At 39.1% G+C, this 72,089-nt stretch overlaps 1 long non-coding RNA gene across 1 annotated transcript; it reads right to left on the bottom strand.

Annotated features, from left to right (window-relative positions):
• Positions 1-29,515: 29,515 nt before the first annotated feature.
• On the bottom strand, positions 29,516-62,441 carry LOC139080580 (uncharacterized). Its single transcript, XR_011535187.1, has 3 exons — positions 61,913-62,441; positions 59,089-59,201; positions 29,516-32,203 (listed from the first exon to the last, which is right to left on the bottom strand). It is a non-coding gene; the product is annotated as an uncharacterized lncRNA (long non-coding RNA).
• Positions 62,442-72,089: the final 9,648 nt, after the last annotated feature.

The following is a 72,089-nucleotide window of genomic DNA, read 5'->3' as shown; positions in this document are numbered from 1 at the left end:
TTTTTATTGCTGCTTTTCAAATACAGGAAAGTTGTATGGGGACATTCCCTATAGCTTTGTTGGGCCATGCAGCTCCCTTTGTTTCAAAGAGTTTCTGTAGAGCTGTGAACATGGGCATTTGTGAAAGTTCAGACACCAGCATGTTGGCCACTGAAGATGTGACAAGCCACGTACGTCTTTGCTGCTAAGAACTCAAACAAGACAGTTGAAAAGGATGTACCAGTGTGATAAACTCTTTTTGGTCTTCATCAAACTCTAGCCAGAGGGGCACCTTGGGACCACTGCAAGGGATTGCAGAAAGGAGAAGATGTGTGCATCGTCTTTCCTCTGGCTCTTCAAGCTCTCTCTGTAAACTCAATAGACTGAAGCATATTATAGAAGAGAAAGCACCATCTTTTGCTCTTGTTGGACACACTGTGCCCTGATTTCTTGGGAAATCTCATCTTCAAGGAGGATCTTTTGGCTCCCCATTCACTTCCAATAGGTGGGACCCAAGACAGAGCAGCCTTATATTAAATTGCAGCCTGTAGCAATTACAGAATCAGAGAACATTAGAAGTGGAAGTTGCTTTTGAGATTGTCTAGCCCAGGATCCTCATTTTATAGGGAGAAATGTGACTCAGAGAGATTGGGTGCCTTTCCCATGGTCTCACGGCCAATTTGAGTCTGAGCTAGGATTAGAGCCTAGGTTTTTCCATACTTGGCAGCTTCAAATCTGTCCTTGGAGACTGATGGTTTCTTTCAGACCTCATAAATTAGAAACCTTCTGAATTACAAATTGTTACTTTTTGTTCTTTATGTTGTTACGTTGCAACTTTTAGTCTAAATCCTTAAGAAGTGAGTAAAACTGGCTTAAAGGCTCTAACTCTCTCAATGATTGCAAATGTCTGAATACATAGTTTGACTAAACTCAAAAAGGGTCATTGATTGAGAGCCCATGAAACGCTAGAACATGTATTTCCACAGACCCCATTAGATTGTGAGTTCCCTTGAGGGAAACTAATTGTGGCTATCCTGTTCAGGGCCTAGCACAGTATCTGTACATGGTAGGTTCTCAACAAATTCTTCTCCCTGTCTAATTTGTCCGATTTAGTAGCTCAAGTGATATTGTCCTCCCAGCAGCAACTCACATTCAAAAAGGTACTATAGTCAATTTGTCCATCTCACACCCACCTTCAAGTAGATGTTCATACCCTGTGTTCTGTGCTTTCATATTCTTCCATTGGTTTGGCCAAAGCCTCAAATTGTATGTCTTACTCTGTTTTGTTAAATCATTTCTTGAATTATAATATACACACAGAAAGATTCTCATATGTGCAGAAGCTTCCTGAATTTTCTCAAATGAACACTGTCTGGTTTTCAATGAAAAATACAATAACATAGTAGATCATGCCTCTGTCACTAAGAAATCTACAGTCTCTTTAAAAGAACATATGTACACTAAAATATTAATTCTGCAAAGGACGTGTGCCGAGTGAATGGGCCATATGATATTTGTTGGAAGAGTTCAGAGGAGAGAGAAGATTGAGCTGAAATAGTCTGGGAAGATTTCATGGAAGACAGAATTTATGCTAAGACTTAAAGAACAGTCGTGAATTGAAGAAGGAGAAGGAAAAAGAAAAAAAATGTTGATTAGAAGGCCAGAGTGATCAAGTGTCACATGTTCAATGTGAGGCCAGAAGGTGAACAGTAAATGGAAGTATGTAGGATGAGAGGCCTGATGTTTTACCTTATAGAAATTCTCTTTGGAAAGGCAGGGCCTTACACTTTATACTATACTATATATAGATTATGCTAGAAGTGTAAATATTTATTCTTTTCTCTTTTTTTAAAATAGGATGGAAGGGAGAGAAGAAGGAAAGGCTGATTGGGAAATGCAGTTGCTGTGTAGTTTATAGCAATGGTACACCCTGGAGATGTTCAGTGTGTTACCTGCACAAACTTGCACACTAGCCCTGATGACACCTGACCTAGAGTGACAGCATCATGAATGAAAAGAAAGAGAAGATGTGCAAGAAACTTTAAAATAATTGAAGTGTTGTTGACATAGCTTAATTGCTGGTAAGGAATTAAAGGGCAATCATGGTTTAATATGTCATTTCCCTAATAACATTTTAGGCTGAGCTCCTGTTTTAATTTCAAAAACTAACTTGTGAGTTTCACTATGAGGTTGGCCCAGAAAGTGATATATTTTTGGTCAAAGGCTTTTTTGATGAGCCTTAAAAAACAAGAACTCCATACTTCTTTCATTTGCAAGCCTGACCCCATGTGGAGGTAGGGGCTAGGCAAATAAACAATAAGAATAAGAAGGTCTTTATTCCTCTCACATTCCCTTGACCTTATCCTTTGTACCATGGTGAACTGGAAGGGACATTGAAGCATTAATATGGTTGTGTGCAGCACTCACAGTGGACCCTGAGGAACAATTTTAAATATCTTACAGTATTATGCTAAGAAAGTTTGCCACCCAGATCATTTCACTCAGTCCTACTCTAGTGAGAATCAGCAGTGTCAAGTTGTTTGAAGAATATTCACTAAATCTAAATGAATATGAGAATTTTACAAATTTTCCACAAAGATTTATTGGGTGCTCTTGGGTGGCTACCACTCTGGAGTGTCTTCCTGGCATGTAGGTTGGTGCTCAATAAGTATTGGATGAAGAATTACTGATTTGGTAAAAACTAGGGTTTGAGGAGGCTCATGTGCTGGGTTTGAGAGGAAGGAGGCCACAGGTAAGGAGAACAGTAGAACTTCTGTTGTAATCCACACCTTTGATTGTGAAGGCATAAATGAGAATTCAAAGGAAAGAGTAGGGAAGTAACAGTTCATGGGGAAGTCAGTGGTGCATTGTGGTTCATTGGCTATCAGGAAACTATTAAGATGAAGGAGAGGAAAAGCATCAAAGACAGTTGGATATTTGAATCTGGATAGCAAAAGTAGTCTAGTTATTAGGAGTGAGTTTAAAAAGTATTATTTGTTAACAGATTTGATTGGGGTCATGATGGAGGTGTTGTGCAAGTAGAACTCTCCAGCTGGTGTCTGGGCCAGAGACCTGAGCTAAGAGTGTCCTTGATTCATCAATCAATGGAAGTACACATCAGTCGTTCAGTTAGATCTACATATTGCAATACAAAATCAACTACCTTAGGTGAAAAAAAAAACTTGTCTGTTTCATCATAACCCAATAATCACATTTCTCTTATAAAACTTGTGCGTTTTACTTAAATCCATAATATGTGCAATATGACAGCAACAACAAAGGCAATTTTGAGATGCATTAATATAGTGTCAAGGACTATGCTGTACCAAAGAGTTTCTTGATGTTTTTTCTTTATCATCCATCCGCTAAGGAGCTTTTTTAGACAAGTTGAGGGTGATGGTATTTGGAGCTAAGAAAAAGAAATGAGTTCATCAGAAGAATGTAAAGAGCATAAGGACCACGGCAAAAGAAGAGTAGGGAGGGGTGGAAACAGATAAAACAAACAAGATGCGTTTGAAAGTGTAGGGGGGGAAGAAATTATCTTCTATCCTCTAGGTTCTTCTGGTTGGTCTAAGAATTAAATTGACGTGAGACAGAATAACAGGAGAAAATCAAACAAATTTAATAACATGTATACATAGAGGAAACCAGGAAAGCTGAGTAACTCACCAATGAGATCAAAGCCACAACCTTAAATACCATCTTTAGCTAAAGACAAAGGAGGATGTTGGGAGTGGTGATTTGGGACTTCAAAAGGGAGAAAGGCAATTTACGTGGAGTTGGAAAAGCAAATGTTTGGTAAATAAATGTTTTTTGGGCCATCTGCAGACAATGGCACCTGAGAGAGAACTTTGATAAAATGGGCCTTGCTGGGTGCCTTCCTGCCTTTCTGTCTACTACACCTAGAGTTACCTACGGTGACAGCTCCTTCCTGGGACAGGCCTTCTATGTTAAATTTTTTAGGCAGTTGGGGGCAGGTCAAAGTTTCTTTCTGAATCTTTTGTTCTTAAAAATAATCAAGCCAAAGAGACATATTTTAAGGTGGTTAATTCTGTTCCCCACAAAGGATTGAGCTGTAAGAAGATTTGCAAGTCAGTGAGTCAGGGGAAAAGAAGGTTTTAATGAGGAGGTAATAAGAATTGTCGAGCACTAAAGTAAAGTGAAAGAGAAAAACAATCAAGAAAAGACCATTGGATTAATATTTTTGAACTGGATTTATAAAATTTATGTCTGTGGCCATACATATCTGACTTATTGATAGCTAGTCAGATGAGTTTTGCAAATAAAGCAGAAATAATTGCCTATGCCCAGTTATTTGGAGCTATATATATTTTAAAATAAAACAGTTTGATTTGTAGTTTTCAATATGCTGCATCAACATTGGGTAGCTGCATCACATGAATTGAGATACGCAGACCCTTTCTTAGTAGAGAAGGCTGTTCATTGTTAGCATCAAGGTAAACCCAGTCTATCTAAGGTCAAGATGTATTTTCAGCAGGAACTGGCAGTCGTTCAGTCATTAGGTGGCTAACAAAGAATTTTCAGTGTAAGGACCAAGGGGGGTGGTCACTCTGCTCCAACATTCAGGTAGCCAATGCTTGGCGTTGTGGTTGAACAGGAATGAAGACACGTCACTAACCACATAGGCAAGATTTTCAGGCCGCTGCTCTGTGGGACTTTGTTTATGGGTCAATTTTGCAAACAACTTCCCTCAGACCAAATATTCAAGTAGCTTAAGCTTAGAGATAATTAGGTAGGTGGTTCTGCGTACACACTGAGTCCTGGACTTGACAGAGTCTGGAGAGATCATCTAGCCCAACCCCCAGCCTACGATTTATTGTGCTTTACAATATTGCTGTCAGACACTCGACCAGTTTCTGCTTGATCGCTTTCAGCAAAGGACATTTCCTACACGGTGGAGAAGTCCTTTCTGAAATTAGTGATCTGTATCTTAGTGTTGTTAATGATTTCCTGAAACCAGTATCAGGATAGTGCATAATATCTACTAGCCACTGTTCTTAGCACTTTATATACATATTAACTCATTTAAGCTTCTTTTCAACTCTGTGGATAATATGGCCACATAATAAAGTAAATGCTAATAATATCCATATCTTTTAGATGAGGAAATTAAGACATGGATTGTTTACGTAATCTTCCTAAGATCAAAGGGATTGACCTGGCGTCTGAGCTCATAACTAGTTAGCTTTAATGCTTAATCTTTCTTGCTAGTTATTCAAATATTTGAAGACAGTTATTAGGGCTTCTCGAAGCATTCTTTTCCCAGGCTGACTATCCCTAGCTAATGTAACCATTTTTCCCATGCTATGGTTGTAACCTTCAAGAAAAGCCTAATTTAGTTTGTCATTGTCCCTCTTCAAACTAATGCCCAGAACTGAATACAGACTCCACTATTGTCTGACTCCTGCACAGAATTATGTGGAACCATACAACAGTTAGGCTCTAAAATAAGCATGCACGGTGCAAATTGAGTATAGCAGAAATTGCCCTTGAAAAAGGCCTCGACTAACTCATAATGGAGAGTACATATGATATTGTGTGTACAATCCTGTACGGAAATTCTTCTGTTCATTACAGTTTGAGAACCATTGTGGTTGACTAAAGGAGGAACAAAAGGAAAGTCGATATGCAGATGCCTGGGCATTGAAAACATTCTGCTCTTGAGGTAATGATCAAATTCCCAGTGGTGAATGAAGGATGGGTGGAAAATATGTAATTAATCCTGCTTACTTGCAGTATTACTTTATTCTGATTAGATATTAAGCTGTATAACTTAATATGTGTTCATATATTTGTGTTGCAGTGAGGGTTAAACAAGAAAGGAGAAAAGGGTAGGTTCTAAAATCAGTTTGTATGTTTAGTATAATAGAATGGCAGGCCTTACCACCCAGCAGGCATTCTCAACAGGCAACGTATCACCCACTAAGGGGAACAAATTGGGTCTTGGGGGCCAAAAAACTTACTCTTTTTATATACAAAGTCCAGACATGCACACAATCCATACAGAAATATACACTATATCTATGGTATTAAAATTTCACGGGGCAGGTGACAACTATGGAAACACGTCTAAAAAGGCCCTTTAGGGGGCAATAATGAAAAGCTTGAGAAATACTGCCCTATAGCTTTGCCCCGTGATATGGACACGATTAGTACAATTCAAAATTGCATTCGTTATTTTTGTAGCCACATTGCATGCATTCTGGGTTTAAATAAAGCTAACTAGTTTTACAAAAGAAATTTGATTATTAGGATATGATGAAAACAAAAATGTCTTCTACCAAAAGGGGCTGATTTTGCATTGTGACTTGTCCATCAGTCTTTTTTCTTTTGGTGGGGAAGATTGGCCCTGAGCTAACATCCATTGCCAATCTTCCTCTTTTTGCTTGAGATAGGTTACCCCTGAGCTAACGTCTGTGGCAATCTTCCTCTATTTTGTATGTGGGATGCCTGCCTCAGCATGGCTTGATGAGCGGTGTGTAGATCTGCACCCAAGATCCAAACCCAAAAACCCCTTGGCTGCCGAAGCAGAGCATGTGAATTTAACTACTGCACCACCCGACCAGCCCCTTGTCCATCAGTCTTAACAGCTGACATTTTGTACTTCCATTGATTGATGAATTGAGGACACATTCAGAAGACTATGTAGGTGAGCTTGCTCAGCAAATGCAGGGCTTTCGGCTCATAAACTATATTTTGTATATACCTGCTGAGGCAGATGAATTCAGCAGCTTCGATTTCTGATATGTGAGTCCACATAATGCTCTATTGAGAAAAAAAATAAATCACGTGGTCGTGACTAATTCCAGCCAAAGGTGTCTCAGGTGTATCTCAAGTCCATCATTGTTATCACCACCAGAAAATAAACGCAAAGCTTCACACCATCATGAGAGGGAAGCAGTTGTATCAATATATTTGTTTGCAAAGGGTGGAACATTTGGCTTTCCCAGGCAAATTTGTGATTTTTTTTGGTGGTAATATATTTATTCCCTTCTTCTTCTCTTTGCCACCTAACAACAGGCATCAAATTCCTTTTCAGGGAAGAAACCATCTAGGTACTGCAAAATACCATTTACATATGAAAATACCATTTAATTGTGAAATAATATGTGTGAAGAAGGATCTAGAAGGAGAGGCAGATGTGAGAGCTAAATTGCTCTGCATAAGAAAACATGATGTACATACCCAGCTCTCCTCCTCTGGAGAAGGAGAGAAAGAAGGGGGAGGACGTGACAGGGTTAAGATGAGTTCTTGTGGCTACAACTTAAAGAAAGAAGGAGTAGCTGGATACAATGGCCATGTCATTATTTTTTTTTTAAGAACCTCAGAGTCTATCTTCCAAGGCCCAGTGGTGAATTATAATCCCTCTTCCATTATCTACCATTTTAGTGTATTATTTTAAAATGAAGAACATTTCAAATAACTATAGCAAGCTTGTGTGCACTAAGATAGAACAGATGTCAATATTTTGTGTATTTGCTTCAGATCTGTTTTGATTTTTTAATGAGCCTTACAAATATAGCTGAAATTCCATCTCTACCCCTTCTCTTTGTTTCTGTTCCAGAGGTAACCAATTTCCTAAAATTGGCGGATCGTCACCAGGATTTCTTAAGTATATATTCATTATATCCTCACATCTATATATACACATTCATAAACAACATTCACTATTGTTTTTTATATGTAAATATTTTTTCTTCCTTTTTTTGCTGAGGAAGATTTGCCCTGAGCTAACATCTGTGCCAATCTTGCTCTATTTTTTCGTATGTGGGCTGCCAGCACAGCATGCCTGCTAATGGAGTAGTGTACATCTGTGCCTGGGAACTGAACCTGGGCCAATGAAGCCTAGCACACTGAACTTAACCACTAGGACAATGGGGCTGGCCCCATAGAAATTTTTTACCTAAGTGTTATGATAATGAATGTGTGATATCAAACTGTTTTATGCAACATGCTTCCTTCACTCAGCACTGTGTGTTCAAGTTTTAACCATGTTGAAACTCACAGCCCTGGTTCCTTCATTTAACTCCACTGCAATATTTCATTGTATATATAAACAACTTCATTTATCCATTCCTCTGTTGAAAGCAATGGAATTGTTTCCTTTGTTTTCCTTTGGCCTCCAAACCTCCATGATTAACAGTGAAGAGGGATCCCCCTGAACATCCACATTTCTCTGTCCCACAGCACTGACAGACTTGCCATCACTATCTGTCTGGAATCCACCAGGAATAAGTCATTATCCTCTTTATCCCTGTTTATGTTAGTCACCATGTAAGTAAGCCCCAGACTCTCAGGTGCCCCTCTAATTCTGTACAAAAACTGCAATAAGGCCATCTCTTATTCCCCCTCAACCCCTGAACCCCATTACTGTGCCCTCTGGAACCCAGTACCCACAATCAGTAAATTCAATCTTTTCTTGAGTTTTCATGGATACTGAAACTCTTCTCCAGGTGTTTATTTTATCTTCTTGTTCCAAATGAAACCTAGGAGCCCCTGAGGACACTGCCTCTCTAGCATCCTTTCAAGTGTGGCTGTTTCACCCACTCATCTTCCGGGTGGGGTGGTTGCCCTCCCTGCTTCTCATTGCAGTTTCCAGTCCTTTCACCATTCCTCTTCCCTAAAAACGTGCAGCTTTGAATCTCGTATCATCACCTCTACCCAGAACAGACTCTACCCTCCTTGATACAGCCATTCCAATACCTGGCTTACTCCTCATTTCACAAACATGTTTAGTTCCTAGTTCAGTGCTTCTCAAACTTCAATGAACACACAAGTGTCTAGGAGGATCTTGCTAAACTGTAGATTCTGGTTCGGTATTTCTGCAATGGGGCCTGAGATTCTGAATAACTAGTAAGAACACAGGTGATGTTACTGCTGGACCACTCTGAGGAGTAAAGTCCTATCACTGTCACTTTCTCCAATTGTACCACTACCTTCCCAGCGGGGCGTTTCAATCACCACAGAGATGATCCTTCTAACACCCTTCACTTGAGATTATTAGCCTCCTCTCGTCCAATAATCTTGTCCCTATATCAACCACTCCATCCTCTATAGCTTATTACCAAAATTAGCAACACTTCCTTAATCTCAATTTTCAGCATCCAGTTCTCAGATTATCACCTCTCATCTTTCCTGCTCACTTCCTCCAATCCCCAAACACAAACAATTTTCAAACTCCACTGATCCACTCAAACCAATTGTTTCTACTACCTTTTCATTGTCCTTCATCGCATTCACGTTGACAATTTCCTCCTTACCCAGCTTAGATTCCAAGGCAGTTGATTATAATCACTCCCTTGTATACATGGCCAGTTTCTTTGCCTTACTCTTTCTTCATCATACTCACCTGGCAAAAATCTCAAACCTGGCTAATTACCATGCTCTGACTATTGCATAGCTGTACCCATACTCCATGAATGAGACTAAGGAAAACGGCACAGCCCTGTTGACTGGCCTCATGTTAAATTCATGAGTATGAACCTTCAGTGGTACTGGAATGCTATTTGGTAATCATGCTGTACTACCTATTTTCTCTCTTCTCTATTCTATTTTCTCTCTTGAACTCTTCTAGATAATAACTTCACGTCTTCTCCTTCTTCGAATCTCCAATACCTCCTCCCCACTCCTCATTCTCAGATCTCACTTACTATTTCATGGAGGAAACAGCAATAATCAGAAGAGAACTTCTGCAAGCTCCCATCCTCACATATACCCAGCTATCCCTTCCAAGAAATTTATCCCTCTTACCAACTGGAAGCCATTGCTCTAGCAATCCTCCAACTGTCTTCCTGCATCATTTTCCCCTCTCTAATGCATCCTTCTTACAGCATAAAGCATGCTTTCTCTTCCATTTAAAAAATGAAAACCTCTTTCTCATTAGCCCTAGGTCTCTTCTCAGTTCACAGCAAACTCCTCAAAATATTTTTCTATACTATGGTTTCCAATTTCTGTTTCCCTACTTTCTCTTAAACCCACTACAGTTGGACTTTGGTGACTACCACAACTCTGAATCTGCTTTTGCTTTTTGCTTGTTTTTACATAACCAACAGTAAATTTCTTATTGCCTGCAAGGGAAAAAGCTTAAAAATAATTTTGGTTACACAGAATGCGTAAGCTACTAACTAAATGTGAACAGTGAAAACAAACACAATAACTAACCACAAGCACACTCTGCAAGTGTGGGTTTAGCCTTGACCCCCAGTTAGGAAGCTGAAAATGGTTCTCCAGTTGGAGCTGGCTATGTCAGTGTCTCACAAACTGACCACCTAATTGATTAGCTGGTTCACTTACTCATTTATACACTTTTTCAGTCACTGATTTACTCATTTCCTCCACAGTCTGCATTTTTTTCTTTGCCCCCTTCTGCATCAGTTTGTGGGTGTTGTGGGGGAGCAGAATTTGCCACCCCAAAATGTGTCTCTTTGGCTGGATTATTTTTAAGAACCAAAGATTCAGAAAGAAACTTTGAACTTCCTTCAAACCGCCAAAAGAATGTAAGATAGAAGCCTTGCTCCAGAAAGCAGTTACGGCCATAGGCAACCATAGAATAATATGAACTAGGTGTGGCAGACAGGGAGGAACTCAGCAAGGCCCATTTGATCAAGTCCTCCCCACATCTCATTGTCTTTGCAAGGCATGGAAAGATCTGTTTACTAAACATTTGCTTTTCCATCTCCATGTGAATTGCCTTCCTCCCCTTTGAAGTTGCCAAATCACTGCCCCCAACATCCTCTTTTGTCTTTAGCAGAAGATGGTATTTAAGGTGGTGGCTTTGGTCATTTTGGCAAGTTAGTCAGTTTTCCTGGGCTTCATCCATGTATAAATGTTAATAAACTTGGTTGATTTTCTTCTGTTATTCTGTCCCATGTCAATTTAATTCTTAGATCAGCCAGAAGGACCTAGAGGGTAGTGGAATATTTTTTCCTCCCCACAGTGTTGTAGGGGCTCTGAGGTTCCCTCACAGTGCCTCAGTGTTCATTACAAGGATCTTTTTTATAGTGCTTTGCTGCCCTCACAGAAACTCTGATAAACTACATATTTCATCTCCCCATTTTATTTATCTTATGTGTTTTATGATATACTCCTATTCAGTGAGTCATCAAGCCTGTTACTGCTTTCACTTAAAATAGGGAGATTTTAAAAAAGTACTTCATCATCCTATGAATAAAGCAGAAACTACATTTGTTATACATGTGGTTCAAGGATTTAACAACATTGTGATTTTTCTGCTCTCTCTTTGCTTTTGTACTCTGCACATTTTATGTTATTTTTCTCTTATCTTTGGGTCCAATTTATGGTTGTTATTTCCTAGTGGACCATGCTTCATCCTCTAATACAGCTTTGAGAATCTTCACTAAAAACTGCATTCTGTTACAGGTGGTAGTTAGTAGTATTCCACTTAACTAACTTCAGAATAGGAGCAAATATTTATTTTTCCAACAACAATTTCATTGATTCGGAGGAAAAGAACAGGTTTTCTGAAATAAAGCCATGAAGGAAGTCCTTCCTCCATGAAAAAGTAGTCCTTGAACTCTTCTAGATTCTTGTAGATTCTAGATAAGGCTTTCTGGGCCGCTTCTGTGTAATGCAGAGGAACTGATGCTTGGTGTTGTAGACACATTAAAGATTTTTAAACGCTTATGGAACAACTCTTTATGTGCATGTTTAACATATACATTGGACAAATATGTGTTTGCTAGACAATCATCAAACATTTATTTATTTAGTACTTTTATTTATTGGGTGCCTTGGACATCTAAAGAATTTTGAGAAGTTTATACACTATGTCTGATTATTTTTTAAGGCAACATCTACTTCCATTCTATGCTATAATTTATAACTGAAATGTGTGTTACTAGAAACAAAGTTTTATTACTGATGCTTCTAGGTCCTAGACTTTTTGCTGTGTGGCTCACATAAGTTTCTCTGGAGTTCTGTGACTTGGAGGACTGGCCAAGGCAGGCTGTGGAATGTGCTCCTAGAACAGTTAGATTTCCTTCGTCGCTTGCTATGGAGTCTCTGCAAGTCTTCAGATGTCCAGCACTTGGCACCTGGAAGGCTACAAGGAGGCAGCAGATAAAAATATTTTTTTATGTTATTCCATGAACTGCAGTTTTAAGGTTTTGTCAGCACAGCTCTGTGGCCTGTGGGACTGAAACCCATTCCTTAGCTTTTGATCACTTGTTAGATATACAGAAGCATTTGTGGACAGCAGTCCCAGGTGGTGAAGTAAGGACATCACTATTGGCAGGGTTTTGTGAAAGAGGAGACTGACAACACAGACAGGACAGAGAGGCTGACCAATAATCATAGGGTAGGATGGAGTCACAATGAGGGAACCAGCAGGAGACTCAAATGCACCTGACTCTGGATCCACCCAGAAAGCTCACAGGCTTCAATCATATGTTGGCCCACAGTCAACTGACATCATTTCGTATTATTTCCTCAAGACATGAGCTGATAAGAATAATAGGACTGTATATTTTTTCTTTTTATTGAGGTTATGATAGTTTACAACACTGTGAAATTTCAGTTGTCTATTATTATCTGTCAATCATCTTATAAGTATAACCCTGCACCCTTTGTGCCCACTCCCCACCTCTCTTCTCCCTGATAACCACTAAATAGTTCTCTTTGTACATGCATTTGTTTATCTTTCACATATGAGTGAAATCATACAGTGTTTGTCTTTGTCTATCTTGCTTATTTTCATAATACCCTCAAGGTCCATCCGTGTTGTTGTGAATGGGGTGATTTTTTTCATTTTTTATGACTGAGTAGTATTCCATTGTTTGTGTGTGTGTGTGTGTGTGTGTGTGTGTGTGTGTACACACACCATATCTTCTTTATCCAATCATCAATCAATGGGCACTTAGGTTGCTTCTATGTCTTGGCTATTGTGAATAATGCTGCATGAACATAGGGGTGCATAAGTCTCTTTGAATTGCTGATTTCAAGTTCTTTGGATAGCTACCCAGTAGTGGGATGGCTGGGTCATATGATATTTCTATTTTTAGGCTTTTGAGAAATCTCCATACTATTTTGCACAGTGGCTGAACCAGTTTGCATTCCTATCAACAGTGTATGAGGGTTCCCTTTTCTCCACAACCTCTCCAACATTTGTTGTTTGTTTTGTCTTGGTGATTATAGCCATTCTCATGGGTGTAAAGTGATATCTTAGTTTAGTTTTGATTAGCATTTCCCTGATGATCAGTGATGTTGAGCATCTTTTTATGTGCCTATTGGCCAGCTGTATATCATCTTTGGAGAAATGTCTGTTCATATCCTCTGCTCATTTTTTGATTAGATTGTTTGATTTTTTGTTGTTGAGTTGTGTTGAGTTCTTTATATATTATGGAGATTAACCCATTGTCAGATATATGATTTACAAATTTTTTTCCCAGTTTGGTGGGTTGTCTTTTCATTTCAGTCCTTGTTTCCCTTGCTTTGTAGATGCTCTTTAGTCTGATGAAGTCCCACTTGTTTATTTTTTCTTTTGCTTCACTTGTCTGAGAAGACATGGTATCTGAAAAGATCTTTTAAAGACTGATGTCAAAAAGTGTACCACCTATATTTTCTTCTAAGAGTTTTATGGTTTCAGGTCTTACCTTCAAGTCTTTGATCAATCTTGAGTTTATTTTTGTGAATGGCATAAGAGAATGGTCTACTTTCATTCTTTTACATGTGGCTGTCCAGTTTTCCCAGCACCATTCATTGAAGAGACTTTCCTTTTCTCCATTGTGTGGTCTCAGCTCCTTTGTCAAAGATTAGCTGTCCATAGATGGGTGGTTTCATTTCTGGGCTTTCAATTCTGTTCCATTGATCTGTGTGCCTGGTTTTGTACCAGTACCATGCTGTTTTGATTATTATAGCTTTGTAGTATATTTTGAAGTCAAGGATTGTGATGCTTCCAGCTTTGTTCTTTTTATCTCAGGATCGCTTTAGCAATTTGGATTCTTTTGTTGCCTCATATGAATTTTAGGATTCTTTGTTCTATTTTCGTGAAGAATGTCATTGGGATTCTGATTGGGATTGCATTGAATCTGTAGATTGCTTTAGGTAATATGGACATCTTAACTATGTTTTTTCTTCCAATTCACGTGCATGGAATGTCTTTCCGTTTTTTTATGTCATCATCAATTTCTTTCAGAAAAGTCTTGCAGTTTTCATTGTATAGGTCTTTCACTTTTTTGGTTAAATTTATTCCAAGATATTTTATTCTTTTTGTTGCAATTGTGAATGGGATTGTGTTCTTGAGTTTTCTTTCTGTTAGTTTGTTATTAGAGTATAGAAATGCAACTGATTTATGTAAATTGATTTTGTACTCTGCAACTTTGCTGCAATTGTTGTTTTTTTCTAGTAGCTTTCCAATGGATCTTTTAGGGTTTTCTATATATAAAATCACATTGTTTGCAAACAGCAAGAGTTTCACTTCTTCATTGCCTATTTGGATTCCTTTTATTTCTTTTTCTTACCTAACTGCTCTGGCCAAAACCTCTAGTACTACATTGAATAAGGGTGGTGAGAGTGGATACCTTTGTCTTGTGCCTGTTCTCAGTGGGATGGCTTTCAGTGTATCCCTATTGAGTATGATGTTGGCTGTGGATTTTTCATATATAGCCTTTATTATGTTTAGGTAATTTCCTTCTATACACATTTTGTTGAGCATTTTTATCATAAATGGACGTTGGATCTGGTCAAAAGCTTTCTCTGCATCTATTGAGATGATCATGTGGTTTTTGTTCTTGATTTTGTTAATATGGTGTATCGTATTGATTGACTTGCAGATGTTGAACCATCCCTGTGTCCCTGGTATAAATCCCAGTTGATCACGGTGTATGATCTTTTTAATGTGTTGCTGTATTCAGTTTGCCAATGTTTTGTTGAGGATTTTTGCATCTATGTTCATCAGCAATATTGGCCTATAATTTTCCTTCTTTGTGTTGTTCTTGTGTAGCTTTGGTATGAGGGTGATGTTGGCCTCACAGGATGTGTTAGGAAGTGTTCCTTCTTCCTCAGTTTTCTGGAATAGTTTGAGAAGGATAGGTATTATATCCACTTTGAATGTTTGGTACTATTCTCCAGAGAAGCCATCCGGTCCTGGAATTTTATTTTGGGGGAGGTTTTTGATTACTGTTTCGATCTTTTTACTTGTGATTGGTCTACCCAGATTCTGTATTCTTGATTCAGGTTGGGTGGTTGTAAGAATCTAAGAATTTACCCACTTTTTCTAGGTTGTCCAGTTTGTTGGCATATAACTTTCATAGTATTCTCTTATAATCTTTTGCATTTCTGTGATATCCGTTGTAATTTCTCCTTTTAAATTTCTAATTTTATTTATTTGAGTCTTCTCTCTTTTTTTCTTAATGAGACTGGCTTAAGGTTTGTCAATTTTGTTTATTTTCTCAAAGAATCAGCTCTTTGTTTCATTAATCCTTTCCATTGTCTTTTTTGTTTCAATTTCATTTATTTCTGCTCAAGTTTGTATTATTTCCCTCCTTATACTGACTTTGGGCTTTGTTTGTTCTTATTTTTCTAATTCTTTAGGTGTAATTTGAGATTGCTTATTTTAAATTTTTCTTGTTTGTTGAGGTGAGCCTGTATAGCAATGAATTTCCCTCCTAGGACCGCTTTTGCTGCGTCCCAAATGAATTGTATGATGTGTTTTCATTTTAATTTGTCTCCAGATAGTATTTCATTTCTCCTTTTATTTCTTCAATGATCCATTGATTGTTCAGTTTAATCTCCACATCCTTACCCCTTTCCCAGCTTTTTTCTTATAGTTGATTTCTAGTTTCATAACATTATGGTTGGAAAAGATGCTTGATATTATTTCAATCCTCTTAAATTTATTGACACTTGCTTTGTTTCCCAACATATGGTCTATACTTGAGAATGTTCCATGTGCACTTGAGAAGGATGTGTAACCTGCTGTTTTGGGGTGGAGTGTTCTATGTATGTCTATTAAGTCCATCTCGTCTAGTTTCTCATTTAATTCTACAATTTCCTTGTTGACTTTCTATCTGGATTATCTATCCATTTGTGCAAGTGGGGTGTTGAGGTCCCCTACTATTATTGTATTGCTGTTAATCTTCTTTTAGGTTTGTTAATATTTGCTTTATGTACTTTGGTGCTCCTGTATTGAGTGCATATATGTTTATAAGTGTTATGTCTTCTTGGTGGAGTGTCCCTTTTATCACTATATACTGTCCCTCTTTGTCTCTCTTTACCTGTTTTATCTTGAAATCTACTTTGTCTGATATAAATAGGGCAATACTTGCTTTCTTTTGCTCATCATTAGCTTGGAGTATCATCTTCCATCCCTTCAGTCTGAGCCTATGTTTGTCTTTGGGGCTGAGATGTGTTTCTTAGAGGCAGCATATTGTTGGATCTTGTTTTATAATCCATCCTGCCACTCTGTGTCTTTTGATTGGAGAATTAAATCCATTTACATTTAGAGTGATTATTGATATGTGAGGGCCTAATGCTGCCATTTTCTTGCTGTTTTCTGGTTTGGAGCTGTATTTTTGACATTGCATCTGTGAATAATCAAGGGCAACATTCTGGCATACCATATGTCTGTGAAATATCTTTTTAGTCTTATAAAAAATGAAATATATATTTCTATGTTCACTTTATCCTTAATGTTCTAAGGTGACTACTTGACTAGTTATCTATAAACTTCTGCTTGTCTTTCAGAAATAAGTTTTCTTTAGCATAAACACACATGTGTGTATATATAAATACAACACATAATATACATATGCATATTTAATACTTCTCTTCTTCAACTGGATCCCCAAGAGGCCTATGTTTATGATTATGCAAATCAAGATTGAAAGGTCCAGGGGCTAGCCCTGTGGCCTAGTGGTTAAGTTTGGTGCTCTCCACTTCAATGGTCCAGGTTCGATTCCTGGGTGCAGACCTACACCACTTGTCAGTGGCCATGCTGTGGTGGCATGGTGGCAATCCACATACAAAATAGAGGAAAATTGGCACAGATGTTAGCTCAGGACAAATCTTCTTCAGCAAAAAAAACAAAAAAAGAAAGGTCCAGTAAATTCTTTAGTGCGAGCTGTAAAGATGCAACATTAACAAAGAACTGATTTCCTCAACAGAAACCTACTTTCATAGCTTGAGGATATCTGTATGAGGAAGAGAAAGAATCAAAGCATTAACTGTGAAATGTGAAGATTACTTCTAGGACCACTGAAATCTAAGCAGTCCAGCTCAACCAAAGAAAATTTCCCAAACGTCCTCATATGAATGAGACAGATTTCTGTCCTGTTTATCCTTAAGCAGAAAATTCAAAGGGGAAACATTGTGCTTCAGATGTTGCTCAGTCATTCAACCAAATACTTTGAATATTTGCTATGTGCAAAACAGTGTTCTGTAGTAGCTGCTACAACACTTAGTCTTTTCCTTTGGATCAAAAATCATGAAAAGACAATCCATGGATATTCTGATAATAGGAATAAAATACACATTAAACAACAGAGCAAACTATCAGCAAGTGGAAATTATTACGATACTAGGAAAGTACATTTAATTGGTGAGAACAATGGAGAAAAAAGTAAATAATGTATGGAAGGGAATATAACACAGTGATGAAGAGCATTCAGAATCAGCCAGGTTTAAATTCCCATTCTGCCATTAGAAAAGTCACCTATTCTCCCTGTGCCTCAGTTGGCATATCCGTTAAATGGATACCATAACAAGATCCATCTCATAGAATTCTTGAGAGGATTTAATGACGACATTGATGTATGAAAAGTACTTGACTGAATATCAGGAATAGAATAACATTCAGTATGTGGTGGCTGCTGCTGCTGCTTTTATTATTATTATTGTTGTCATTATTACTACATTTAATAATGAAATCTAGGAAAAGGTGAATCTCAAATGCAATTGATAAGAGAGAAAGAGAGAGCCAGCCCTGATGGTCTAGTGGTTAAAGTTCAGCGTTCCCACTGCTTTGCAGGCCTGGGTTCGGTTCCCAGTTGTAGAACCACACCACCCATCCGTCAGGTGCCATACTGTGGCAGCAGCTCACATAAAAGAACTAGAAGGACTTACAATTAGGATACACAACCATGCAGTGGGGCTTTGGGAAGGGAAAAAAAAGAGGAAGATTGGCAACAGATGTTAGCTTAGGGTGAATCTATCCTTAAAAATAAGAAAAAGAGAGAGAGAAAGAAAGAGAGAAAGAGATGGGTTAAAAAAAATGAAATAGTAAAACTAAGAATACAGTTTCCACCTGACACAAGATCCAGAAAAAAATCATCTGTCTTGGAGTCATCGGAGTGCAGGATTTTTTCTGCAGTGCCTTCTTCTTCATGTCCATCCTTCCTAAACGTCTCCAGGACCTTGGTGCACCTGGGTCTTCTGAGAGCCCTTGATTCTCCCCATCGGAGGGACCAGGTGGGGAACAGTTCCTACTGGATCAAAACTTGAGACTCTTATCCAAACTGCAGTCTGCATGGCAAAACCAGCGTGTTCCTCTTTTAGAAGAATTTCACCCTGTGATTCTCTAAAAAGATTGCATTTCTTATAGCAACTCAAATTCTAAGGTCTTAATCATTATATTTTAGATTCAATAAAATGGTTATATTTCAAAAGCCTTTTCTCTTGGACAACAAAAGGAATGTTTTCTTACAGTAGAATGGCCAAATGAATATGTATACATTTCACTTGATGACATTGTTTTTTTCCCTTATATTTTTTACTGAAATAGTGCGGAGACTGAAAACCCAACCTATAGAGACAAGACAGAGTTTAAAATTCAAACCTGTGAAATTCAATTATCATAGATTTCAGTTAAACAGGAAGAATATCTTAATCCACAGTTTGCAGTTTTGTGCCACACATGCAGAATTTCCTAGTCTCCTTGTTGCATTTGGTATTTCAGTGGGAAATTTTTACATTTCTGTGTGTTCCAGTTTTTTGGCCAACGTTCGAGCATCTGTCACCAGGGAAGGGAAGGGAGCTGGGTCAAGGATAAAGGAGTTTGGAATATTAATTAGGAGGCTTGCGGTTCTGGATCCAGTTTGCCAGTCACTTGGCAAATCTGTGTAACCAAAGACTCTACCTTCTTAGATTTTTAATTTGCTCCCTGTATGCAATCTTGAGTTTGGGCCACACAATCACTCACAGTTGTAAAGTTGTAATATTCACAATGCTCCCTCAGATATTTCATACCTATTACAAAAAACATTATATTTGTCATAGAGACCAATAAGAGTGTATCACTGAGGTGATTTTTTTTTTTTTGGCAATTATCACAAAAATTTATTGAATGCTTCCCGTGTAGGATATTGGGTTAAGCATCTTACAAATATGACCTCAGTTAAATTCATCCTTACAACAATATTGCATGGTTATTATTGTTATTATGCTCATTTTATAGACAAAGAAATTGAGACAAATGGGAGCAAATTATAATGACAAAAACAACAGATGTCTACCAGCATCCATGATTTCCTTGTCCCCAAATAGAATCTCTGAGTTTTAGCTGGCCACCCGAAATAAAGACAACTCTTCCCAGCTTCCCTTGCAGTTAGCTGCCGTCATGTGCCTATGATCTGGTCAACGGGATACAACTGAAAATGTGTGGAAGCTTCAGGGAACATTCCTTAAAAGACACTCATGCTTTCCCTGTGTCCTTTTTCGTCTTCTTCTTCCTTTTTCTACTCCACCAGAAATGCAGATATGATGTCTGAGGCTCTAGATGCCATCTTGAACGAGGAGGAGGAGCGCCACACCCTAGGGATGGCGGTGAAGTCTCTGAGGTCACTATGAGGTTGAGCCTCTATATGACTCCCTTAAGAACTAAGTACAGCCTTTTAGAGGAGAGAGAAATAAAGTTGTCTAGTTTATGCCACAGATATTTTGGCTTAGATTCAAACTTGATCTTACCTAACATGAATGTATTGCCAAAGGTCACACAGCTAGTGAGTGGCAGAGCTGGTATTCAAATCCTTATTTGCCTGATGAGAGAGGGCACAAGTGCATCATCACAGTGTTATACCAACCCTAGAATTAGGTCCTTTACTCTACAACATTAAAATAAGTATACTTGGTCCTGGAATACAGCTGATATATCGTTTCCAGTTAGCCTGTCTTTCTAATTACATTTGACCCTGGCTGACATGATATTGAGCTCCATACCCTAAACACGTACACAGTTTTTGGCGAGAGGAAGGATCTCATGAAAGCCAGTTTTTGTTGCAGATGCTTGGAAGATATGGAGAATGCACACCAAAGCTCTTGAAAAATTAGATTGGCGTAACAACGGTTTCCATCTGCCTTCTTCATTTGCTTGAAGGGAACCCTGCCTGAAGGACTTGCTGGGTTTTCCTCTGCACCTGAAAGCTGTATTGCTGGGGGCCCCTTACATTGGCCGCACAATTCAAACCGTGAAACCACTTAACATTTCTTTGGCTATTTTTAAACAGATAGATTTTGGATCTCAATTATCTGGAAAATGCCTCAATTCTACATTCAGAATTGTAAATAAGATGATAATGAACTATATTTTGTCCCTGAAAATGATGGCAGGCTGGAGGATAGAAAATGATCATTATTTGTAGATAATGTGATTTCACCACTCAACACCCCAAGAGAACTAATTGAAAAGCTGTTAAATTCATTAAGATTTCATAAGATGGACAGATATGATACAGTTACAAATATTGGTAATTTTCTATATAATAGACATAAACGTATAACATATTGGAAAAATCTTATTCATATGAGCAATCAAAAACAAAACAAAACAAACAATAGCAAAAACTTAAGTGACCTTAAATATATTGGACTTTTAGCAAGAAAATTACAAATTTTCTGAGATCTTTAAAGGATGATTTAAATTAATGGAAAGGCACATTACATTCTTCTCTGGGACAACTGAATATTGCAGAAGTGTTGGCTTTTCCAAATTAATTTATAGGTTATGTCTGATCAAAATTATATTGGAATTTTATGAATTAGCAAAATAATTCTAACGTTCGCTTGGCAGAATAAATTAAGGAAAACAGCCAAGATAATTTTGGGCATTCAGAATAATGAGGGCTTTAGATACATTATAAAAATTAAATTATTTATACAGAGTGATATATATATAAAAATATAGATGGAGCCAGCCCCGTGGCTGAGTAGCTAAGTTTGTGTGCTCAATTTCAGTGGTCCAGGGTTTCGCCAGTTCAGATCCTGGGCGCGGACATGGCACCACTCACCAGGTCATGCTGAGGTGGCATCCCACATGCCACAACCAGAAGGACCTACAAGTAGAATATACAACTGTGGACTGGGGGGCTTTGGGGAGAAGAAGAAGAAGAAGAAAAAAAAAAGGATTGGCAACAGATGTTGGCTCAGGTGGCAATCTTTAAAAAAAAAAGAAATATAGATGGACCAACAGTATACGTAACAGCTCAATAAATAATAAAGAGGTAATGAAAAAAATTGAGAGAGTAATAGATTATTTAATAAATTGTGTTAGGATATTTGCTATTTGGAAAAAAAATTTGATAGTAATCATGCATCTTATATTAAGATAAATTCTGAGTGTACTAAAAATTAGCTGTCACATCTGGAAAACATAAAAATAGGTAAATATGAAACAAGAAGCAGTCTAATGAGACAGGGCCATCCGTAAGGCCCTTGACCCATCAACATAAAGCAGTTAACTAATCGGCCAGCTAGGAGAATCACCAAGATTAGAGACCACCGAGATCCACATTCCGTGGCCTCTGGACTTTACTAGGCTTACACATGCACCTTAGCACCCGGGAGACCACTGAAGGTGACCCTACCCCATTAGCATAGCAAAAATCACACCCAGGAGTGGAGGGCTAGCATGCTAATGGTACATGCATCGCGTGTAGTAGCATGCTATGTGACAGTGCAGGCGCAAGCACAACCCCACCTCTGCATGCCATGCCAAGGCCCTCCTCCCCAACATTTGCCTAATAAAAGGTTCACTTGTCCCACTCCCTGACTAGCTGGTCACCTGACCCTTTCCTTTCCGTATCAGCTCCCTGTGACTCTCCTGTGAACGAGCTAATAAACTTTTACTTTTCTACTCCCATTTGTTGTCTCTCTTGATTTCTATCCTAGGGGACAATGAGAACCCAATGTGCCAGTAACAAATATATGTCAAGTTTCTGGATGGGGATGAATTTCCAAGCGCAAAAGCAGTAAAACAAATCACAGAAGAAGAGATGAATAGATTTGACTCCATAAAAATTTATAACTTTTCTATGTCAAACAAACAACAGAAAATTACAAGGAAAAGGGGAGTTTCAATTCTGAGATGGCAGAATGAGGAGCCTGGTGGACCCATTCTCTGGTGAAACAAGCATAACTCATGAAAATTATACATACAAAACCCCCAAACATTTAGTCTCTAACAATTGTCCTAAAAATATACAGCAAATGAAGAAATATTTATTCAAGAAAATCTACTAATCTCAGTAAGAACAGCAAGAGTCTGTGGCCAGCCTGGTGGCATAGCAGTTAAGTTCATGTGCTCCACTTCAGCAGCCTGGGGTTGACTGGTTTGGATCCCGGGTGCTGACCTACACATCACTTACCAAGCCATGCTGCGGCAGGCGTCCCACATATAAAATAGAGGAAGATGGGCACAGATGTTAGCTCAGGGCCAATCTTCCTCAGCAAAAAGAGAAGGATTGGCAGCAGATGTTAGCTCAGAGTTAATCTTTCTAAAAATTGGTAATAATTATAATTTTTCAAAGAGACTGGGCATCTCACAGTCAAAACTGTCTAAGCATATCTAGTGCTCAGATCTGAGTTTTAAATACTATTCCTTTCTTAAAGAAAACCAGATTCAATCGGAAAATAGCTGGTCCCATTCCTGGAGCAGGGAAAGTAAACACTGAGTCTGAAATAGCTTTTGGTGTGAGAAAATCAGAGAGTGGTCTGTACGAAAAGGTCACTGAAGCCAGCTTAAGTCAGGAAAAATTTGAGCATCAAAATGATTACTGACAGTAATGAATTATAGTACACTGAATAAGATATTGAGTCCATGTTAATAGTGAAAAATATAAACAAGCAAACTGAAGAAGCGGCGCTTTTTTGGTTCATTTGTTTATATTCTATTAACTGTCAGATAACTAGTAAATATAGAAGAAATGACAGAATTAGAAAGTCACCATTTTGCAACCATCATAAGAATAACTGATTTGGGCAAGAATCATCAATGGATACTAAAAGCACTGAGTGAAAATTTGTTGGGTTATCAGATACTTAGTCTCAGAGCATCTCCCCACAGATTATTTATTAATTGGAATGTTATAAAAGATACTTTAGACTGGAGAAATTTGTCAAACACCGCCTTAACTAAGTGACCAAAGTTAACATCACTAACGATGGGACCGGCTGAAATCATGTGCCTCTTGATGAAGGACACAGATCGCTTATGTCATATTCCAAAATGCATAACCTGAAACCAACCAAGGAGAAACCACCAGACAAAGGCAAATTGAGAGACATTCAACAACACAATTAGACTGTACTCTCCTGTGAATTCTGCTTCCTTCCATCTCTCCCATTCAATAAATCATCTTGCTCTGCTGATTTCACCTCCTAAATATTGGTAGAATTCATTCACTTCTCTCCATTGTCTCCGTTACACCATGCCACCTAATTGCTAAAACAGTTGCTGGCTGTGTTCCCCTTGAAGCCACGCTTCACAGGTTAGCCTGAGTGATCTGTCTACAGTATAAATCTGATCACGCCCCTTTCCTGCTAAAAGAGTTTCTGTGGCTTTCAGTGGCTATTAGAATAAACGCAGACTCTTAAATGTGTTTAACAAAGTCCATCCTTATCTGGCTCCTGCCTTGCCTTCTAGCTGTATCTCTTGCTACTCCTCCGTTGCCAGCTCCATAGTCTTTCAATTTGCCACTTCCATTAATTTTCAGGTTGAGATATGTTCTGTTTTGGGTAGGCTTTTTGTCCATGTCTAGGATCTTCTCTCTTTCTATACTTCCTACCCTACTACTCTCTTTTTGAGACTCAACCCTTTTTATTCTTCAGATCTTAGCTTAGATAGGATTTATTCCAAGATGTTTTTATTTACCCCACCACCCTCATCTCACTCCGAGTCTAAGTTAGATGTTCTTTCTGTGTGAATCTGCCATACCTCATGCTGCCTCAATCTCAGTACTTAGCATATTGTTTTGTAATTTCTCACTTAAAGTCTAGCTCCTCTAGAAGTCTGTAAGCCTCACAGGGCAGGGACTGAGTCTGTCTTGTTCGCATTTTTATTACCCAGGGCCCACCAAAGTGTCTGGGACATACTCGGATTTTGATTGAATGAATAGACAATGTAGTTACAATGGGAGAAGAGGCATTTTACAAAATAGTAGTAAATGTTCTAAATGGCACAAACTATGTGACGCTAACCTTAAGGACTGATATCTCAAGGTGATATTTAAAGGCTGAGAAGTAACTTTTCAACTTTCTATTAAAAAATATATCATCTGGGAGATGGCCAGTTTGCATAGTGGTTGGGTTCGCATGCTCCACTTTGGCAGCCTGGGGTTTGCAGGTTCGGATCCCAGGTGCAGACCTACACACCACTCATCAAGCCATGCTGTAGTGGCATCCCACATACAAAATTAGAGGAAGATTGGCATGGATGTTGGCTCGGGGACAATCTCCCCCAAGCAAAAAGAGGAAGGTTGGCAACAGATGTTAGCTCAGGAGCAATCATCCTCATCAAAAAAAAAAAAAAAGTCTATGTCCACCTCTTAGTTTCTAAATATCATTCTTCAATAAAAGCAACCAGGGATCCTTGAAGAAGTGGTTGATTCTAGGATTGAGAAAGGAAAATATAAGAGAGCCTGGAACATCTTATGAAGACTGAATGCAAGGAAAGGCTCAAAAAAAAAAAAAAAAATGAGGTCATGTTGAAAGGACACAGGGCCAACCAAAGGAGATTCCATTGGCCAAAGCTTTGAGTAGTGAAATAAATAGTAGTGAATTATAGTCCAAAGAATAAAATAAATATCCACAAATCCATACCAATATAAATTAATTGCATAAATAAATACATGGGGAGGAGGCTTCTTATAGAAGAATTCCAATTAGTCAATGTAGAAGGAATAAGGAAAACAAAAAAACCACCATTCGGTAAACACTACAGTAATGATTGTTGCAGGCAAGATCCATCAATGGATCCTGAAATCAATGGGTGAACGTTTGAGGAGGAGCAGAATATTTGTATAGCCTCCTAATGTCTTCCCCAAGACATTGATTAATTACAAAGGAAAAAGTAGAGACTTTATAGTCGAGAAATCTGGCAGACACCATCTCAAGCAAATCATCAAGGTTAATATGACCAGTAATTAGATATATGGACATCTTACCCTCTAATATGGTACACTGAGGAGTGCAAACATCACCTGTGTGATATTTTTGTCAAAATGTGTAACCTCAATCTAATCACAAGAAAATATGACACTGAAATAGAGGGACATTCTACAAAACAGCTGACCAACACTTTTCCAAAGTGTCAATGTCATAAAACACAAGAAAAGACTAAGGGAGAGTCGCAGATTGGAGGAAACTAACAAGACGTGACAACTAAATGCAATTCTGAACTTTGTATTAGATTCTGGCACAGAAAAACGATAGGAGCGGAAAGCAAGATCCAAATAAAATCTGTAGGTAGGTTAATAGTAGAGGAGAAAATGGTTAGCTTAGCAAACAGATTATTGTCTAATAAGTAACTGCTGCAAACATTAAAGTACATTATGGGTGTAAGAGATATGAAATGAAACAAATACCAAGGTGTTGAAGCATCTGTTCAATTTTTTCTAAATTGAAACGAATTCTTCAAGGTGCCTGCCACTTGCCAAAGTGCTGGGAATTCTAACAGTCTTTTTCATTTCTGTTTTTTTATCTCTCCCTTGGACGGTACCAGAACCCATGACTTACATGGTTCAGGTCATCCGGTTCTTATGGACTGACTGCTGATCCTTCTGCCACACCTGCTACTGCACTGTGCTGACCCCCCTAATTTGGTCAGGCTGGGGGGCTTAGAGTGGTGCTCCCCTCTGAGGCATGGTGAGAACATGCTTGCTGCGGCTCCTGGGCTGCAGAAATCCTTCCTTGCCAGCTCCACAGGACTCATGGGAACACTGTCATTTGAGTCTAAGTCCCTGGTTGCAAGTGAGGATATAAATTGTGCAATAAGCAAATGCCTCACCTGCTCCCCTACTCCTTGGCATGTCATCTTCTCTTGGGAAAGGTCCCTGCAGGGCAGGGCCACTTGCCTCTAGCATGGCCTTCATCTTCTCCTCTTTGCAGCCCTTCAGCCAAGTGTATGCATGTGCGTGTGTGTGTGTATGTGTGTGTGTGTGTGTTTATGGTATAAGGAGGATGTGATGGTTAATTTTATGTGTCAACTTGACTGGGCCACCAGGTGCCCAGAAGTTTCATTAAACACTATTCTGGATACGTCTCTAAAGGTTTTTCTGAATAAGACTATGTTTGAATTGGTAAGCTGAGCAGAGCAGTTGCCCTCTCTGAGGTGGGTGCACCTCATCCATCCATGGGAGGCCTGAACAGAACAGAAGGCAGAGTAAGAGACAATTCGCTCTCTGCCTGACTCTCTTGGAGCGGGGACAACCGTCTTTTCCTACACTTGGACGGGAACTTAAACCGTTGGCTCTTGAGTCTCCAGCTTGTCAATTGCAGCACTTGAGACTTAGCCTCCATAACTGTGTGAGTCAATTTCTTATAATATGTCTCTTTCTGTACATATACACACATCCTATTGGTTCTGTCTCTTTGGAGAACCCGCGCTGATGTATGGGATGTTTACAGGATGGTCTCTGCCCCTATGAAGCTAAAAAGTCTGTCAAGCGCTCCCTGAGGGAAAAAATCCCAGAGCTCTGGAATACCAACTTTTCTTTCTCATGTAAAAGGAGAATTACTTTCAAATTTTCGTTTAATTTTAAATTATGAAGTAAGTCTAACATGCACAAAGAAGAGAGAATAATACAACGAACATCCCTTTAAAAATATTAATATTTGCTTTAGTAGACAATTTCCTATTCATTCTTTTGCTAATGAGCAAACATGAACAAAACACAAACTAATTAAATTATAATAAATTGCTTTGCCATAGCAGCTTTAGTCTCCATGCACATGACTTTATTTTATTCTCATGTATTTAAAAAAAAAATAACACATTCACAAAAGAATTGGATTAAGAAATACTTTGAAGTCATTACACTTGAAAGAACTTGAAAATCATAAATGATATTTCTTTTCCAAATAATATCAACTCAGATTTTTCAAATTTACCTTCCCACTAATTAATGAGGGTTTTTTATTTTTGCCAAAATCCAGAGGCTGCAGGAGGTTCTTTCTATGACTCACTTCCTGTACCTTAAATGCTCTGAAGAGGTTATTTGAATTTATAATATTTTACTCATAGAAAAATCAGTGCAACAATTTATTCAGGGACTGGTGTCACTTTGCCCACATGTCTCCAGCATTTTTGGAAAGAGCCTGTCCTCTATGAGGAGTGGTTTAAAAGGAAAACTCCCTAAGTAGCCCATGACTAAGACTGAGCACATTTCACTTTTTTCCTAAATGAACAAGTCAAGTTGGTTTACTCACCAAAATATGATCAACTCCATCCAAGACCTTGTTCTGATATTTTGCAGTTAGTTGATTGACCAATGATTTGACAAAGATGACTGGCTCTACTTCATTAGGATGATTAATGAGTGTGGGTCCAGGCACAGCCACAGCACTCCTGTTCCCGTCCCTCACATGCAGCCGGGAAGCCTTGGCCAGAGGCAGTCCATACACACTGGAGAATTCTCTGGGCGGCACCAATTACAGAAAGAGAACGTTCCTTTGAGATTGATGAAAAGAAGAAGCGTGGTTTCCTGAGTCCACAGCTCTTGGCTGAGTGTTTTCTGGAGCAAAACCTTAATTATAATTCAGATCAGTTCCCTTCAATGTCCCAATCCAGGGTGACTGTAAAAGTTACCCCACAGTTGACTAACTTCTCTTTAATTGTGGAACAAGGGCAAGGAGATTTCCCGTACTCCTTTCACATTCTTTCCTCTTCTTTGGCTTCAATATTTCTGTGATGGTTGATTTTATGTGTCAACTGGGCTAAGCTATGGTGCACAGTTGTTTAGTCAAACACTAGTCTAGATGTTGCTGTGAGGGCATTTTGTAGATATGATTAACTTTTTCATTCAGTTGACCTTAAACAAGAGAGATTACCCTCTTTAATGTGGGTTGGCCTCATCCAATAAGATGAAGTCCATAAAAGCAAAAATAGCTTTCTTGTGGAAAAGAAATTCTGCCTCAGCACTGTAACAGAGAAATCCTCCCTGAGTTTCCAGCTTGCTGGCCTGCCTATATGGATTTCAGACTTGCCAGCTCCCTTAATTGTGTGAGCCCATTCCTTAACATAAATATCTATCTATATCGATAGATAAAGAGATGATAGATAAGATAGACAGATGGACTACATACACACACACACACACACACACAGATATTGCCTATCATCTCTCTCCCTTTCTCGTTCTGTCTCTTTCTCTCTGTCTATCCTGTTGGTTCTGTTTCTATGGAGAACCATGACACATACAACTCATTAAAAGCTTTCTTTTTTTCTTTTTTTAAATTGTCTATTTCCGTTTGGCAAAAAAAAGGACTTTTGCCTTTGTCACCAAAATTCTACCTTAAAATCAATTTCTTTATTCATTCATATAATGTTTAGATTTAGTTACATACATTAGAATCACTGGCATGGAGCTGAGAAGTCACTCATATTTGATAGATTCCCCCACCCCTTGCGCCACTATCTGACTGTTTTACAGCATCAACCTAAAAACATAGTATATCTGATTCATCCCTTAGGGAGAATTATCTTCAGCTTATAAAATTCCCAATAAAGAGAGAAAAGAGTATACAAATAATGCTATAGGTTACAGGCATAAGACACTAGGACCCATGAGCACCTCATGGGTATGAGATGAGTTGAAGGAGTAAAATATTTGAGTAGTGAGAAACCAAGGAGCCTTCAGCAAGATTTAAGATGTCATATGAGTATGTAAAGAGTGTATCGTGAAAAAGAACAGAAACAGCAGTACTTTTCCTTATTGATTTCTTGCTGTCCTGAGATTTTTTAAACAGTCATTCTTTCTCAAAATTTCAAAATAGATTGCTTTGGTCTCAAGATAACTCTGTGAAGCCAAGTCATGAATTCTTGAAAAGGAGAAATTATATGGAAACGTGTTCAGAACTCTGTTGTGTTAGCAAGAAAGAGATGTCAGCACTGTGCCTGATAGTCAATTTTTCTTAGCTGTTCTTCTGATCTTAGTGACAATATGATGGAAATTATTCACACAAATGTGTGACCTCCTTGTTTGCAGTTTTGAATATGCTGCTCTTTCCTGGCAGCATCCTTCCCGCCCCCTAGTCAGGCTAATTTTGAAGAATACATTTGAATGTGGAAATAGACATTTTAATCTGGAAGTGTTTATTATACACACTTTGTTATAGCAAATGACACACATTCAAGGAGCGAGCACTGCCTACATCTCTTTTGCCACTCTTGATGTTGTGTTTGAAGCAGAAAGAAGTGCTTATTGGAAGCACAAATTGAGCAAACTAGCACTTTCATGGTGTTGCCATGAGCTGATTTTGTACACAATATGGAAAGGCTTACAAACGAAGAAGCCAGTCAGTGGCCATTCATCTAGCGTCACCTTAAATATCAGGTTGGTTTTCTTTGTCCATTTACCACTTCAGAATCAGTTCCAAGGATTTTCTTTTGAGACATTTGTTGAACTGAGCTGGTTGGATTGGTGTCATATAGACCCAGTTTAATTTCCTAAAAGTCAGAGCCTCAGGACAGCCAAGTATATTTGCTGATGATGAATTAGAGTATTTATTTTTTCTGTGTCTAAAAAACACCCCCCAAACACCCCCATTCCCAACAGTTTAACAATAAGTAAGTTAGCATGTGATGCCTATGACTTCAACTTTAAAAATTTATGGTGCCTCTATTTATTCTTGTCAATTTTAAGAGTTAATGCAACTTCTTGAAAAATCGTTTAAGGGCAATGTGGTAAAACATGGGTATGTCTCATGGCCGAAATGTGAGATTTGCTCACATACAAAATCAAAACGGATCATAAAACAGCCACTGAAACCTTTTGCCAATCGTCTGTAAAAGGAGACCCCCAATGACCTACAGCAGGAACATAGATGCGAAGTTGTACTTTGCCTCATGCCCTAGGGAGGTTTTTGGCTTTAAGATTTTGTCTCCTTGCTGCCAAATGCTAAAGCCAAGTGCATTGCTAAAGCTTTAGACACATTTTCATCAATAAAATTTCTTATAAAACAGATCCTGCAAATGCTGAACTTATCTGCCAAATAGCCAATTAATTATTTTACATCCTTGTTGAACAATGAAATAATTTATGATAGGTAAAGGTTTTACCATCACAAATTAGTGTTCTGGAAACCACAAGGCCTAGCTTTCAATTAGCAGGAGACATCACAATTAAGGATGAAAAGAAGTAATGCTGTGTGTTGGAAATCCTCCCCATAGAGAAATAAAACTCCCAAGGAACAATGACCCAACTAATTTGAGAGAGTTGGGTTTTTAGAAAAACAGATCCTTGTTAAAGGGAAAAGTTCAAACATCACTCAGATGCCTAGACTCCTCAGTCGTTCCCTTCCCCCACGGCCCTTTCTTTTCATAAATTGCAGCTATTGAATTTGGACCATACTTGCCCACTGTGCATTAGTGTGTGTTAATCCCAGTTCAGACATTGTCTGTGAGTTCACTCTATCACTGACAGTCACAATTTCCTGCATTGGGTCAAGGGGGAATGGTGCCTCCAATTCTCTGAATTTTCCAGAGAAGAGGAAACTCTGGGCTAAAATATCACTCATACAGTTGATATTGTTTCTCAAGTTCAGACCAGATCTGGCATTGAAAGAGCAACCCTATAGGAGAGAGCATGTTCCAGATTCCAGATGGCTGATTTGGATCTTAATGCAAGCCATTTGCAAAGGATGATGTCAAACTGAATGGACCAATGTAATTAAGCGCCATATTTGTTTACCCAACCAGGATGAAATCAACAACCTGCAGGGAGATGTAAGGAGTAGGCAGTTGGGGCATGGAACAAGGAATTGTCTTTCAGGTTGTAGTCCAGAGAAGAGAGAGACTAAAGAATCTTTATTCCTAGATGAAATTCTTGAACCTTCTGGCGTCTTTGGATGTTTAAGTAGAAAGAGGTGGAAGCGAAATATAAAATCTCTTGAATCTATTTCAAATGATATAATTGGATGAAGCCTGAAATCGAGAAGCTTGACTGTCTTCTTGAGCGTCCCAATGTCCCTAGTATTGTCTGTGGGAGTCTTTACTTCCAAAACTCCTACAACTTCTGGAAAGTGAACTTACTCCCTTAGAAAACACCTACACTCAGCTGGCTTCACTGGAACAGAAATCCCCTGAGTTGTGGATTTTGACCTTGGAGTCACAAGGGCAGCTCCTGTTGGAATTCCTGGAAGCCACACATTGACATCAGAGAAAAAATTTGGCTTGGCCTTTTCCTCTTTACCCAGTCCAGGATGAAATCCTATTCTTTCAGAAACTTGGAAGTGAAAATGTTGGCAGGCCTTACTATGTGTATTCAACACTTGTACCTTCTCCTTTCCCACGTGAATGAATGTTCAGCACCAGTCTTGGGCATGTTTTCTATCTCTGTGTTGTTAGCCAAGTCAAAATCCTCCACACTACTTCTTCATAATGGGCCATGACGAAGACTTCCCAGAAGAACTTTGGAATAGCTTTCTCTTTGGTACCAGACCATCATCTGTGAAATCCTCACCTTAAGATGATCTGAGATATAAAAGAAATTCATATTTACAGATAAGATGAATTGGGTGAAATATAACTTTCTTTATCTGAAGAAAGAGATTTTATTTTGTTAGTAGAGTAACCACTGGTTCCCTTAATAATATGCTCCTTTAATGCTTAACTGCCACGGTTCAGATTTCTCCAAATCTGGTTTCCAGAAAAGTCTTCATCAGCACATCTGTGATGGCTCAATTGCTAGTGAACATTCTTTATGGAGTCAGCCATAAAGTCCTTTAAGCAAGTTGTTCCTACGTGACTGAATTCAAATGTCTGAAAGACAAATAAAACAACGACATATATGATAAAAGGCTTGTTTTCCCAGAGAAAGAAAAACATGATGAAATCTCTGATTTGGTCAGGCACTGCCTCCCTAGGATCAGGCCCTCTCTATGTTGACGAGAGCCTTCTCAGGTGGGAGGGGGCTTCTGCAAGCAGGTACCAACTTTCCCTTGCTGGGGAAAGTCAATCCAAGTCAGGGAAGTCAATCTAAGCACCTACCACTCCCCACCTTCATTGGAAGCAAGGACTAAAAGTTTAACAGCACCCAGAACCTGCACATCCCTCCTGCCTGGATATACTGGGGACGCCCCACCACTGTCACCAGAGTGAGGTGTCAGCCCTTTGGGGGCACAGATGAGTATTCAAGGAGGTTCCTAACTCTTGTCCATCAGATGGTGGGGCTCGAGCCGAGAATTTGAAGCAAAGAGAAGTTTGAGTGGATACTCACAAGGATTGATAGCTCCATTTATGTGATAAATAAGCGCCCCCCCCCCCCCCACCAAGAGCTCTGCCTCCTCAGTTTGCTTAATTTGGCATTTCCTCTTCAGCAAACACTCATTGTTTTGGTATTCTGTCAGCAGAAGCTAAAAAATAATACACTATTAATTATAAAATGTCTTTGTCCCCTAAAAGATTGTAAACATCTTATCTTGAAGAATGACAAAAGAGAAGGTTGAGGCAATTATTCCTGACAGTCAGAAAGAAGGATAGACTTTCAGGCCTGATTTTATCATTTATTGAATTTGGTGGCTCTGGGTAAATCCTCTAATCTCTATGAGTCTCAGTTTCCTTATCCTTACTAGGAGGAAGAAGGCCATTCCTACCTCAATGGATTGTTAAGAGATGATGTGTGGGAAAGCACCTCGTGAAATTCCTGGAACATAATACTGCCTCAAAATAAATACTGAGTCTGACAAACTTGCATTACCAAACGGTTGTTTAGAGTGATTCTTTTGTTCTATTCAATATGCTGTGTTAATGTTCAGATATTCAGCTCTGCTCTCTATCTTTTTGTGTGTGTGTAAGGCATGGGAAATGAGGGAAAAGAGGACAAAAATTCAACAATACCTCTTGGTATTTTTTTTTCCCTTCTTGGATATTTAGTTTATTTCCCGTAAGTATTCATTTCTCTATTTTTATCCTGTCTCACAATCTAACCTTGGGTTGGAAAGGCTCTGAAGGTTCACAGGAGCCATTTTAGTTCAGCCTAAAAAGTTGTATACCTCGGGGTCGGCCCTGTGGCCGAGTGGTTAAGTTCGCAGGCTTCACTGCAGCGGACCAGGGTTTCGCCAGTTCGAATCCTGGGCGTGGACATGGCACCGCTTGTCACGCCATGCTGAGGCCGCATCCCACATGCCACAACTAGAAGGGCCCACAGCTGAAATCACACAGCTGTGTACCAGGGGGCTTTGGGAGAAAAAGGGAAAATAAAATCTTTAAAAAAACCCAACAAAACAATGTATACCTCTGAGAGATGCCCAGAGCTGGTATGGCTCGGGGAAGAGAAATTTCTGAGAGAAATGCCTAGTGGTTGGGCCTGACATAGAGCCACCCCGGGGTCCCCAGGGCCTGGGCAAGGATTAAAAGAGAACCAGAAGTTTCCAACAAGGGGCACAGAAAATGGCTGAGAGTATTAACTAAAGTGTGTGTTCTCCACAGGGGATAGAGGGCAGGTGGGAGGTGACTCTGTGGGCAGAAGGCAAGGGGTGGACCACCCAAGCTGAAAAGCAAAGGGGAGTTGCAATCAGGCACTGGGAACAAGGGTGTCAGTGAGAACTGAAAGAGGGTCCCTTCAGCATCAGAAACACCAGAGTTTTGACTGGGATTAGCAAACAAAACCTGTGCTACACAAATTGTGGACCTCAAGGATGCAGAGGTCATCAGAAAGACCAGAAGGACCTTCCTCACCTGGTGTGATGCCCTACTTGGAGAGAGGGCAATTTATTATGTCATCTCCCCAAGTACCTAGCTAGTCTCCTGGAATGAGGTCCTCCAAGAGGCTGTGGGGTTTGTACAAGACCACAGAGAAAGGTGGCAGAACCAATTAAAATCGCTTCCATTTTAAGTCTGTCTGGCTCAGTCACATTGGGAAAATTGAGGCATTAACTCAGTTTGAGCTTCAAGAATAGTTGTTCATAATTAGCATCTTATTATGATAAATCTATACCTTTAACACAGGGAGCTTCATAAAGTGTAGCCACATAAAGACACCTACAAAAATGAAATCATAAGCTTGTAATGAAAAGTCATGCTATTTTCCAGGATGGAATAATCTGCAGGGAACTTCTTGTTCCTGGTAATCAATTGTAGGTCCACCAGGTAGAGAGTTTTGTATGTTTTGTTCGGTAAATTGCTTCAGAGCCTAGAGTAGCACCTGGGACTTAGGTGCTGAGTAAATATTGGTAGAATTATTAATAAGGTCTTGGTACTCAGTAGACTAAAGGAGAATGAAAAAAAAAAGACATTTCCCCGATTTGAGAAGACCAGTTTGAATTAGGGAAAAAAATCTGAAGTACAATATTTTTTTATTTTTAATCAACTTTACTCAGGTATAATTTATGTAGAGTAAAATGCACCTTTTAAAGTTAATAGTCTGATGAGTTTTGACATTTACGCACTAGTGTAACCAGCAACCCAATCCGGATATAGAGCATTTCCATTTCTTCAAAAGATTTTCTCTCTTCCCTTCTCAGTTAACACTGACAATCCTGGCCCCAGGCAACTACTGATTCTATTTAGATTCCAATTTAAGATTAGATTTTCCTCTTCTAGAATTTCATATAAATGGTACTCTATTGTGTCTTCTGTTGTCACACAATGTGGTGGTATGTATCAACAATTCATTCCGGGCCGGCCCAGTGGCACAGTGGTTAAGTTTGCACGTTCCGCTTCTCAGCGGCCTGGGGTTCGCCGGTTTGGATCTCAGGTGCGGACATGGCACCACTTGGCACACCACGCCGTGGTAGGCGTCCCACATATAAAAGTAGAGGAAGATGGGCACGATGTTAGCTCAGGGCCAGGTTTCCTCAGCAACAAAGAGGAGGACTGGCAGTAGTTAGCTCAGGGCTAATCTTCCTCAAAAAAAAAAAAATAATAATAATAATTCATTCCTTTTTATTGTCAGGTAGTATTTCATTGTATGAATATACCACAATTTGTGGTATCCACTTGCTTTTTGGATGTTTGTTTCCAGTTTTTAAGTAATATAAATAAATTTGGGATGTGAACAGTCATGTATGTAAGTACATATTCATGTGGACATATGTTTCATTTCTCTCAGGTTAATTTTTAGAAGCGGAACTGATCAGTCATTTATGGGTGTATGTTTAACTTTATAAGAAACTGTCAAATTGTTTTTAAAGTGGTTGCACCGTTTTATATAGCCCCCAGAAAGATACGAGAGTTCCAGTTGCTTTGCATCTTTGCCTTAATTTGATATTTTCAGTCTTTCAGATGTTACTTCTTATAGTGGGTATGTAGTAGTACCTTGTTGTAGCTTTATAGTCAATTTTTTTCCTTTTATAGTTAGTGCTTTTCTGTGTCTTAAGAAATCTTTGTCTACCCTAAGATTGCAAAGATTTTATCCTATGTGTTTTTCTAGCATTCCATAGGTTTTTTATTTTAAGTGTATGATCCACTTTGAGTTAATTTCAAGCCTGGTAAGAAGTAAGATGTTTTTGTCTATGGATATCCAGTTATTCCACTATCTTTTCCCATTGAATTACCTTAGCACCTTTGTTGAAAATCAGTTGACCATATACATATAGGTATATTTCTGCAAGCTCCACTATGTGCCCCCGATGTATATATCTATGCCTTTGCTAAGACTACATGGTCTTGTATGCTATAACTTTACAGTTAGTCTTGAAATCAGGTAGTGTGAATACTTAAAATTTGTTCATCTTTTTTAATATTGCTTTGGCTATGCAAATCCTTTTGTATATAAGTTTTAGCAAAAACTTGTCAATTTCTACAAAACAAAACAGTAAAATTTTAGGGGGCATGCCCCATGGCTGAGTGGTTAAGTTCACATGCTCTGCTGCGGCGGCCCAGGGTTTTGCCAGTTTGGATCCTGGACACGGACATGACACCGCTCATCAGGCCATGTTGAGGTGGCATCCCACAGGCCACAACTAGAAGGACCCGTAACTAAAATATACAACTATGTACTTGGGGGATTTGGGAAGAAAAAACAAAAAAAGAAGATCGGCAACAGTTGTTAGCTCACATGCCAATCTTTAAAAAAAAAAAAAGTTGGGGCCGGCCTAGTGGTGCAGTGGTTAAGTTCACATGGTCTGCTTCGGTGGCCCAGGGTTCACTCGTTCGGATCCCGAGTGCAGAAATGGCACCGGTTGGGAAGCCATGCTGTGATAGGCATCCCACATGTAAAGCAGAGGAAGATGGGCATGGATGTTAGCTCAGGGCCAGTCTTCTTCAGCAAAAGGAGGAGGATTTGCAGCAGATGTTGGGTCAGGGCCAATCTTCCTCAAATAAATAAATAAATAAATAAATAAATAAATAAGTAAGTAAGTAAAATAAAATAAAACTTTGACAGGATTGCATTAAATCTGTAAATCAATTTGGGGAGAATTGATACCATCTCAACACTCAGTGTTTCAATCTATGGAGAGCATGGTATATCTCTCCATTTATTTAGTTCTTTAATATTTCTATCAGCATGTTCAGCATGGTTTTCAGTAAGGAGATCTTTCATGTTTTTTGTTAAAGTTATGTCTAAGTGTATTATGTTTTTTGGTATTGTTGGAAATGGTATAGCTTTTTAATTTTATTTTCCAATTGTTTGCTGCCAGTACACACACATACAGACACACATACACACATTTGTATACAGGTTTGTCATTTATGTGATAAATTTTATCTTAAGTTGCCAAGTTTGTCACATCTTTCTTCTGAATTTCAATATAAAATTTTTCTTTTATCTTTCTTAATACTTTATATCTTGATGTCAAAATCTTCTCTTAATTTAGGCCCTCCAACCTTTTTTGATTTACTGTTTGCATGTTATCTTTTCCATCCATTCATTCATCCTTCTGTGTCTTGCTATTTCAAATATGACCATTGTAAACATATAGTCACACACACACGCACACACACACACACACACGCACACATGTATATATATGATTGACAGATGATTTCTTAACAGAAATACAGAAATAACGGAAACCAGCTGACCATAGAATGATATTCTTTACCATATGAAATTATTCTTCAAAAACAAAGGTAAAATAAATACATTTCCAGAAACACAAAAATAGAGACATTTGCTAGCAGACCCATCCTCCAAGAAAAACTAAAGGGACATCTTAATGTAGAAGAAAGTGATTCAAGATGGATACTTGGAAATGCAGGAAACAATGAAGGGGCAAAGACAGAGTTAAGCGATGAGTAAATCTAAATCAGTATTAACTATACACAGTGATGATCTATTGCGAGATCTGACGTACATATAGAATCAATGTATAAACTCATCTGTCAGTCTTATTGCTGTTCCTTTGTTGGTAATCATGCCTCCCACTGCTTTTGAAAAACAGATTTTGCTCTTCTTTATTCATTCTCAGCAGTTTTATTATGTTGTATGTAGATGTGGTTTTATTTTTGTTTATCTAGCATGGTGTTCATAGCACTTCCTCATTCTGTTACTTGATATCTCTCCTTAGTTTTGGAGGTTGTATGACTCCCTTTAATATGGCTTCTTATGTACACACTCGCTTCTTACCTTCTGGGATTCAAATTGTATTTTTTAGGTCTATTTACTGTGTTCCATTTTTTTTTCCTGTATTTTCTACCTTTTGGTTTTCCTGCTTCTACCTGGATATTTTATTTTCTACTGATCTACCTTCTAGTCATTTACCATCTTTTCTGCTATGTCAAATCTGCTTTTAAACCCATATATTGAGTTCTAAATCTCATTTCTTTCATTTTCCCATGTTGGATTTGCATTTGATATCTTAAAAAAAATCTAGATTCCAGTTCTCATATGAAATTCTCAGTCTGACCTATATTTGATAACTCCAAAATTGGGTTATATGTATGCTTGTTTTTATTTTATGTTTTCCTCTTTATCTGGTTCCATATGCCTGTTACTTTTGATCAGTTGTGTGCAGCTTGAATACAGCAGATCACCTTAATCCATCATGGAGTGAGCTGATTTGTGCCTGGGCTGCAGTTTTTGTAAAGTTCTATTTGTAGTTTATCGCTGCTTCTAGAGTATAGCCCTCCGGGGGTCCCAACTGAAACCTGGGGTGTTTGCTAAGCCTGCTCTTTCTTGGTAAATCCTAGAGTACAATGTTTGTCTCGTGTAACCCTAGAAAAGTCTGCTTTTATTATCTCTGTTTTTTAGCTACTTAGTCTACAGGCTAAAGCAGCACAAAAATTCAACAAATGTCTTGAAGGCAAAAAACACTGAGTGTCCTTTCCCTGTGTCTCCTTTCCCTGTGTCTCCCTTCTCATTGCATCCTGGCCTCTCAATTCCTGGCTTCCTTGCTTATCTCTCTGGCTCCACGATATTGCTCAAGACTGTGGGCTCCCCTGTCACCTAACAGCAGTCCTTTGCCTGAATTTACAGCCTCTTGTTCTCTACTGAAAGATGCTCCGTACAGCAAAACTCCTTAAAGAATATCAGCTGATCTGTCTCAGATTCCTTTGACTCCAGAATCTTAACTCCCAAATCTTGCTTGGCTTTGCAACCCACCAATGACCTCAAGCAAAAAAAAAATTTTTTTTCTATTTTATCTGGCTTTTCTAGTTCTTCTGGGCCAAAACATTGGTGTGCTGCAAACTGTCATAACTGAAGGCCAAAGTCAGTCTTGAGACTCCTTGAAATTACTTTTGTGTGTATGTACGTTTATAAATTTGAAATCCAGTATTTTTCTCCTTCTTTCTCTTCACCATTGGGTTTCCCTTATACTATTAATTTGCACAACATTCAAAGAACAAGTCAAAAAGCTGGCAAGTTTAGCTCAACCCTTGGTCAAATAGACCAGCGTCCAGCCAGGCCTTTTATCTAGTTAATCTAATGCCTCATCCATACACTATGCTTCTAATAAAGGCAGGCCATGGGCATGGCCTCTTTGCTTCTAACAATAACTGCTCACCCTCCCTTCTCTGTTCTCAGTCTTGAGCCTTCTTCTGACTCTAATTTCTATCCCATCACCAGTCAAACTCTTTCTCTTTGGACTCTAGCCCACCTTTGCCAGTTTAGTCCAAGATGTTCTCAAATGGTATTAGAGTAGGGTTACCCCATGGTCTGGGCTTTTCAAATGCTATGGAGCTTGTTAAAAATGTAGGTTTCTAGGTTTTGGCCACAGATTCTGAATCACAGCTGGTCTGGGATGGACCCCAATAATTGGTATTTTTGGTAAGCACCCTAGTACCTGAAAAACACTTTGAGGAGCAGGCAGGATATCCTACCCTGGCTCCCGCCCCAGGGCCTCACTCTCTGCTAGTGGCTGACTTCACCGGCTCTCAGGTCTGCTCTGTCCTGTGCCCTGGGAAGGGACATTACTCACTGAGAGTTTAACTAATGTGGTTTTTGGCAATTTGAAGTGATCCCTGCCCTCTGGGGAAAAATAATCAGAGGATTATATAGAATTATCTCCCCCAAAGGCTATGAGGACATAGCCCATTATCCATGTGAGGTGGCAATATGGCGGATTATGTGACATTTCATCTTTGCTACTCTCTGACTCAGAATATTTAGAATGTAAAGTTAAACTCAGAAACACCTGCCATTGATTGTCTGAACTATTCTTGGGAAATCTGGAAAACCTTTTCTCATCTGATACACGCAGTCTCCCCAACATCTTAAGCTATTATTCAGAGCATTTCTATTCTTCATTTTATACTTAGGCCCGTAAGCCAAGCCAAGAAGACATTTTTGTATTCCCCCATCTCCTCCCTACCAGTATTGGAGGAATGTCAACATAAAAGAAGAAGGGATATTATTTAGGGTGGCCTGAGGGATAATAAGTAGGATTAATGGGATGAAATTGAGCAAAGGAAAATTTAAAGCGAACATCAGGCACATTTTCCGAAGATTGAGATCAATGATCCTGTGGAATTAAGATCCCAGGGGAGGTTGTGGGAGCCCTATTACTTGAATCGGTTCAAACTAGACTGGACCGAATATTTGAATATAATCCCACCTTGGCAGAGAGTAAACCTGCAATGGCTGGAAGATGGAAAAAATGACCTAATAGGTCTTTTCTGTCCCTGACTCCTATGAGTCATCCAATGTATGCTGTTGTGCGTCACCAAGCCGGCCAGACCCGGGTCATTCGCTATACATTTCAGCCACAAAATCCTCAGATTCTGACTGTGCCCCAGCGAAACGGCTACCTCAGCAGAGGCTGAGGGCCCCTTTGGGATTTCTGGTTAGTTTATAATCAATTAAATATCAGAAATGAAGGCAGAAATCAGTCATAGGAGCAGAGGGTGGTGAGTAATTGAGTTCTTTCCCCTGCCCTCTGGGAGGCTCCCCCTCAATCCTTCGCAGACAGACAGAAATCTTTCCACTGTAGTTGTGTCTGTAACTCTGCCTCTCGGGCTTGGCTGGCCTGTGCACTGTGCTCGGAGCTGCCTCCTGCAGCTGCTCCAGGCTTGCTGTGGCCTTTTTGCAGCAGCCACCCCCCGTTCAGCTGCATTCTTCTCACATGCCCCTGCCAAGGAAACCACTGCTTTAGGACTATCAGCTGACACAAGTCCTAAAGCGTTTTCTTAAAACATTACGATTATTATTAGCTTCATCTTTCCTTCAAATACAGTTTGGGGAGAACACCTAACACTGATAAAAGCAGAACTTCTTTGGCTTCAACAGGGAGGGGGCTTAGGACCTCCCAAAACTTTCCTTCTTGCCACTACCCAGCCTCATCCCTCTTTCCTAAGGCTTCCTAGAGGAATGCACAGAAGCCAACATCAGGCACAGATTCAAACCACTTTTCTAGGCCCTTATATGTGCTTTCTTAACATTTTACTGTCAGTTAAATCCACAAAAGGCGGATGAAACAATTGCTGTAGCTCCTGGCCTTTACAAAGCCCAGCGGAAAAGCATCCACTCCAGGTCTTGGTTATATAGTCTCTCCTTTCTCTCTTCTGATTCCCCAACCTCGCCTGCTGCTGGTGACTGGTGAGTGATTGGAGAGGAGAGCATAAAAGGAGGGTCAGCTACTGGTACCAGCAAGGACTTGTGTTTCATGTTGATTACATCAGACCTTAACCACTGCTTTTCATGCCACCAAAGAGAAATGGGAGCATCACCTGTTCCCCCTTTTGCATTTCTCCTTTCTTCCCTATTGCTTTTGGTAACTTCAAGTCTGCCCTAAATGTGCTTTACACCTGGTTTTTCTAGGCCTACGTGGCGGCATGGGGGAACACCTATTGCGATCAGCCACAGTCCTGGAGCTTGAGGAAGTTCGGATAGCATCCATTGCTTCTGCTAGGGGAGGCGTTAGACTAATCTCCAGAACTGCAACTGGCCTCCATGTTTTAGTTTCCATCTTCTGGTTCTCAAAGCATCCTGAGCTAAAATTTGAAGTTTTTCTAGACAGTGGGGAGAGAAGTAAATGGATTTGAAGCCAAACCTGTCTGAGATCACAGACCAAACTCTGAACTCCTGAGTTGCACTGGCTCTCTCTTGACTTGACGGCCTACAGAACAGCGGGAATCCTTAATTCTATATTTCTGGTGTGAACCTCCTGCTCTGCAAAGGATTTCATCCAGCACTGGGTTCCTTTTATTTCGCACCTCCTTTCTCTGGTATTTCTTCCTCGGTATTTTCAATATGAAACAGGCTGAGACGGGAAGCGAGGAGTTAGAGGATTAAGTCACCAGTGCTTTCATTGCCCACTGGTTGACCTTCTTTGCCTTTATTGTCCCTCTCATTAACCAGAGATAAGTTGCCCCATTAACCAGAGTTAAGTACTGCCCTTAACTAGAACCTAAGCTCTTTATTTATTTTGGTTCCTTCAGTAATTTCTAGCATTCATAAAAAGGAAGCTTCGGTTTAGGAGTAAGATAACCAGTCAGCGAACCTGAAAGTCACTGAAGTCCAACAGCATCCTGGACTCAGAACTAGAAGGACCACTAGATGAGAAAGCCTTTGATTCCTCATGCCTCGCCCCAGCTTTTCTGAATGAGAAAAAAAAAAAAAAAAATGAAAGCGGTTATGTGCTTGTCCAAAGTCACACAGCTTAAAGTAGAGAATTAGGAGTGAATTAAGGTTTAGCTTCAAATCCACCCTTTCTTTTGTTTACTCCACATTACTCAGAGAAATGTGGGGCAAAGAGTTAGGACACAAGCTTGAGCAAAATGTGGCAACTTTTGGAGAAAGAGTTTGTCTAGAAATTTCCTCAGAGGGCAATCTTTTACAAACCAGTCCTCAAAGGGCCTTGTGTGAACACATCAGAGACGTATGGATTACAAACATTTAAAATCCATATGAGTTGAAGAATGGAGACAGGGGAAAGATTTTGGCAAACGCATTTGCTTTTTTAACATATGTGTGTGCGTCTATATATGTATATATATTATCAAATTTAAAACATTTGAAAAGCAATCCCGGGTGTTTCAGCCTAAACCACAGAGTGGTTCATCCATCCCCGCTAATAAGTTCCAATCCTTCTGTTGTGTGGTCTTTCCATTCCACGGGTTAGGACCCCACTAAGTCTGTTCTACTTCAACCTGAACCCTGCCTGTTTTATACATTTTTAGGATGGGTATAGAGAGACTGAATCTCATTCTCCCATACCGGAACCCAACTCCCAGGAGTCAGCATTTAGTCGAATGGCTTCATTGTATTTTAAAGTGTTTTAAGTCCACTTATAAATAAATTGGGCTATACCAGTGCTTTTGTAATGCACATCATGAAAAATGAACAGTCAGCTCAAAATAGGTTTTCTTTTACTGCCAAGTGCATTATGTGAAAAATGTACTCCATCTGGCAGGACAGACAGTGTGGTCGTGTGGATGGAGCTCAGATAAGGGAGCCGTCCTTTGTGTAAAGAGGATGCCACTAAGGCCCTGATCTCTATCAGGACGTATGCCGCCATTCATCTAGAAGTCAGAGATGGAACAAGCCATCTCATTTTCCTGACACACAAACTTCCCTTCCTTCAAACAATGGCAGCTGACCCTCATGAGCCTGGAATTAATTATATTCTGCCTTACTTTCCCTCTCAGTTTTGAACATACCAGCCTCCATATCAGAAGCTCCAGCGGGTCACTCTGGGTGCCTCAGCCCAGTATTCGTCATTTCACAATAGTTAATGTCTCCTGGAGCCTCTGGTGATTTCTTCACTCCAGCAAGTTGATCTTACAACCAGCTCCTTGCGATTCTTTAATTTTTGCCCTTGAAACTTTGCTCATTTACTCTCCAACCTGACATGGCCTTCTACTCTTTTCCTATGAATTCATATTCATCACTTTCTTTAAGCTCCATGATGATGTCCAGTTTCTTAAAGATGGCATCCATAACCCCATCCAAATACAATAATCCTATTCTTTGTGTAGAAATACTCTCATATTATCTAGCTTTTCTCCCCTCTGGCTTTCCTCTTTCATTTCTTCATTTTTAATAAACAGCTACCTGTGGGAGAGGCTGGTGACTCAAACCAAATATAACTCAGCTGCTAATCTGAGTCCTTCAGCCTAGTCATTGGACATTTCTTGTCCTAGTTTCCTTTCTAGGAACACTTTCTAGAATATCTAGGTACTTATCCTGATTACAATTCTCACCAGAACTCTGCTAATTAACTATCTCATTCCTGCTAAACTGTTAACCAATGATTGGTTAGTCCTTGGATAATCCTCTGAGTATTTTCATTTTAGTAGAGAATCTTCAAATAACCAGCACTACCCTGAGCCTTTAAGTTGAGCCACCTCATCCACGCACCATGTCACCATCACCCAGTTAGGCCCTAATTTTGGCCCAAATCCTAGAGCTATTTCCCTACTCCTGCTCCACACTGTCCAACCTGCTCTCTGCTTGTGCCCTCCTGGTAGGGGGATGTGGTGACTACAAGCTGTGACTCATGAGGCAGACAGAACTGACTCTGAATCTTCATTTCAAATTCATCTTTTGGAACTTACTAGCTCTGTGACTTAAATCTATCTGAGCCTCAGTATCTTCATCTGCAAAATAGGGACAGTACCTATGCTCATTATGTCCTTATGAAAACTACTGGAAATAATGCATGTGAAATATTTAGCCTGGTACCTGGCAAAGAATCCATGAATTTTGGTTGTGCTTATTATTGTTTTAAGTATTGTAATCACTCATCAGATCTGACACATTGGTAGCTTTTTCTTTTGAGCTTTGACTCTTGGTCTTTTTCTCTAGATTTTGACCCCCTTTACATGTGATTTTAGGGCTCCTTCTGTCCTAACCTAGGTGGCTTTCCCACCTGGTCTGTTCTTAGCTTCTAAGTCCCCCACTGTAGTATTATTCTATGTCCACTCAGAAGAAGAAAAGATCAAGACTCAGGGAGTGAACCTCTAATGGTCGAACAGCCGAAGCCTTCATATGCAAATAGCTAATATATTTAACAGGATGCCCTACTCACACTACCTAAGAAACATCACTTGGATCACTCGACTTACTTACCACCCTCCGTGACAGATTCTGTTGGTTCAGGGCTACATATACAATAGGCAATAATAAAACCTCCTGGAGTGAGTGGGGGAGGGCAGAATAAACTAAAGAAAATGGTGGTAAAGCCATTTCTGTGCACCTTTTCATCAAAATGATTAGTTGAAGTTTGTCCTGTGTTCAGGAATTCTCCTGAACTGGCTACTGTCATAAGTAAAATGTGACTCGATTTTCAACTAAAAGTCAGTGAGCACTGACAAGATTTTCTGACTGATTCCCTCCCATAGACTCCAGGGAGGAAGAAATGGTGAGCAGTTGGGCAAACTTCAGGGTAGGGCTTCAGGAGTTCAGTACCCAGAGAAGGTCAGGAGCAGACAACCTCCCAGGGCCTAGGGAAAACTCATAACCAAGTAGGAGACTGAATTGGAGAGACCAGATCAGGCATCAGCACAAAAGGGCAAGTTCAAGATGGTGGAGAATGGAGGAGGCAAGGTGGTAAACAACAAAGATAAGTTGAGAAGAGGTAAAAGCAATTATTAAGAAGTGAGCTACAAAGAAGGCAGAGATATTGAAGCCTCATACTTATTAGGGTCTGATAATGAGACACAATTGGTTTAGCTGTTTCAAAGTCCAGGGGGCAACTTTGGATTAACAGTCTACTTAAAGTTGTTCAAGGGTTTCAAACTCAACTCTGCTACCAACAGAGCTCTCTTTGCTTCTACTGCCCTCCATCTCGGCATGTTAGGCACATGTGGATAAAAAAAGTTTCAGCATGTAAGTTACACGTCAAATATCCAGTTTTACTTCTGTTTTTGTTCTTAAATCAGAGAAGAAGGCCCTGATTTGCTGTGCTTTGTCTCCAAAAGAAGGACTTCAACAAACTTTCTATTTGCCAATGACATTATGTAGACTGTTCTGGTAGGCAGAATAATGGCCCCCAAAGATAACCATGTCCTGATCCCCAGAAACTGTGGATATGTTACTTACATGGAAAAAGGACTTTGCAGATATGAATAAATTGAGGATCTTAAAATGGGGAGATTATCTTGGATTATCCAGTTGAACCTAATATAATTTCAAAGGTCCTTATATGTAAATGAGAGAGACAGGAGAGTGAGTGAAGGAGAGATCTGAAGATGCTACATTGTGGGTCTTGAAGACGGAAGGGGGCCACAAGTCAAGGAATGTGGGTGGCCTCTAGAAGCTGGAAAAGGTAAGGAAATGGATTCTCCTATGGAGAATCCAGAAAGAATGCCATCTTGCCAACACTTTAATTTTAGTCCAGTGAGACCTATTTTGGACTCCTGGCTTCCAAAACCATAAGATAACAAGCTTGTGTTGTTTGAAGCCACTAAGTTTGTGATCATTTGTTACAGCAGCAATAAAAGACTAATACAATTATGCTGCTACTCTTACCTTAAGGACTAGTTTGTTTCCAGCATGGCACTAAGGGTGAAATTTTTTCTGTTAGACTTTTGTTAGGAGATACCGTCACCTATTGAAAAATGAGATTTTATGTCTTGAGGTTTTAACTGCTTTTCCTGTAGAAAATATTAATGAAGAGATCTAGGTATGCCTTTCTACTCACTATTCTTTTAAAATAATAATTAAAAAATTTAAAAAAATATTTAAATATGATATTTAAATTTAAATTTTTAAAATATTATTTAAAATAACTTTAAAATAATACAATAAAAAAACTTTCTTTAAAATCCCTATTATTTTAATCCATTCTGTCTTTTCCCTGGTTATCTCCTTAGGCATCTTTAGAATGCCTCTTTCAATTAATCTTGAGTCTGTACCTTAGAGTCAAACCCCTTATGTCTTGGAAAAATTATGTAAAAGTGAATCTTCTGTCTATCTTCTCTAAGGGAAAAGTGCTTTTTATGCTTCTCAAATGGAAAATACTGCTTTGTCATTTCTCAGGTCATTTTTCTTGTTTATCCCTGTCTCAGCTAGCAAAAAGAAGAAAATACCCAATGCCCTGGAGAAGAAATGGTAAATTTGTCTCCTTCATTTGTCTTCTCACAATCTCTGGATGTCTGTGTCTTCAGGAACCTTTCACTCTTGAGAAACTCTCATCCTTCCCATATCTACTTTTCTCTACCTGTATTCTCAACTTGACGTACTTCTGATTCTTCTGGAGACGCACTCCATAAGTTAGTCTTTTTATCTTCTTCCCGTACCCGATAATGCAAACTAACAAACATACACAATTCATTTGTTCCATTGGATCCTGTTTCTGTCTCTAAATACTTTTCTCTTTCTTTTCTCTCTTTATTTCAATACCAGACACTAATGTTCAATATGCGATTTCTAATTCTTTACTTTTCATTCATATTCCGACTTTGACCACCTGGATCCCATACCAACGTCTCCACAGAAGTTATTTTTGTAAATGTCATAGATGATTTCCTGATTGCTAAATCCCATGAGCAGTTTGCAGCTTAAAATTTCATGTCAAAATATAACATATTTAATCTGTAAGGATCCTTTTATAGCTCAATAAGACAGCAGTAGTAGCTGTATCGAAAGGCAATATACACAATTTTATAATTCAGAAAAGAACTAGAATTTATCAATAAATATGGAAGCTTCTCCCTTCTTCGGCAGTCAAATATCTGTTAAGATATTTGAAAAATAGACATCCTTCCCAGTGTGGGTTAGGCTGTGACAAGATAAATATTCTTAGAGGTGTTCTCTTTGTTGTGTGCAAAATTTCTTTATGAAGACATTCATCAAAGGAACTTTACTAATGACAAGATTTTAGAAAGAAACCAAATTTCCAATAATAGGTAATTGGTTAAATTACAATATATTTTATATACCAGAAGACTACATTGGACATTGGAAATAATTAAGATGAAAAATTGAAATGCAGTGGCTTTCTTTTTGTGGGGGAGAAGAAATAAAATTCATAATGTTTTAAATGGTTATAGGTGATTCTAAAAACTGTTTTCTCTTTGTCTTTTCAGATTTTTCAAATTTCTATAAAAAGTATTGATTTCAGTGGCTGGCCCAGTAGCATAGTGGTTAAGTTCACACACTCCACTTTGGTGGCCTGGGGTTGGCAGGTTCGGACCCTGGGGGTGGACTTACACACCGCTCATCAAGCCATGCTGTGATGGAATCCCACATACAAAAAATAGGGGAAGATTGGCACAGATGTTAGCTCAGGGCCAATCTTCCTCACCAAGAAAAAAAGTATTGATATATAGGTGATATATCAATATATCAGTATCAAGATATATATATGATAAATAGAAATAACAAGAAAAATCTTTCATTTTAAACCATAAATGAGCAAACGAGGGTGTAAATATCATTTCAAGGAGCTGAGATTATGCTAAAAAATCTATGAAAGAGCCATGAGTTTGACGTGATGTTACTTGAAAACAGCTAGGAGGCAGCTATTCTGTGAGGTTAGTGAAGATGGACTCATGTGCTCTAACAATCTGAAAAGATCATGGTTGGACTGATCATCTCTTATGGAGCTGGAAGACGCTGATAACAAAATGTGCCTGATCAGAAGGCTGCCCCGTCTTGTCACGGAACAAAAAGGAGATCTACGGGCTTAATGAGTAATGGAGAACTGTATATGGCCTACTCTCCAGGGAGAAGAGTGTGTAGAGGTTGGTGAAGGTGTGACTTTGGATGGATCTTGAACAAGTCAGGACTTGTTCCTATAGGCCCAGCCCCCAGGGCAAGCAGGTAGGGGGCCATTATGCTCTTGGAGGAATCAGGTGGTACAAGCCTGAACTAAGATCCTGTCCAGAACGGTGGGAAGGAAAAACCACTGTGAAGAAAGAATTGCCAGTACATGGGGCTTGTTTGAAGGCGGGGATCAAGAAAGAAGTAAAGGCCAAAAATTACGACATTTCTGAGCCAGAGGGTGTCAAAGAAAGGATGGAACATCCGTCAAAAATGCAGTTATGAGTGGAAGTTGGTTTTAGCTGGAAGATTGTGAGTTTAGTGTTTGACACAGCACGTGAATAAATGACAAGATCCTGTAGGGCAATGTCCAGCAGGTGAGTAGGAATGTAGGAGAGAGGTTAGGATTGAACACAGAACATGCAACTATAAACTTTGTGAATAACTTTGAATCTAAATTGAGACTGCGAAGGAAATCACACTCATGTCACTAATGGCTGATAACGGCACAGGTCTTTCTTTATTATACATGAATTCAATTTCACAAGGGCCACCAAGTTTCCAGGCATCATAGTTCAGTTTTCCTTGTTCTTCTTGGGTGGTTAAAACCAGACTTTGGCCTTGGAGATTTATCACCTGACCTGAGATGGGTTATCATATCCTGGAAATTAACTTCACATAATAAGGAAGGCTTTTAACTACATAAAAATCAAAATCCACTAAACCTCGTCATCATCATTGAGCTATATATGTTGTTGTGAAACGATTTCATTCTAGTGTGGGAGAAATTCCTTTCACCAAAATCTTCAATAAGACATCTGCTCAGATTGCTTCTAACTCCTAATTAGCCAGATCAGAACAAGAAGGAAGTAAAGATGAAACTAAATGGATAATTCAACAATTTTAGTGTTAGAGTTGTGCAGTTGAACACAGTGATAGAATGTTTATGATTGTATACATCTGTATCTCACAGAAACTTTGCTGCTGTATTATATTTGCTTTAAGTGGCAAGAAACTTGGCTTCTAGACCTGGTTTCTCCCTCAACAGATTCCATGATGGCAGACAAGTTATATATCTTCCTTTGGCCTTCTTTTTCGCCAGTTGAATAAAGATTACAATACCCTATGGTCCTAACTCATAGCGCCAGCATCACGTAAGATAATGAATGTGAAATTACAATGGAATCCAATTTAAATGTTAGCCAAATCTAATTTTCGGCACACATTACATTTGCAAAAGACCTCCTTAAGATCATGCAAAAAGGTGTTAATGGAAAATTAATACTGGGTGACCATTTTGGTCAAGCTTTATTTCAATGTAATATGTTTTCTTAAAATAAGTTAACAAACACTTTCAAAGTTTGTTTTGTCATAGCCACATGCACATGGATGTGTGGTTGAGCTCACACACACACACACTCACTGTGACTATACAGATACTATTTCCTGGAATGGGCTGCCACTTTCTATCTCTAATCAGACAGTTGTGAAACGTGAAGGTAGCTGAATGGTCATAGCTAATCTTAATGAAATCAGTAAACTGAAGCTCAAGATGTGATTAACAGTGATTTACATTTTCTTCGGAGAGTTTACAATTCACTTATATCAGAGCTTTCCAGGAAATAACTTCCAGCTCTTTAATTTAACTTCAGCTTGAATTGCAGAACCCTTTAATTTTAAAATTCTCTCCAGGATTAATATTTAGAAAGCATCATCTTTACTAACTTTTATGGGGTAAATTTTGTCCCCCTAAAATTCCTATGCCTAAGTCCTAACCTCCAGTAGCTCAGAATGTGACCTGATTTGGAGATATTGTTTTTACAGGGGTAATCAAGCTAAAATGAGGCCATTAGGGAAGGCCCGAATCCAATATGACTGGTGTCCTTATAAAAAAAGGGAAATTTGAAGACAGATATGTACACAAGAAGAATGACATGTGAAGACGAAGGCAGAGATCAAGATGATGATATATTCTTTTTAAAGATTGGCACCTGAGCTAATATCTGTTGCCAATCTTCTTTTTTTTCTTTTCTTCTTCTCCCTGAAGCTCCCCAGTACATAGTTGTATATTCTGGTTGTTGGTCCTTCTAGTTCTGCTTTATGGGACGCCACCTCAGCATGGCTTTATGAGCGGTGCTAGGTCCTTGCCCAAGATCCAAATGAGCAAAACCTTGGGCTGCTGAAGCGGAGCAGGCGAACTTAATCACTTGGCCATGGGGTTGGCCCCAAGATGATGATTCTATAAGCCAAAGAACGCCAAAGGTTGCCAGCGTGTCACCAGAAGCGAGGGGAGAGGCCTGGAATAGGTTCTCCCTGAGACTTCTCAGAAGAAACCAATTCTGCTGACACTGATCTTGGACTTATAGCCTCTGGAGCTGTGAGACAATAAATTTCTGTTGTTTAAGCCACTTGGTTTGTGGTACTTTGTTATGGCAACCCTAGCAAGCTAATACACCAACAAATTCCCTTCTCCTATTTACAAATTTGCTGAACGAACTAACAGAAGACTTTGAAGAGCGTGTAGATGTTTATTAAGAAAAGTTATATTGTGTGGGTATCCAAAGCCAGTTACTTAAAAAAAACATCCATTACTGAAGAGATGTTATTTTTATTCACAGGCTAGCAGCTACATTATGTGGAATATTTTGGTTAGAACAGATTTCTTCTTCAACAGAATTCCAGCAAAGGAGTGTGAATATGGGCTGTGAGCCAGAATATAGAAATGGCTCCATGATGGAGAACAGAAGCTTATAATGGGATTAAATTAAAGCTACCTCCCTCTTTATTTAGATTTCAAATGTGATAATGCAGTGAAAACATCCGGTTCCATGCCTAGGACATGGTAAATGTTCAGTAAACAAAGCTAAAATCTGAAACCTTTGAAGTTTAGATAGAGTCACCCAATTTGATTTTAAAAGGATAAATGTTTTGAAAAAGCCGTTATGTGAACTCTGCTGTGATCAATATTGGTTATTAGTATAGCTCCTGAGCACTTTCCATCAGAGCACTGAACTAACCTTGTATATTTTCTCATCCAGCTCCATGAAGTCAGGATACAAATCTAGGAAATTGGGTTTTCTTTTCTTCTAGAGGTACCAGCACATGCATTAACATGGACTGCTAAGGATGGGTTAAATCAGGATGTTGGACCCCCCTCTCTTTGTGTTTCTTTGGTACCTTCTGCGTATCTCTATTATAATTTCTTACATAGCTCAATGTAATTGTTGTGTGGGCATTTTTTCCTACAGACTGAAGCTCCTTTAGGCAACTTGGCCTTCTTCATGATGACTCCAGGGCTTAGAATAGTGTCTGTCACATAGAGACTCTCAATACAAATGATAAACTTGTTTATGTGATGAGAAAACTTCTGCAGGATGAAAATTATATCTTATAAGACTGTAGCTGGTTTACTTTTCTGCAGAAAGCTTGTTTCAGAATTGAGTCATTAACATTTAAAACTTTACCACAAGAATCTTTATGTTATTTTATTTGGTTTTTAAAAACAACCCCCAAAGAGAGAGAGAATGCTATTATTCCCATTTGAAAAATGATAAAACTGATCCAGAGAAGAAAAGTAACTTGCAGATGGTGATACAGATATTTATAAGCCTAATCAGGCTCAGAGTGTTGACTCCCAATTCAGCAATTCTGTTTGGGCCCTTCTGCTTCCTAAAGCTGTCACACAGTGTAATTTATTGTATGACAATTGATAGCATTGACCATGTGATTTTCTCCTGCAGCCACTGAGACCACTGAAAATTCTGGATCTACTAAAGCCCATTCAAATAGTTTTTGGTTGTCTGTGAAAAGACTGAAACTCTCCTGAAATAGATGAGATAAAGGGTGTTTATGAAGTAAAGACATTGTAAGAGGCAGTACTTTCAAGGACACTACAATAGAAGTAGACTAAGCTGTTCTAGGGGAGCAGAATTTGATACCCCCAAATATGTCTCTTTGACTTAATTATTTTTAAGAACAAGAGACTCAGGAAGAAACTTTGACCTTCCCCCTAACTGCCTAAAAGAATTTATGATAGAAGGCCTGTCCCAGGGATGAGCTATCACCATAGATAACTACAGTATAAGATAATCTAGGTGTGGTAGATGGGGAGGAGCCTAGCAAGGCCCGTTTGATCAAAGTCCTCTCTATGTCCCATTGTCTTTGCAAGGCATGGCAAATGCTTGTTTAACGAACATTTCCTTTTCCATCTTCATGTGAATTGCCTTTCTCCCCTTTAAAGTCCCAAACCACAACACCCAACATCTTCCTTTGTATTTCGCTGAAGATGGTATTTAAGGTGGTGACTTTGACCATTTTGGTGAGTCACTCTGTTTTCCTGAGTTTCTCTCGTGTATATATGTTACTAAATTTGTTTGATTTTCTCCTGTTATTCTGTCTCATGTCAACTTAATCTTAGACCAGCCAGAAGGACCTAGAAGGGTAGAGGAATATTTCTTCCTCCCCTACACTGTACATTAGAATAAGTTGCATACCAAATATCCTTAACAGGACTTTTTCCCTGAAACAGACCAAATGTGGTAGATACAGGATATATATCAGTCAGACTGACTTATGTACCCTACCTCTATATTCTCCCCAGGGTTTGTAGGTTTACCTCTAAGTTGGTGCTTTTAAAGCTGGGCCAGCACAGACACCCACTGCGCTTGCACAGCCCATAGAAAGGACACTTCTAAATGCTGGGCGGCCTGGCCCTTGAACTTGCCCAGTAACTACTCCCAGAGGCCAATTTCTTCCTGACATTTAGGTGGAGAGAAAGGTGTGTATAAGATGTTGAGTAAGGTTAGTGCTTAAAAACAACAACAACAACTGTATACACATATGCGTGTGCACACACATTTTCTTTATATGTGTATACATATGTGTAAAATGTGAGGATAAGTCATCACTTTAACAGGCATATGTATTTCATGTCTGTATCTATACGTGAAGGGGATGTGGAAGGAACAGGGACACCATTTCTTGGCACTTGTGTTGTGATAGATATGTGACTACACCAAGGACTGAAACATGTGGTTGCTTATATGGCATGATTTTATAGAGCCTAAAAACTCTGCCTGTCACCAAACTTCCCTAAGGGTCTTATCTTGGGAATAAAAGTAGAGGGTGTTCTATAGACACATAAATCTAACAATCATAGTAAATTTTTATGGAATAGTTATATGTGTTTTAGATTCATCAATTCATTTAATCTCAGTTCACACTTTGAAATTAACATTATCAATATCCTTGTTTTACCAATTGAAAAAAAAAACAAGACACACTTGAACCCAGGGAAGCAGCCTGAGGAGCTTGTGTGCTTAACCACAATCTCCTGCTGTGTCAGTGGGCTTCTGGGATGGGAACTCACTATGTCATTACCACCTGCTGCACAAGAGTGGATTAGGTTGTTAGATCAGCTATCGCAAAGGATTCTGACTAAATAACAATCAAGATGAGAATATTTCAGTAGGTAAAGGAAAATTTAAAATATTTTATTGAGTAAAGTACTTATCACTCAGAGGGTACTCAGTAAACAGAAGGACATGTGAGAGTCCAATTCATTTTAAAATACTTATTAAACCCCTGTGATGAGCTAAACACCATATCACCAACTATGAAGGGACAAAGGTGAATAGATTATAATTTGTTTTCTAGAAGCTAATGGTATACAAAGGGTAGGGGAGACAGGCAGGTGAATAGACGCAGCAGGTACGGAGTGAGCAAAAGTATAAAATAAAAACAGTAGGTGCCAAGTGAAAGTCTCTTTGACCAGGAGATGCTGGGAAGAGGTGATATTTGAACCGGGAAGAGGATGAAAAAGAAGAGTATGTTAGGTGGGGAAGTTGGAGGCAGGCATTGTTGGAGAGGGAACACCATGTTCAGAGAAGGGCAAAGGTTTGTGAAAGGACCTGGCCTTATGAGAGAGGTGGGTGTGAATGGAGGATAAGAAGCATAAGATGGAAGAACAGGAAACAAAATAGGACAGAAAGAGATTTGGTTCAGCTCATAAAGGGCCTTATAAGTCATGCAAACAATTTGGACTTTGTCCTTCAGGCCAGTGGTTCTCATCTGGGGATGATTTGCTACCCAGGAGACGTCTGGCAATGTCTGGAGACATTTCGAGTTGTTACAGCAGAGGAGGGACTTATGGCATCCACTGCATAAGGCCAGGGATGCTGCTAAACATCCTTCAATGCTCAAGACGCCCCTCCCAACAAAGAATTATCTGGTTCAAAATGTCGGTAGTAATGTTGTTGAGAAATCTGGCTGTAGGCAATGGACAGGAGTTTTAAATTAGGAGACTATCAGGCCAGCCAGGTGGTGCAGCAGTTAAATTCTCACGTTCTGCTTCTCGGCAGCCTGGGGTTTGCAGGCCCGGATCCCAAGTGCGGATGTGGCACTGCTTGGTAAGCCATGCTGTGGCAGGCATCTCAAATATAAAGTAGAGGAAGATGGGCATCGATGTTAGCTCAGGGCCAGTCTTCCAAAGCAAAAAGAGGAAGATTGGCAGCAGCTAGCTCAGGGCTAATCTTCCTCAAAAAAAAAAAATTAGGAGACTATCAATAGCTTTATTTTTAGAAATATACCTCATTGGGTTGTTGTAGGAAGGGTCTTATGACAGGGCAAACTTTTAGGAAGGAATGGCCATTTATTAAAGGCTCATTGTATGTGAGGCAAAACCTCAAGAGTATTAGAAACATTGAAATTTTTACTCAAAATAACCCCATGGAAAGCTGTAGATGTAGACAAATTAAGTATCTCAATCGAGGTTACCCAGTTAGTAAGTAGCCAAAGTAGGATTTAAACCCTGATTCTAATGCCTAGGCGCCCCCACCCCCAATATCCTGCCTCCTTAGTCCCCACATAACTATCCCGGTGGGAGTCTGAGGCTGAATTTTGAGAGCAGGAATGTGAATGAAAAGAGAAGCCAGTTTTGAGAGACGTTTGAGGTAGATTTCATCAATCGCATTTGGGAACACATTTGATGTAGGGACTGAGTAGAGGATGGACCTAGGACGACACAGAGGTCTCTAATGTAGATGAGATGGATGATAGGATATTTCGTCATTAAGTCTTTAATAGCATGAAGGTCAAACAAAATTATTCCTTTGAAGTGCCCAAGAAATTTTTGAGGGGGTGGTGATAATGGAATTGCTGGAGGGGAGGAGGTAATGAGGTCATTTTGGGACATATTGCCAATACTCAGGATATGGGGTGGAGCCAAAGATAAATGTTTGGGATCCGTTAGCCTTACATGATGATTGAAGCCATGAGAATGCTACAGGGTAGTATGTAGACCAAGAAGAGAAAAGGATCAGGGAAAAGTCTTGGAGAATCCTTAAGGCACACTCAGGATGGTAGGATGCTGGAGGAGTATGGAAAGGACACTGAAAATCCTTTTATTTATTTCATACTTTTAACTAGGAATATATCCTTCAGTGGCACGTAAATTCCTTATTGATATAGATAGTTATATCTAAATCTATCTGTATCTTTAGATACCATATCTATCTATCATCTATCTATCCATCTATCAATGGTGGGTCCATGGAAGAGGGAAGGGACACAGGGCTGTAGGAATTCACATATTCCTCTGAGAATGGTCTTAATTTCTGCAGATTAAGAGTGGGTTTTCCTGGCAAAATAAATATTTGTACAATAAATCTTATTACTGGCTGTTACTCCATAGTGAGATGTAGCCACCTGGGAAGCCAGCTTATGGTCCTTCACCCAATGAAATGAATATGGTTAAATGATAAGAGGTTGGTGGAGGGGATTCTAATTTCTCCATGCATGGAAAGAGCATTCCTGCCCTGGAGAACAAAGTGCTCTCCAGCATTTCACTCATTGACAATGAATAAATTCAACTCTGTTTTCCTTATTGAGCCTTTCACAATACCAAAGTCAAACAAAATTATTCCTCTAAAGTGCCCAAGAAATTTTTGAGACACAAATTGTAGGTCATGAATTATGATCGCCTGCAGGGAGTAAAAGTTAAGTTTTGCCTTAAAAAGAACAGACAATTGAAATCAAGGAGTTGGAAAGTTTTCAGTTAGAAAATTGCTCTAAATCATAGGTGCTAAGGGTTAGTTTGTGCCTCAATGTTTTATATACGTTTCATGTATATATAAACAGGCATTTATACATAAACATACGCAAATATGTATTCTTGCACAACAGAATTTACACCAGACCTCTGCTTTTGCTTGCATTGCATACTAATCCATGCCCATGTCTAGCAGAAGGCTGCACAGCTGATTTAAAAAATGGATCATTTAACAAAATACTTGTATTTTTTACTGGGGGTCGGGGTGGGGATGGGGCAGGTAGTCCATGATGTCAGACAATCAGCTGATTTTTTAAAATATATTTTTAGTGTCACAGAGACAAGTCAAACCAATATATTAGAAATTGAAAATTCATCCAAATACTTTTGAGCCTAACTTTGCCCAAAGAGGTCCGTTGTGTGAAAGACCCACTGAACTAATGTATTTAAGCTCTCTCTGCATTCATCACAACAAAGGACGATCAGACTTGAAAACGGTTTTCAGGCAGCCAAAGAAAAGATAAATCTCACTTACATTTTCATGACATTATAACTCTTGTGTACCCGCAGCTGAGCAGGCCAATGAAAACAAGACACGCCATAAGTCCAGACTCAAAAGTCTTCTGGGTGTATGAGCGACTCTCAGAAACTGATCGCTAGAGAGGGAATTCCTTTTCAGTAAAGACCACCTCACATATAATTAAGCCAAAATGAACACTCATTCGTGTTATGGTCCAGGAAATGTTCTAGAATTGTCTCTAGTGCAACTCTAATGTCCTGGCCTCACAAACACAAATCTGTGACTAGAAAAGAACGGCATTTAATATTTCTTATATAATAACAAAAGCACAGTCAATATCATAAACGCTGGCCTTAAAATACAGGTGGCTGGGCCGGCCAGTGGCACAGTGGTTAAGTTTGGGCGCTCCACTTTAGCGGCCCGGGGTTTGCGGGTTTGGATCCTGGGTACACACCTACGCACCGCTTGTCAAGCCGTGCTGTGGCAGGCGTCCCACATTACCAAGCAGAGGAAGATGGGCACGGATGTTAGGTCAGGGCTAATCTTTCTCAAAAAAAAAAAAAAATACAGATGGCAAACAGTCTATGTATTTATATGCTACTTGAGGGAGAAAGAGATTTCTCTTCAAGAGGAAACAAAATCTGGAAAGACAGCTCCACCAAAAAATTGATCAATTTGCGTGATAAAAGATAACAGGATTTCCTAGGCTGAAGATTCTGCCTTGAGCTCACTTCTCGGGACTTGAGTTCTGCTTTCAAACAGTGGTTGTCTTTGTGTTTTCATTGCACTCGAGGCAGCTTTCCCATAGAAAGTAATGGAAACAGCTGCTCTCAAAGTAAATTCAAACATTCACCTTTCAGAAGGCAGAAACTGTTTCTATTTTTTTTTTCCCTAGAAGTATACTCATTTTTTGTTGTTTTTCTGCTCATATATCATCAGGGTTAAAGCAAATAAACAAATGATGACAAGTCAGAGTTTCGGCCTGGCCCTTTTTTTTCCGGATTCTAGTCTTTCTCTCTCTTTCTTTCCTCTGCCTCTAGATATTTCTCCTCTTCCTCCACCTTTGGCGTCTTCCTATTTCTCTTCCCTTCCCCTCCTCCTCCTTTTTCACCTTCTTCCTCATTCTCTTCTCTCCACTCCCCTTTTCCTCTCCCACCTTATATGTCTTTCTCTTTCTCTCTTCCTCCACCTCCTTGGAGTCGCAGTAGCAGTTCTGGTCCTTTGGCTATGGCGATCCCTCTTGCTAAATTCCTAGGTGGGTATCGCATGTTTTAGGATGTGTTACATGAGAAACTCAGGTTTCTCTTCCCGGGTACAATTTGGCCTGGAACCCAAGTGGGTGGAGCGACCCAGGAAGGCATGAGTCTGGGGTCAGGGGGCGTCTGTCATGTCACAGCCTGACTGAATATGCTCAAAACACTAGCCGGACAAAAACTAGATTGAACTGATTTTTTTCAGGAAGTAGCACAGAGTATTTGGAGCAAGGTGTTTTAAAGACAACGAAGGCAAAAGCTTTCATTCTTCCAGATAATTTTTCTGGGTATCTTGTTTTATTCCCATTGTCCTCTGTTCATTTCTTATTTACAGAGCTCTTTACATTTACTGAGTTTCTGTGTCTCTTCTTCCTCAAACTCATCAATGGCAGGTATATTTTACCTAACACATGTGCCTGGCACAAAGTTGATACTCTATAATTTTTTTAAAATACTGTATTAAAAACATTACATTGAGTCAGCATGATAAAGTGCAGAATTTCTTGAAAATTCCCAAAGGTTTATATAAGCTGAAGATGACTATTCTGTCATGTTTGATTTGGGGGTGGGGGTTTGCTGCATGTGATTCTGTACTTTTCAGCCAAGTCTACCTCCCAGGGCAGTAATTTTTGTTGTGGGGCGGTCCTGCTGCCCTCCCAGGTGATGCTCATAGCTGAAACTGGGTACTTCTCTGCTCTAAAATGATCACTATTAGCATATGTGAATGCTTACTTTACAGGTAAGTTTTATGGACCAGAGCACCAATTCTGTTTGCAGTAAAAACCAGCGTCAGATTACCTTCCCCTGGACGGCTGAGCAAATCTCCATGTTGTTGGGCTGTTAGGACTACTAGAGACAGGATTTCCAGGGATGGGTCATCACTAGTCAGCAATTCCTTCCTCTTCCAACCTCTGGAAAAGTGCAACAAGTGAGTTACTGAGTGACAACTCAAACACACTCAAGGAAGATTTAGCAAAACAAGGACCTCCCCACCCAACGCGCAAAACACCTCCTAGAAATGTGTCTTGTCGAACAACTACTAATTTGAATATCTGGTAATTTCTAGACTTTTTATGATCCAGTGTTACTGCTTGTACTTGGAATAACTATTGCTTGACTGATTTAATTTTTTTCCCTTCTCTGAATTTATTTGCTGTGTAGACACAACTTTGGGGAAACCCATTTGACTAGGTAACCCAAAAGAAATTTTCAGATGTGGTGGAACCCCCACCCATCCTTACCCAAATTTCCTAGTGGAATTTTGGAAAGCCCTGACGACCTTTTGTAAATGGACCACACCTTGAATTCTCATTTTTCCATTCTCTGGGCAGTTCTTTATTTGTGACCTTGTTCTCCATCAAAGCACAGCAGACGCCTCCAGGTACTTCCCTTAAATATGTTAGCAGCTGGACTTCAGCACCTACACCCGAGCGGAGTAAGCAAGATCACCTTTGGTGTGCTCACATGAGCCACCGATTCTGATTTGTCTGAGGAAGAGTACAAATGACTTCCAGCTGAAGCAAGATTTATCCCTATCCAATTGGCTCAAGTTGGGGAAAGCTTCCTGTTGGCTCCCGGAACAGACCTACTGCCTCTGACCAGGTCTTGGTTGGAGTTCAGGGAGTAATAATATGAGGATACGCCCTTCTTATTCAACCACTGGAGAGGGGATTCAGATAATTGAGTTCTCTAGTGTCTTTCCAACAGTAGACAGATGCATTTTCTGTCATTGTGGAATATAAATAGAGCCGGGAATGCCTTTATAACAGGACATTACAGCTAATTTTTCCTCTATGATGGGTTGCCAGTACTTTGAAAATAAGTTTCCTTGCTCTTTCATGAAAGAGCATCCTCGATTCAGTTGATATTTTGGTTGAAGAATCACACTGGTCCTCATTTTACAAATTCATTGCTCCTGATTAAGAAAGCCAAAGTACTCTGCTAAGTACCCATTTCTTTTTGGATCTATCATCTCTCCTGAAGCTAAGTCTGGCAATTTTCTCTTTCATAATTTTGCCTACAAGAAACTGGAGAGTCACTATGGATACATTCTTTTTGAGGAACTCTGGGGCCCATTTGAGATGATTAAGTAATTCTAGGTCAAACTAGTGGAGCTATTGGGTTCTTGGATATGGATAAACATCTGATTCAGTTTGACTTCCTACCATACCCAGAAGTGTCACTGTGCAGTGGTAAAAAAGCAGCAAATCAGGGCAACCAGAATCAATATGTGGAATCCTGAGAAACCCTCCGATCTTTCAGTTTGCTTGTAGATAGTGTCCTATTTACCCAAGGTAGATCTCGTCAATGAAAAAATGAGAAGTAGTCTCATGTCCCAAATGGACTGCATTTTTCTTATCCATCTTACTGTCTCTATCAATATCATATGCTCAATACACTCTTGAATAGACAAGTAAATTTAGTGAAAGTAACAGTCCTTTCTATTTAATGTCGAATATGTACTGGTTTTGTCTGATAAAAGTGACTATAGGTTATAGTATGCATCCTCTGTAAATGAAACCACAATGATTACGCATAAATAAAAGAACCAGAGAATATCAGAGAATGAGTGAAATTTAGACATTTATTCCAATTCATTTACTTCATGGGTGCGACTGAGTCCCAGAGAAATGAACTGACTAACAAATATCTCTGAGGAAATTAGTCATGAAGGGGAATTGGAATACACGACCCCAAAGCATGTGACTTTGGCATATGGAATATTTTGAGCTGAAGGCAATTGAGAATCAGCTGACGTATAAAGAAGCCTTGGGACTTCTCTTATCTGACTAAAAGCAGAAGCTTCTGAGAACTCAGGACTGCCATAAATCCTCTCTCTGGAAGACTTTTGTGGGCATGAGTAAGATGGAAATTCAGCACTGAGATGAGTCTGCATAAATGAACCTTACTAAAGTAGCTTATTTTCCATTAGTTTCCCCATATGTTTACTTTTCCACAATTCACCAACCTTAGAATCATAAAAGCCCCCTTTCCTTTCTCTAGTCACTTCTCCACAATTTATTGCCCCTTATTAAAATGATACATAAGGTTCCAAGTTTAACCCCTTCTGTCAGTTTTCGTTTATTTTTTGTGAAGTCCTCACACACATATAAATATTGACCTTAATAAAGAAACGTATATCTTCTCTCCTGTTAATCTGTCTCTTGTCAGTTTAATTCACAGGCCCCAGTTACAGAATCCGAGGGGTAGAGGAAAAGTGCTTTTTTCCCTTACAGTGGTAAAGTTAGACTAAGACTTCCTGGTCTTTTGATACCCTATATGGCACCCAGAAGAAAATGAAAAACCAAAGTCATATTCTATTTATGAAAAGTTCTCAATATCTTACAAAATTTGTTTATCATGTTGTATAGTTTGCTATTTTTCTCTGTTTCTTGTTGAGACTGTTTGGAAAAATGAGGAGAATGAAGGAATTTAATTAAAATTGGGTCTACTTGGGATTATTGAGGATATTATTTTTTTTAAATTCACTGGGAAATTTTCATATAATGATCAACTCAGAAAAAAATGCTGGTTTGCCTGTCCCACACCCCCAAATGACAAGGGTTTACACAAATGGGTATAGGATAGTGTGTAAAGACTCAAGCTATAGAGTCATACGTACCTGGATTAATCCATCGATTGATTACATAAAGACTGGTTATGAGAGCTTTGACAATATTATTTTTGGTGTGTATTTACCTAGCCGACAAATTGTTGAGGGTCCTGAACACCAGCTGGTGTGCATCTCAGTCCTTTGGAAAACGGCAGCTTCATTTCAGTGACTTTTGAAAATCCAACAGCGACGGAGTAGAGTAAGTCTTCAGGCTTAGTTTTCTGCTTCCTCAATGAAATCCAGCGTATACTTAGAGAAAGTTCTGCATTTTTCATAACCAGAGCAAGAAGCTGACGGAATCCTCTCGGTGCTGTGCAGCAGGAGCGAACTGACTCGAGAAGGCCTACACTGCTTATTTATGTGTAGAGTTTAATGCTAAAAGGTGCCATTAAAGGTGAAGACCACATCTAGTGTCAAAGCAGTTAAAATCTTAAACATCTCTAATGACTTCTTTTAAGTCATTGCAACTCCCTACATAAACAAACCAGCACTGGATAAAGTGCGGGGCACTCACATTTCAAATGATACCCGTCATCTGGATTTCTCATTATGGAGCTTCTGCCAAGTCCAGACTCTCTGCCAAGGATGATTTAACCATTCAGAGTGTCAAACTGACCTTGTACTTGGACATGGGGGAGGAGAGAAGTCTAATTGCCTGAGCATTGTTTTCTTGAATTCTAAAATATTGAGGAGATGAAACCATAAGTTTGATGGCCTTTCCTCACTACGGTAGTTAAAATCTACACCCTACATAATTGCACTCTTGAAACTGTGTGTGCTGGAGGCCTCTTTGGCTTTCACGTATTAAATCAAACAAATACTTTTAAGAGAGGTTTTAGAGGACAATGGGAGAAAACAGAGATAAAAGGATTAGAACCCCAGAGTTGGCAAAATGAAGAATGATGATTGTTTAATTGTAGGTGTCTGCTTATGTGTACTTTTTTTTTTTTTTCCTGCTCTGAAAAGTGTTAGGCTTCAGTGTAGGCCTATATAAGAGAGAAGGAAATATTGTCTGAGCCATGAGTCCACAATTCTGGATGCATTAAAAAATAAGGTCATGGGGCTGGCCCAGTGGCGCAGCGGTTAAGTTCACACATTCCGCTTCTTGGTGGCCCAGGGTTCGCCGGTTCGGATCCTGGGTGAGGACATGGCACCGCTTGGCAAAAGCCATGCTGTGGTAGGCATCCCATGTATAAAGTAGAGGAAGATGGACATGGATGCTAGCTCAGGGCCAGGCTTCCTCAGCAAAAGGAGGAGGATTGGCAGCAGATGTTAGCTCAGGGCTAATCTTCCTCAAAAAAATAAAATAAGGTCATACATCCTCCCAAATATAAGTAAGCACAAATAATTAGTTTTAAATGCTTCTTTGTCACTCTGCTATTAGACTGGTAGATATAATTGTTGTAGCGCTAATGGAACCAAACTTTGTGTCATTGTTAAAATAATTAGAAGTGTTACCTAATCATAGCTGTCATTAAATCTCCCTCTTTTATGCAGAATAGAATTGCATGTCGTGGTTATGGCTAAAAGGTTCTTAAAATATTCTGGAAGTAGTTTGTTATTTATAGTATCTAGATAATGCTTCTGGGAGGAGGGAGAGAAAGTCTTGCTGAATTCCCTAACACACACACTCACGAAAGTCACGACTCTCAAAGCACAGAGGGCAGCCTACAGAAAAACTGCTCTAGATGAGGAGGCAACTGGTGGTAGGCGAAAGTCACAAGAATCTCTCACTTATCCAAATTGTTTTCCAAGTCATATGGAAATAACTTCTCCATCTCAGCCCAGCATTAGCTGATAAGGAATTGCATACTCGCTTTTCAGGTCCCAGCTTGTTGGACTACTCACGAGGATGCTTTCCCCACTGCTTTGGGCTTCCCCTCAAGCCCATCAAAGTCCCAGGGAGACAGCTGGGACCATTTTATCAGTAATAGTGTAGATCCTTTTCATGAGCATCTACTGTATGTCAGACATTACTTTACATGTTACCAAATTTAATTTATTATTCATGCAAATCTTGTGAGAAAGATTTTAACCCCATTTGCCAAATGGGATTGAAAGAGAATTTCAGTATATTGCTCAAGATTGCACAACTAATATTTGGTAGAAGTCAGGTTTAAATTAGGCCTGCCTGGCTCCAAAGCCCATTTTCCACTACAACATGCTGTCCACACTTGTCCACACATTTCCCAACCAATCACCCTGGTGGTATCGGTGGTTATTAGTTATTATTTTCTTTCACTATGTCTCCTTTATTTACTTTTGTAGTTATAAATTTAGAAGTCGTAGAATCTTTCATTTGAAAGGATTTTTCTGGCTTGTTTTTAAATAAAAGCTAATTTGGAAGAATGGCTTGAATGTGGTCCTGCTCAGAAGCTGCTCGGTGAGTCTGTGATTCCAAGACCCACCAGTCTACTTGACATTCATTCATTGGTAAGTTGCTTTCTAGGAAAGAGAAACCAATTAAAAGTAGTCACTACATGTTCACTACCGTATGCTCTGTTTACTGAACAAATTAGTTGTCCTTAGGCTCTAAATGTGATTTTTAGGTGACCTTGAAGGAAAAGATTAAAAAATAATTTGCTAGGCCACTTTTGAATAATCAGGAAGATTTAACATCTGGATAGGATTTCAGAAGTTCTGGGTATGCACAGCCTCTGAGCATTATTTCAGCTTTGCACTTTTTCTTTATGTTCTTAATCTGCATGTCCCAAACACACCTTTGTTTATTTTGGTGATGAAAAAGTTTGCAACTCATTGTTGCTACTGCTAAGGGTTGCTTCTTTGAATTGTCTTCCCCTAGTTGAAGGACAAAATTATGCCAGGGACAAAACTATACAAAAAGTAAAGTTTATCCTCGGCACATTCTAATCTGCCTCACTCCCAGCCCCCATTCTTGGCCTTTTTTTTTCTTTTTAAAGATTTCTCTTTTTTATTTTTCCTTTTTCCCCCCAAAGTCCCCCGGTACATAGTTGTATGTTTTTAGTTGTGGGTCCTTCTAGTTGTCGCATGTGGGATGCCTCCTCAGCATGGCCCAATGAGCAGTGCCATGTTCATGCCCAGGATCTGAACCAGTGAAACCCAGGCCCGCCAAAGCTGGAGCCCACAAACTCAACCACTCAGCCATGGGGCCGGCCCCCATTCTTGGCCTTTTATATTTGTTTCTGTTACGAGTGCCCAGTGGTGTCATATTTCCCCATCTCCTATCCAGGATAAAAGTATTCAATAAACTCGTTCATACTGAAGGAGTCCTAAGTTAATAACATACTTCCTGGGGTTTTTTTTTTTTTTTTTAGTCTTAAAAGAAAAAAACCTCCAGAGAGGATCTTTAATTATTTCAAAGGTTTAAAGGGCTAATTATAACGGACAAATGCTGTATGTGTATGTGTCTGTGTTTAAATACCCTCCTTTGGAGAAGCCACACTCTCGCTCAGTGCCAGGGATGGGCAGGTGAGCCGAATGGGCTAATATGGTGCTTCATCTCTTTGTCAATAGAGATTAACTCAAGGATTCTGTGCTTGAGTCACATAAGCTCAAACCCCTTTCTTCGAATCAATATACAGATAGAGGGGGAGAATTGTTCTTTCCTCCGGAGTTGCTAAAACAGGTAAATGTGAAAATAAAGTACTTGGGCAATCATTTTTGGCCCTGTGGGAAAAGCTCCTACTCAGTAGGAAAGAATAAAGTCAGCACACAGAAAGAAGAGCTAAGGGATGCAAAGACAGCTCTGCCATTGTGACTCCTTTCAAGCCAATCTAGCCATACCTGAAATTAGATTTAACTGCACTGCTGAAACGGTGCGTGTGTGTGTGTGTGTGTGTGTGTTGTATGTATATGTTATTCACGCAATCCCTTCCTTATGTGGAATCACACTTCACTCCCTTGGTGCCAGGGATGAGTATATAACTTAGGATGGCTGGGCTTCCCAGTTACAGTGAACTATAAACCATCAATTTCCATCCTGAGTTTTGGGGAGATAGGGATTGGATCTTGAGCTGGGTTGATTCAAGTTTTTTGGTAGTTGGGATTGAGAAGATCCTGACTGATACATTAATGGTAGGATTTAAGATATTTGTGGGTGAAATATTTTTGGGTGGACAATATTCCTGTTGCCTCTCTCCTACCCTGGGAATGTTGCTTTGCTATTGGTTTTGAATAATAATGCTGTATTGACATTGCAACTTGCAGTTGTTTGCCAGTGGGCAGCTGTGATGTGTTTTTCACCGTTTCTTGTTGGTGTCTTCAATATGGTTCAATTTGATTCGACTCGATTCAATTCAGTTCAATTTAGTTCGGTTTAGTTAATCTGGACTAGGTAGACCTCAATGAGGTCTTTTTCTAGAAGGTAAGCAGGGAATATCATTTAGGTATTGCTTTGCAATGCAACAGTTCTTCCACTTAGGGGGTTTGGGAAGTATGAACCACCATTTCAGATTTTGCACAACAATGTGCGTATCTTTTAGGTCCATCTGTTGAGCATTGATAAAAATCAATGACTTGCCTCTGTGTTGACCTTTGATACAACTCTGAAGTCTTTGGGAAGTAGAAGATGGGATTGGTGATTACAAGCTGATACTTGACAAATTCAATGAAAGGAAAAAGATCATTTATATTTATATTTCTAGTTCTGGGTGGTCATACAACTTTTTCAACATCATTGCCAACACTCCAATTAATGAAAAACTATGCAAACATGAGTTGAAAGTGTGAATCCTCTGGTTTTTGTTTTAAATGTCTATTTATTCTAAGTGATTATGGCTGTGTATTTATTTATATGTGTGTACATAAACTCACACACTTCTTTATAACAGAATCTATAAATAGCTATAAAAACCATCCTAGTTAAATATCACATGGATTCCAGTGGAAGAAAAGATCAAACTGGTGGGGCGGTTATAACTTTCTATTACTGCTCACTTCCTTTTATAATTTTCTGATCTTACTTTGTTTTTGGCTTGTAGACTGTTGACATTGAGTGTGACTAAGCCTTTGCCCTGAGGATCTTCCATTCTCCTAGTCACTGATGTCTGCTTTCCATGTCAGAGCTGGGGTCCTCTTTGCACCTCCAGACTGACTCCTGACTCACAGTGCAGTGAAAGGTTCTGTGTGGGAGGCTCCAGTCATGAGGATGGGCCTGCCCAGTGGTTGCTGCTACTGTCGCAGGCAGTAAGTCAGGGTCTGAACATGTTAGCTGAGGACTTTCTCCAATTCTCTTTTATGAGCCTCAGTCCTAGACTGCATCAAACTATTCAAAATCAACTAGACGAAAACTTCAGGCAGTCACCTGGTGCTTCTGTCTACAGATCAACAAGTTACCAGTTTGAGTGATTGTTTTTTCAAATAATTACTGTGACTTGAGACTATTTCTTATACAACAAAACCCAGCATCCTTGCTTTGATCAACTTGACTGGTTAAGAAAGTCATATGGAAAAATAATGAATGAATTTTATGTATTGATTCAAAATAAAATAACCAACTTCACTTTTTTGTGATTGATTTGAATCAAATCTTAATTTTTGTCATCCATAACCTAAATGAGATAAATTCTTTGATGAGAAAATCTATTTTAGTAGCAAGAGCCTTTAACAAGAAAAAAGATGTTTATAGCCTCAATCAGATCATTGTTCCTTAGATCAAAGTTTCTTAATCAGTTGTATATTAAACTATGACTATAATGTAAAGTTTGTTGGTTACTTTAATTATAACAATTTGCATATTTATGAGCAAAAAACAGGAATTATCTTATTTAAACACCAATTATTTTCTCCAAAATCACAACACTATCACTTAAATTGTAACTTTTAAATGAGTTATTTTGACTTTATAAATATAGGTTTATGCATAGACATCCATCTTTTCAAATGACTAGATCAAGTTGATTGGTGATCACCCATTATGATGCTTGAAAAAGGCAATTGGCTGTCAAAATGATATATTCAATAAAGTAATCACAGAATTATGTAACATGCTATGTTACAGTTCAATGGGATATAAAGACAGAAAAAATGTGAAAACGTTGTTCTTGACATTAAAGAATTTGAAATCTACTTGAGGAGGATATGTGGGCACACACACACACACACACACACACTTACACACACAAGATGGACCCTAGAAGACAAGTAAATGTCATAGTCAGAAGTTCAGAGAAGTTTGGAGGAAGAGTGGTCCAGGAGGGCTAAGATGACCAGTGACTTGAAATGGGGCGTGAAGAATGAAACAATGCATGTAGTTGAAAAGGAGAAGAAAATGCTATGGGGAAAAAAGAAACATTGTAAAATGAGTCCCTATTCCTCTCACAGAGGAGTAGTGTAGCAATATTAGACAAGTAAAGAAGGACAAGGTCTTAATAAAAGTTCAGAGAAGTGGCCTGATGTCTCTGATTGAATCTACATTATTCACAATCTCTTTCTGTCTATGTATTGGTTCAATGTTTCTCATTAACCAAATTAATAAGCTATTTGATTCAATTAACAGGGCACTAGGTACTTTGATTATCTACTGGTGTATGATATATCACCCCAAAATTTAGTGGCTTAAAACCATCAATACATATTCATAATCTCTGATGGTTTCTATGGCTCAGGAATTTGGGAAGGGCTTGACTGGGTGGTTCCAGATCAGGGTCTCTCACGTGATTGCAGGCAGATGTTGGCTGGAGCTGGAAGAGTAGGGGTGACAGATGTTAAAGAAGTTGGGGGTTGGTCATGGATTCTCAGAGCCTCTCCATGTGGTCTTCCCCGACAAGTTAGTTTGGGATTCCTCACAGCGTGGTGCTTATAAACATGGCTGCTGAAAGCCACAAGAGTGAGAATTCTAAAAAAATCAAAGCTTCATTGCCTGTCTTTTATGACCTTTCCTTGGAAGTTGCACAGTGTCCCTACCACCCAGCGATCACATTGCACCCGGTTTCAAGAGAAGGAAACATAGATCCCATCTCTTGATAACGAAGTTTAGTTGCAGGAAGAGAATCTGAAATAGAAGATACTGTTTTGTTCATTTTGGAAAATATAATCTATCACAATGGCTCACTATGAGCGTTTTGTTTGCTTAAGCACTGTCTTTGAGGAGCAAGACATTAGTAGAAAAACCTTGAGCAAGGGATGCGTATATTTATTGGCTGAAATGCATAGATAACATACACTCAAAAGTGTGGATCGCCTTCACTAATACACTAGTATCATCACACATATACTAGTGACTCAAATAACCCATCTCCAGTTCAGAGCTAGTGGTCCATAAAAATAATACAACATCTGGAGATTAGCCCCATTAATAATAGAAATGAAAAGTAGTCTTCAAAACACCTCACAGGGTTTTAGCATGTTGTTTTTTAAATTTATCCTTTATTTGAATCAAAACCAAACCTGGTGGTGTTTCACAATAGTTTTTTTTTTAGGCTGGATTTAATTGCTGGAGAGATGTGTTTTGCAAATGAGGTTGAGCAATCAAAACTGGAAGCTGCATTCCTGAGTCTTGGGCTCATGTATTTAAAAACATAGCTAAGGGTTAAATAGAGTTTTGAAACAGAATCTCCTTTTCGTTATTGTTATTATTTTAAACATGAAGCTTCATGTTCTAAAAATATTTCTTATGTCCTTTTATAAGAAAGGGCAATGCCCCTTGAGGTTCTCAAACATGAGCCAGAAAAGATATTACTAAATACCATCCTCTCACCTAAATGAGAAATAGAGTTTCTCTTCATTTTCTGGTGCTATTTATTTTTCAAGAAAAATATTCTCTTATCTCCTCTTTTTTTTTTTTGCCTTGTTTTTTATTCTTTCCCAGATGAAATATCACCGGGGAACCATCAGCTGCAACGCACGTGGTTAACTTGCATTCACCCCAGGTTTATAAGGCACTTCGGACTGAACCAGATGACTCCTCTAAAAGCTTCGCAACTGTCGAAAATTGTCATAAAAGTAAAACTTGTGTTTGCACACTTTTCCTGAATGCCTTCACCCTTTCTCCAGCAGGGTCTTGCTTCACGAGGGATCGTTAGTGTTTTGTCAAGGGCACAGTCCATATAACAATCTGTTGTTTACACAAGGGGAGTCAAAGAGACTTCACAGAAGGTCCATGGCATTGACCTTGGCTTGTTATGAATACCCCCTGTGTATAACGAGATTATAATTAAATCTTTGGTGTTAATATGCAGAATCTAGATGGAATCTCTGGAGTTACGATTTGGACTGAGAGCTACTTGGTTTGACATCAAGAATAGGCAACTGGAAAACACAATTTTCTAAGAACTGTAAGCATTTTTTAAACTGTAAGCATTCCCAATCATCGAGTTAGACAAGATTGTGACTAACTTAGACATTTAAGTAGTAATCCCTTGAAGTATTTCTCCCTATGTTTAGATGCTTCTACGGTTATGATTTGCAAATAGTAAAACAACTAGAAGGTTTGGTTAATTCATAGAAAATTTGTGATATGATGCCTTCACTTGTGGATATTGGGGAAAAAAAAGCACCAGAGCTCTTGAGAATTTCATTTCAGTTTCCACTCTCCAAATCTGGGCGTTCATTTTTGAGTTTTTATTGGCATCCTCTGTGAGGATTAAAGAAACAGTTGTAAATGAATCTCAACCTAAACTTTACACCTCACATAAAAATCAGTTCAAAACAGGTCATGGGGACTTCAATGTCACATGTAAAACTGTATGACTTTTAAGAAAAAACGCAGAAGAAAATCTTTGAGTTCTAGAGCTAGGGGAAGAGTTTTTAGAGTTGACACCAGAAGCACAATCCATCAAAAGAAAAACTGACAGATGAGACCTCATCAAAATTAAAAACTTCAGCTCTGCAAAAGACTCTGTGAGGAAGAGAAAAAGACCAAGCTACCTATTGGGAGAAAAATCTTTGCAAACCACATATTTAAGAGAGGCCTTATGTCTGGAATATGTAAAACCTTTCAAAACTCAACAGTAATAACACTAACAATCAATTAGAAAGTGAGCAAAAGAGGGGCTGCCCCTCTCCACTGCAGGCGGCCCAGTGTTTCGTCAGTTCGAATCCTGGGCGCGGACATGGCACTGCTCATCAGACCACGCTGAGGCGGCGTCCCACATGCCACAACTAGAAGAACCCACAACGAAGAATACACAACTATGTACCGGGGGGCTTTGGGGAGAAAAAGGAAAAAATAAAATCTTTAAAAAAAAAAAAAAGTGGCAAAAGACATGAACAGACATTTCGCAAAAAAGGACATACAGATGGTAAAGAACCATATGAAAAGATGTTCAACATCGTTGGTTCCTAGGGAAACGAAAACTAAAACCATGAGATATACTACATGCCTATCAGTGGTTAAAATAAGAAATAGCGAGGACACCAAATACTGGTGAGAAAGCAGAGAGACTAGACTGTTCACACATTGCTGGTGGGAATGAAAATGACACAGCTACTCTGGAAAATAGTTTGGCAGTCTCTTTAAAAACTCAATATGCACTTACCATACAATTCAGCCATTGTAGCCTAGGGCATTTATCCCAGAGAAATGAAAACTAATGTTCACACAAAAACCTGTACATGAATGTTCATAAGAAGCTTTATTGGTAACAGCCCCAAACTGGAAACGACCCAAATGTCCTTCAACAGGTGAATGGTTAAACAAGCTATGACACATCCATACCAGGAATGCTATGTATGTAGCAATAAAACTATTAATACCAGCAAAAGCTGGGATCCATCTTAAGAGAATTAGGCTGTGTTTAAAAAAACAATCTCAAAATGTTGCATTGTATAATCCTATTTACACAACATTCTTGAAATAAAAATTTGAAGATAGAGAAGAGATTAATGGTTGACAGAGGTTAGGATGATGGTTACAAGAATATACGCATGTGATAAAATTGCACAGAAAAATAGATACGCCTGTGGATAGATACACACACAGACACGCAAATTAGTGCATGAGTCCCTGCAAAACTTGTGAAATTTGAATAAGCTCCCTAGATTGTGTCATTATCATTTTCCCAGTTGTGATGTTGTACTATATAGTTTTGCAAGACTTTACCATTGAGAGAAACTGGGTAAAGGGTACATGAGGGCTCCGTGTACAATTTTTTGCAACTTTCTGTGACTATATAATTATTTCAAAATGAAAAGTTTTAAAAAATAGTCGTGTGCTGGACTCATTTTAAGGTCTAACCCTGTATTGTTAATAACGATGTCTTTATTT

Source organism: Equus przewalskii, chromosome 31 (genome assembly GCF_037783145.1).
Source record: "Equus przewalskii isolate Varuska chromosome 31, EquPr2, whole genome shotgun sequence".
Lineage (NCBI taxonomy): Eukaryota > Metazoa > Chordata > Mammalia > Perissodactyla > Equidae > Equus > Equus przewalskii.
This window is presented reverse-complemented; position numbering and strand designations above follow the sequence as displayed.